Source organism: Hyalella azteca, unplaced genomic scaffold, assembly GCF_000764305.2.
Source record: "Hyalella azteca isolate HAZT.00-mixed unplaced genomic scaffold, Hazt_2.0.2 contig15387, whole genome shotgun sequence".
NCBI lineage: Eukaryota > Metazoa > Arthropoda > Malacostraca > Amphipoda > Hyalellidae > Hyalella > Hyalella azteca.
Window position 1 is genome coordinate 588,109 of NW_025945243.1, and position 71,270 is coordinate 659,378.

At 39.6% G+C, this 71,270-nt stretch overlaps 5 protein-coding genes and 1 non-coding gene across 10 annotated transcripts in view; 4 read left to right on the forward strand and 2 right to left on the reverse strand.

Annotated features, from left to right (window-relative positions):
* The window catches only part of LOC108672840 (apoptosis-inducing factor 1, mitochondrial), an 11,761-nt gene extending 6,493 nt beyond the window's left edge, over window positions 1-5,268 (forward strand). For both annotated transcript variants that reach the window (XM_018160584.1, XM_047884390.1), the window contains 7 exons: window positions 1-151; window positions 371-570; window positions 767-907; window positions 1,382-1,493; window positions 1,947-2,083; window positions 2,574-2,786; window positions 3,019-5,268. The exon at window positions 1-151 is cut by the window's left edge and continues 35 nt beyond it. In XM_018160584.1, the coding sequence (XP_018016073.1) occupies window positions 1-151; window positions 371-570; window positions 767-907; window positions 1,382-1,493; window positions 1,947-2,083; window positions 2,574-2,786; window positions 3,019-3,090 (1,026 nt within the window). In that variant the 3' untranslated portion in view covers window positions 3,091-5,268. The remainder of the gene's footprint in view (window positions 152-370; window positions 571-766; window positions 908-1,381; window positions 1,494-1,946; window positions 2,084-2,573; window positions 2,787-3,018) is intronic.
* Window positions 5,269-20,365: 15,097 nt separating this feature from the next.
* On the forward strand, window positions 20,366-33,760 carry LOC108672852. Of its 2 annotated transcripts, none has more exons than XM_047884396.1 (15): window positions 20,366-20,635; window positions 21,175-21,369; window positions 21,747-22,027; window positions 22,983-23,099; window positions 23,896-24,031; window positions 24,856-25,803; window positions 26,135-26,326; window positions 26,491-26,560; window positions 28,914-28,991; window positions 29,388-29,505; window positions 29,768-30,974; window positions 31,196-31,411; window positions 31,793-31,940; window positions 32,243-32,430; window positions 33,509-33,760. In XM_047884396.1, the coding sequence occupies exons 1-15, from the start codon at window positions 20,462-20,464 to the stop codon at window positions 33,683-33,685; spliced, it is 4,245 nt and encodes a 1,414-aa protein (XP_047740352.1). In that variant the 5' UTR covers window positions 20,366-20,461; the 3' UTR covers window positions 33,686-33,760. The 2 variants fall into 2 exon arrangements, with proteins under 2 accessions (XP_047740352.1, XP_018016094.1); XM_018160605.2 differs by having other exon boundaries at window positions 26,138-26,326.
* Window positions 33,761-34,605: 845 nt separating this feature from the next.
* LOC108672814 lies at window positions 34,606-44,798 on the forward strand. The gene is made up of 12 exons (XM_047884399.1): window positions 34,606-34,614; window positions 35,579-35,847; window positions 36,290-36,308; window positions 38,442-38,458; window positions 38,771-38,811; window positions 39,208-39,336; window positions 39,824-39,897; window positions 40,572-40,694; window positions 40,955-41,149; window positions 42,016-42,120; window positions 43,531-43,692; window positions 44,412-44,798. Exons 1-12 carry the CDS (start codon window positions 34,606-34,608, stop codon window positions 44,577-44,579), a joined length of 1,311 nt encoding a protein of 436 aa, XP_047740355.1. The 3' UTR covers window positions 44,580-44,798.
* Trnar-acg lies at window positions 36,946-37,018 on the reverse strand. The gene has a single exon. It is a non-coding gene; the product is annotated as a tRNA-Arg (tRNA).
* A 9,505-nt stretch (window positions 44,799-54,303) lies between the features above and the next one.
* LOC108672851 (mitochondrial ribonuclease P catalytic subunit) lies at window positions 54,304-60,255 on the forward strand. 3 transcript variants are annotated; one of them, XM_047884400.1, is made up of 11 exons: window positions 54,304-54,997; window positions 55,149-55,319; window positions 55,552-55,701; window positions 56,335-56,480; window positions 56,854-56,926; window positions 57,208-57,411; window positions 58,175-58,317; window positions 58,612-58,680; window positions 58,961-59,078; window positions 59,410-59,626; window positions 59,660-60,255. In XM_047884400.1, the coding sequence occupies exons 1-11, from the start codon at window positions 54,542-54,544 to the stop codon at window positions 60,205-60,207; spliced, it is 2,295 nt and encodes a 764-aa protein (XP_047740356.1). In that variant the 5' UTR covers window positions 54,304-54,541; the 3' UTR covers window positions 60,208-60,255. The 3 variants fall into 3 exon arrangements, with proteins under 3 accessions (XP_047740356.1, XP_018016092.1, XP_018016093.1); XM_018160603.2 differs by having other exon boundaries at window positions 59,410-60,255; XM_018160604.2 differs by lacking the exon at window positions 54,304-54,997 and having other exon boundaries at window positions 55,258-55,323; window positions 59,410-60,255.
* Window positions 60,256-70,463: 10,208 nt separating this feature from the next.
* LOC108672818 (glycine-rich cell wall structural protein 1.0) overlaps window positions 70,464-71,270 on the reverse strand; it is a 2,424-nt gene continuing 1,617 nt past the window's right edge. Inside the window, exon 4 of the mRNA XM_018160559.2 lies at window positions 70,464-70,938. Coding sequence (XP_018016048.1) covers window positions 70,922-70,938 — 17 coding nt within the window. The 3' untranslated portion in view covers window positions 70,464-70,921. The remainder of the gene's footprint in view (window positions 70,939-71,270) is intronic.

The following is a 71,270-nucleotide window of genomic DNA, read 5'->3' on the forward strand; positions in this document are numbered from 1 at the left end:
GCGGGCTCGGCGGTGGTGGAGAAGACGACGCTGTTCAGGGGCGTTGCAGACTACCGCAGGCTGGAGCAGGTCGTCTCGCAGGGCAAACATGTCACCATCATCGGGGGTGGCTTCCTTGGCTCTGAGCTTGCTTGTGCTATTGGCCACAAGAGTTAGTGTCTCGTTTTTCCCTGAATTGACTCAGTTTGGAGTGTGTTAGTTATGCCGGATTTTGATCTTAGACTAGTTTTATTAATCTTCTTAACATGTGGTAATGAATGTTTCAAAACTTTTCGTTTTTTTCCTTATATCGCTAAGGTTGATTTCAATCGAATTGACTCATAATTAGAGAAACATTGTTATCGTGTCTAATGGAAAAAAAACTTTTTAGGCAAGAAGGTGGGAGGGTCGGTCTCGCAGGTATTCCCAGAGTCGGGCAACATGGGTAAGGTTTTGCCCGAGTATCTGTGCCGTTGGACCACCGACAAAGTCAGGAACGAAGGCGTCGACGTCATCACCGATTCTTTTGTGAAGTATGCGTCTACCACCAGCGATGGCAGAGTGAAGCTTGACCTCAACACTGGCAAGTCGGTGAGCAGCCTATCTTTACTCGCAACACGTGTTTAAATGCAGGTTTGAAATCTCAACGGCCTTCTGCTACAAGAGACTTCATAACAAACAAAACCATGAAACAATTGCCTACAAAATTAATTTATTCGCGATTACGTTTGGCTTTGCTCCTCACAATTCATCATTATGTTTTTGATTCGTGTGCTCTAATGTGCAGTTGATAACAGACCACGTGGTCGTGGCTGTGGGACTTTCTCCAAACACGGAGCTTGGTCTAACATCAGGGCTGGAATTGGACGAGCGCAGGGGAGGCTTCAGAGTCAATGCTGAGCTGGAGGCGAGGTCCAACCTCTGGGTGGTGCGTAATAAAGACCAGCAATATAGTTGCCCAACCAAATATGCTGGATTAAATTATTTACATGGTAGGGCCGAAAAGCACGGTAAAGTTTTGCAGTACCTCAGTGCTCAACTGCACCAAAGGTAAAACAACGCCATTATTCTTTTATATTACCGTGGGTTATATACCTTTAATTTCATTACATAGGTGATAAGTATTTTAGCATCTGCATGCAAACATTTTCTGTCGTTGCTTCGTTTTTACAATGTGATGTTTGAACTGTGACGTGTTTGCTGTATAAAATCTAGTGTCATAAGACAAAAATTGCATGTGTTATGATACGTTTTGTTGAAATGATCTGTTTTACTTTCAAGCCCGCATATCTAATTGAATAGTTTTAGGAATTAACTTACTGCATCATTTTCAATTCTTAGTTATTTTCTTCAGTTCGCAAGAGTATTTTTCCTCCAAAATTTCCCTTCAAATATTTTTCAGGCAGGTGACGCTGCTTGCTTCTATGACGTTCACCTGGGACGGCGTCGAGTGGAGCACCACGATCACGCCATCGTCAGCGGCAGACTCGCCGGCGAGAACATGACCGGTGCCGGTGAGTCTTGCGCTTCTGCGCTCGGATCTACAAATTAACAACGAACGACGATTGACTGCGATTAGAGACTTTATTTTCTAAGTAGTATTATTCAATTGTGAAACTAATGTCTATTTAATCCTCAATGTCTTAGTTCTCCGTGATTTAATTTAATGCTGTTACATTTCAACCATTACTCCTGATAAAGGTCAAGAATTATTTACCTAAATCAGGAGCTCTCTTCTATCAATCGTGAGTCATGAATCTCATGCAGTAGCTTGGTCCACAAGTCTTATGCGCAAATTGCATGAATGGTTTTTGGCATTTGCCTTTTCGTGTTAATAGGACATTCAGACTATGTTCTTTGAATTCCTTTGCCTTTATGGTTGAAGTGAAATGTATGTGAAAGAAATTGAACATCTCTCTGATCGTAGTCTAGCAATGAGTGTTCCTCGCATTTTCACGGTTTTCCAGGCAAGCCGTACTGGCACCAGTCAATGTTCTGGTCTGACCTGGGCCCAGACGTCGGTTACGAGGCGATAGGCATTATCGACTCCTCCCTCCCCACAGTTGGGGTCTTCGCTAAAGCTACTGCCAAGGACTCCCCCAAGGTTCAATTATGTTGACTTGTTTCATTGCAGAATAATCTCGGATATTTTGCAAATAATAGGTTTCATATGTTCAGCGAGTAGCTATACTGTAAAAAAGATTTAATAGATTGTTACTCCGTCAGCCAATCACTGACGGCTTTTCAAGCTATATCCACCAATTACGGACAAGAAATCGGCCACCACGTGTACTATGGGAGTTTAGATAGTACGGCGTGCGACTCCTAGTCAGGACTGTACAGGGACTGTTAGGTTCCGTTTTTAGGCTACATCAACGTTATTAAAAGGTTTCCATGATGTTGGTTTGGTATTTCGTAAACTTAATTAACTAGAACAGGAATTTAATCGGAAAAAAATTTTGTATTGGTTTTTGTGATAAATTTATTTAGTTATCTTAAGAATTTATGGTTATGGCCGTTCTCTCACGACCTACAAATGAGAATGTCATTCGTGCATTAGGCTTACCATAAGCATTCTATCCACGATGGTTCAGGCGGTTGTGGAGGAGACGGGAGAGAGCATCAGGTCTCTTACTGAGGGTCGAGCTGAGCCGATCGTTTCCTCACCTCTGAAGCATTCGAGTGATCCACACCCGCCCGCCGAGGGAGAGAACTACGGCAAGGGCGTCATATTCTACCTTAGAGATAACAAAGTCGTTGGGCTACTCCTCTGGAACGTCTTCAACAGAATGCCCGTCGCGAGAAAAGTGAGTTGCACGAAAGTGCCTCCGTGTATCGGTTTTATTACAAATTTTACTGAGGTAAGTTGCGTCATCTTCATGAAAAGTTGTGGGTGTGAATACTTGGATGATTTTGGTAAAAATCAGTTTGAGCGATCTTGAGTCTCGCGATCGGTAATGCGTTTCATTGAGATCTAGTATACTAAATATTCTTGACGATGTAATTCTCTACCACACTAATAATTATTTCTGTATGCAGGTTCTCAAGGAAGGCAAGAGTTATGACGATCTCAGTGAAGTAGCCAAACTTTTCAATCTTCATTCGGAGTAACTAGCTTCCTTTGAACTACAACACTCCTTTCTCATGTGATACAAGGACTGCTAAAATGAAAACAGGAATCCGCCTTGTACGTGTATGGATACACGAAAACAAAAAAAAAAAAAAATCGAATGTGTTGGTTAAATAAAGAGTTTAAACTGTTGTTACGTTTTCATCGACATCAAGTCTTCTTGATGCTTTCATGTTAAGACCAAGTTGTTGTCGCAGTTTATCGCCCCTTCGTTTCGGCGTCAGTGACGAGTTTTGTTTGCTAGGGGTGGGCTCATTAGTTGTAGGCCTTATGCAATTTATACTTTGTTGCATCGGCTACTTTGTTTAAAGACATCTGAACTTCAAACGAAATTATTTTATGACAGAAATTAGGGAATGTTATCTTGAATGATAAGGATGAAAATTCGCGAGTACCTTCGATTCGCGAGTACATATGACTGAGGGTGCTATTTCGCTGCGTAAACTGCACATGTGTGACGATATCTTTTTCAATATTCAATATCTTTGAATATTTTGCTCGAAGGTTGCTTTTAGTTCATAATTGTTAGTGAAGTGTAATTAGAAGCTCGACTGTGTACTAATTGGTATAGAATATGAATATTGCAATGTCAGCTTGAGCCTGTGCCGAACTAACTCGTGCTACCAGTTTAGTCATGAACTCTTGAGAGGAACGAAGAAAACTGCTTGAGACGTTTCTGCTCAGGAGGGTATCGTTTTCTCCTACTTAACTAATATTTTGTTGCACTGACACTTATTTGTCTAGCAATTAAATTACATGTTATTATTAATGCAGAAATTTAAGCCATAAATTTAAAAAGTTGTCTTGTGTGAAATTTAATTTCGCCTTTATTGATGTCTTAGGCTTCGTGAATTGAATATGGCCAACGAAGAAGACATGACTACTACTCCGGCTGTTGAGAAAGCATTAAATGTTCCCGCGTTTATGTGCAATTTCCGCTATCTATAATTAATGATCAATTGCGAATTCGACCCTGAGTAATGAGACTAATGACTATACTGTTCTTGTTTCATCTGAATGACATGATCTCACCACCGATGCTTAGTGTCCAATAGTTTCTGCGCTATAAACTTATAGCATTCTCAGTAACAAGCGGCCATTGTGGGTGCAACTATACGTTTTGATGAATACTTGTTACGTCTACATATTCCTGTCAAGTATATTTACAGTGAACCTTACAACATCTCGTATGAATTATAAGCTAGCTTGAAAATTGTGTTTATTTGCTGTCCTGTGGATATTATTTAGAAAATGATCCACATAATTGAGTATTGTACAATTACAGTTTAAACACATATTTCAGGTTTTATCTTTCCAAATAACAGGAACATGGCTTTCTTCAGACGAAATTTTGTTAGCGTTTTTTGCCTTTTCTGTCGAAGTAATGTTTTTTTTTTTCTACCAATATATGATGGAAATGTAACCGTTTTAAGGAGGTTGTTGTTGTGCTTCTGTTGTCTATGTAATGAATGCCAACTCGCAGCGTATCCGGACATATTTCTTGCTGAAATATACCATTTTCTTTCGTTCAATTGGTTCCTGATATTCAATTTAATTGAAGTTTGAAACTTTTTCTTCTCAGATGTTATCATGTCTTGAATTATTTCTTGTGTTGCGTCGATACTCAGTTAAATATGGACGGCGATTTAGACTGCATCATGAATATATATTGGTATAAAGGGCACGCTAATAACCCCTATGCTTGGCTTCAGCTAACTAAGTGGCTGAAAATGATTGATCGTCATGACTCCACTCGTTGAACTTCTGTCATTTGTCGTGCGAAATTTCTTTCACACAGTAACTCAACTGTTGGTGAAGAATACACTACGATTTTATTTAATGTATAGATTTTATTGTTGAGTCTTTGTCTTGGCAGTAAAAATGTATGTCATTACATTTATAACTAGTTGCTGCACTTAATAACGTCAGGATGGGCATCTATTGTCATCATTGGTGCTACTTGCTTTTTATCACTTCTTTGAGTGTTGATACCCTTTGTACATATTAAATTATATTGATGATAATACTACTCTGTGGTGTGTTGATGGCTCAAGATTCAACCTTTTAGTGATTTGGACATCAACAACGATGTTTCTGGAAGCGTCCCACAAAATTCGGATGAACTTCGGTGAAATTTTATCAAAAATTTATTGTGAACACTAACTGTTTTATTATCAATGTTGCCCGGTCTATTATTTATTGTTGGTTATTCCAATGCGCTGCGTGTCTCAATTAGCTTGAGCCTCTTCTTGGAGTCATCAGCGCTGCAAAAACGTACGCTGTCAGGTCGTCCAGCGGGGATGCATGTTGTGGGCTTGCACCGCCTAATGCCACCATCAATTTAATATTACTACCTGTGAAAAAATGGAGTTGGTTTGGAGGTAGAGCCATGCCGGGTTATAAAGACTATACTACGTTGAGTGCTAGGGCTGGTTCTGTCTCGCTCCACTAAAATGATTGTGGCTCATTCTGTCTGGCTGCAGGCTTAGGTTAGGAGAGATCGATATTGTACAGCAACTTCTTGTTACAGACCATTGCACTTTGGGTCTTCTCTAACAGGAACGTCACCATATGTCATTGGACTAGAAAAATACGGATTAAGTTTTAATCATAGGATAACATTAAACAGCATATATATTTTACCCTTTATTATTATAGCAAAACTTGAGCAGTGAAAGTATACGTTTTTAATTTTTTTGATGGAACGCTGACGAACATTTTTTGTGTGCATTTATTGTGAATAAAATGTTGATTAGTTTGAGAACGGATAAAGAATAAAATTTGATTGCACTGAGCAGTTTTATCAATAAAAAAACTCATAGTTTAGAGCGAGGTTTTACCTATTGTTCAGAGGAAGTGTGAAAACTTGCACAATATCCCAAATTTTTACTAACTGTAAATATTTTCTTCAGTTGTTGCGGAAAGAAATGGGCTTGTTGGAATGTGCTTGTTTATTTCCGTTGTGAGAATGTGAGTCACATTCTTTGCTCATGCTTGTCAGAGTTGCTCAATAATTTTATTCACTTGCGTCTAGTTGTCTGAAGGTTGCATCGTAACGTGTAAAATACCTTGATTTTGTTTAATTCAGAGTTGGTCTTTCTTCATAAAATTTCTCAGTGCGTTAGTTCATTTAGTTGCAAACTTGCAAGTTTAGTTCAGTCTGTTCAGAATGTTTAAAGGAGTATTGGTCTATTGGACATGGAGACTGGAGTAATTGGTAATAAAAATAATGGTAATGTATCATGTTCATGTATATTGTATGATTATGAATTATGAACATCTGATGAAGCTGAAAATGAAAGCCAGGTAACATGGTGGCAAAGCAAAGAGTTTTTTAGACTCCGTCTCAAGTTCATTTTTGAGTCCTATAAGTAGGCCAGTAAAGTATCATGGATACCAGCTTTATCATATTTAAGAAATTGGTTTAAATCTTGAGTAAATGAGGAAATTAAAAATGAACTGATTCTAAAAAAGCTCTGGTTTGTCACTATGCCAGGTAATATCTCAATATCTTTGAAAATTTACGAGCAGCAGATTACCTAATTAGTTTATACATTGAACAAGATGCTTGCAAAACTGCTGGGTTAATAAGTAATTCCATCAACTTATCAAGACTCCCTCATTTTGACATTCTCCTGGTCCATGCTGTTGGAATTTTTGAAAAAATCTGACTAATCTTCGAATAGGAATTTGCTGGCTGCTGGCCTGCTGCTAGTAGGGTAAACGCGGTATGTGGAATTCTAGAGGGATATTAAATTAACCAGTACACATAGCATATTGGAAAGCAGGACCTGAAAGCTTGGAAAGGCCAGGAACTTTACACTTTCAGTCAATTATGTACATATCCTATCCCTTTAAGAATTCCAGCTGTGATTGGTTAATGGAATTGTAATGTTATTTTGCTTTCTAGCTGTGATTGGTTGATATGGATGCTTTCAAGCTGTGATTGGCTGATGGAGATGCTTTCAAGCTGTGATTGGTTGTGTCCATAAGCCCCGCCCCCATAGTGGCAAACCAGAGCATTTTTAGAATCAGTTCATTCCTAATTTTCTCATTTACTCAAGATTCAAGCCAATTTCTTATGTATCATAATGCTGGTATCCAGGATACTTTACTGGTCTACTTATAGGACTCAAAAATGAACTTGAGGGAGATTCTAAAAAACTCTCTGCTTTGCCACTATGCCCGCCCCCAAATATGGTATATGTGTTACACTTACAGTACTGGTTATTAGTGGTTAACTAAATACTTAACTTAAACTTGATCATTACAAACAAAGGGTCTGGAAAATTCTAACTATCGAATAATCAAACAAGAGACATCCAAATTATTCTATAACAAACCTGATGTACTATACAATTGAAACAGTTTGTCCACTTATGATCCATCTTTACATTTATAGTCAGTAACCTGGCAGAGCACTGCATCAAAGGAAAGCTTTTCACCTTGGGTGGAAAGCTTTTTTATAAGTGAACTTCCATTCTTAGAATTCCAGCCTGCCGGTATATTCCGACATCGTAGGTAATTCCGTCACTCCTCTAGTTTTTCCTTTATATTAAGCTTTGTTTTAGTTCCATGCGTTCATTGATGGTTGAAATGGTGACGTCATACATTTGCGTGTCGAAATACTGCAAAAACACAAGGTCTTGGCCATCTAGCGGGAAAATATTGAGATCCAAAGAGAGACAATGCATGCCACGTGGTGAGATCATCGAAAAATGTGTCAAATTTGACAGTTGACATGGCTCTACCAAATAGTGAATAACTGTTTTTATAGGAAGAATATTATGGTTTGAGACTTTTAAATATGTCTGTGAATATATTAGGAATCCTTTAAGTATACTTGTATTCGCTGATTTCAAGTCGTAAATAAATTAATAGATGATTAAGTTGAGATGTTGGATTTCGACACATGAAAACTAATTCCGACACAACTTGAATTGGACACACACAGATCGTTCAAAGCTTTGTACAAAAATTGAAATTTGCTTAATTAAAAGCCTAATAGCTGTTAATTAAAACGTAATTAAGTAGTGTTCAATATTCATTAGTGTTCTAATTCAAAGCCGTGTTGTATCCCAATACAGCTCACACAGCAAACGGAATTCGAACACGTGGATGTCGGCAATACGTATCAGTTAAATTTGAAGCGCTGACGCAATACGACTCACCACGTGTCGGATGTTGCCACACAAAGTGATGGAATATAGGGATTTGGTAGGTTTCCATTCTAAAGGCTTTTTAATAAATATGGCAACATTTTGTGACGTTTCATTGTTGCTGACGCGTAGTGAAGTGTTTTGAGAGTCATGTGAAGGCAACAGAACTTACGTAACACATACGTTTTTTTTTATAATTTTTCATTTCTCGATGCGTCCTTAATGTGTCGGAATATACCGCGTTTACCCTATGATGCATAGTGGCAAACCAGAGCTTTTTTAGAATCAGTTCATTTTTAATTTCCTCATCTACTCAAGATTTAAACCAATTTCTTAAGTATGATAGGAGAGTCTAAAAAACTCTCTGCTTTGCCACTATGGCTATGATGATGGCGATGCCGGATTGCTGGTATCCATGATACTTTGCTGGTCTTCTTATAGGAGTTAATATTAAACTTGGAGAGTCTGAAATACTCTCCGCTTTGCCACTATGGGCCTGGATTGGCTGTAGCTGCTATGTAGTATGTACTGTCAGACTGTCAGTGTCAGACCAGCCAGACCTAACTTCCCAAGTGGAAATTTAATTTCCCCGACAGTGGTACTAAAATTTTTTACATGTGCCAAATTAGCCTAGGGTAAATGCGGTATATTCCGACACTTTAAGGACATAGCAAAAAATGAAGGGCTATAAAAAAATCACCGTTTGCGCAACTCGAGTTCTGTTTTCTTTACGTCACTCTCCAAACACTGCACTACGCGCCAGCAACAATGAAATGTCACAAAAAGTCGCCATATTTATTTAAAAGCCTTTAGAATGCAAACCTACCAAATTCATATATTTTGACACAGTGCAACACTGTGTGTGACTAAATTTGGCATTTTGCAAGACTAATTCGGGTCGCGCTTCAAACTATACTAATTCGTAATTCCAACACTCTTGTGTTCAAATTCCAATTGCTGTGTGAGCTGTATAGTCAGATGGGGTAAGACAGGACCAAAATCACTAACAAGCCTGTAGCATCTATACCAGGGGTCTCCAAACTTTTCAATGAGTGGGCCACATTGTATATTTCCCATATTTATGCGGGCCAAAGGAATAAAAAAATCAATGCCAGTAATTTTATTTACTCAAATATTAAAGTATAAACATAGAAATATTAAAACATCTTTTTGGAAAAAAATCGGGGTAAACTAAATAGATGCCTGTCATGATGCCTGTCAAATGATGCTGTCGTTTTGACTTCAAAAATTAATTAAAATCCGGTTCCAGATTAGATGAGCCAATTGTAAGAATTTATTTCGAGTTATCATCAGAAAATTTGCTCTATATTTAGGTTTCACGTACTTCATTTTGGGAAGTGTTTGTTCACACATGTTACCACGTATGTTGAACCAAAAATGGAATCAAAACTACAAGCAAACTTTATCAAATTTGGAAACTGATCTGGCTGTAGGCATTTATAAAACTCAATCAGATTTCCTTCTTTACAATTATTCTTCAGTCTGTCATCTGTCTGGAGATCAATAATTTCCACTTGAAACTGAGTTGGAAGATATTCAGCATTGCAGTCAAATGGATTATGAAAGAGCTGTGCTCCCTGAAACAGAAGCAGTGAAGCCCCAATCGGCCTCCATCCCCATAATATACAGTTATACACAACTGATTGGTTGTAATGCACAACACATACCTAGCAGTATTAGTATCTGTACGTCACACTATTGAGAGAGAGGAAAACTGACTCGTGCTGAGCGCCACCAGTCAGCAGGCACCAGCTTCTAATAATTATGTGATGCAATTCATAAAATAATTATTTATTAATTTCATGATTTTGTCCGGCGGGCCGGGTGAAATTGAGTGGCGGGCCGGATGTGGCCCGCGGGCCATAGTTTGGTCTATACCATGAATAATTGAAAAACCCTAAACCTATCACAAGGTGTATTTATGCAATGGGCTTCTAAGCTAGAACTCAGACTTTTTGCATACAACACAGTTTTCTGTACAGATCAAAAAACTGAGCTGGGGTAAGACAGGACGCACTGGTAATTATTATGTTACAAGGTTTTTAATAAAAGTACAAATCCAATATTCAATATTAGGTATCCATCTAGAAACACATTACTTGATTAAACAACCACTTGTTACTGTTTTGTGTTGTGGGAAGTCAACTCTAATATCAGTTGCATTGGAGTTTTTGTCATGAGAAAACTTTGTTAAGCATAGTAATAGTGGGTTGGCTTTGGTTCATTGTAAAGCACTGCTAAATGCTTTATGTATATTCCATTAGTGTTATTGTCTGAAAAATTTATAAAATAAAACCAATGGATAATCACTTAAGTGTCAGACGTCATGTGTGTTTTCTTGCTAACTGCATCTGTGGTGCACTTCTTCAAACATAGCCCATGCCCTCCCACAAAGTTGTGATCATAATTATTTTTACCACGTTTTTCTTAGCTAGCTTTTGTGTCTGTGATGATCAAATCTTGCAATCAATATTTCACCAACTTTTTCATTGGCTAGCGCTCTGAAACTTTTAGGGAAGCTCAGCTCCCGATAACAATACAATAATCAATAATTTATTGATGTCACTTATTTGCTTAAATCGCAAGTTAACCAAAAATTTAAAAGCAAGGATTAAACCACAAATGTTCATATCTTTATGGAAAACGTTTCGGAGTCCAGCTCCATCGTCAGTTCGTAGAATCTATAATTTACATAGAAAGTCACAAATTAGTACAATTGAAAAGAAATACAAAAGACCAAGAGAATGAAAGCAAACAGAGATCAGTAGCTGCCGAAAAATTATTTTCTACTTTTAAGTCCACATGAAAAACGTGGTCTTTAAAAATTTTTTTTATACATTTTATTCATGTTTCACACAATGATGATTTGTATGTTTCACTTAATTATTTTTCATGTTTCACACATACTAGTTCTGCAGCTCACTAATGGGAAGGGACATCCCCATTTTCTATATCCCTTTGATGCAATTAAAAAAATAGTGTACTAAATTTCTCTAATTAGAAAAGCTAACAAGTTATAATGAAGTTTGAGCAAAAGATAAAAATTTTGACCAGAATACTCCTTGTACTGCACAATAATTTATTTAAAAACTATTTTTTATGAACTGTAGGGTAATAGAGTAGATACCATTTATGGGGTGAGACAGGACCATTTGTGGGGTAAAATAGGACTGCTTGTGGAGTAAAACAGGATCATTTAGTGGTCCCGTCTTACCCCATGTCCAGTCCTTTTTTACCCCATTTTAGAATACATGTCAGGCAGTGATGGTAGCAGGTAGAAATGCCTAGTATGTTGTTGCAGGGAGCATAATTAAGCTAGGTTTTAGCACATCCCTTACTGCCTTCTCCCATTTAGCCGATTTTAACCTATATCTGATGTATTCATTATTAACATTGCCATGTTTTCTCTTATCTCGTTCCAGCATCATTTTATTTTCCATTACCAGTGTCATTGCCTTGATGTGAAGCTGTGGTAATTTGTCTGATCAATTGGGAAGTCAGAAGGCTATTATTGCTTGTTAGAAGGACTATTGCCTAGGTGAGTTGACTGCTGTTATTGTCCCTTCAGGCTAATGGTAAGATGATGCTAAGTGTCTGAGCGTCACAGTCTTGCTTAAGTCTTTCTTACTTGAGCTTCATTTTCACAATTTTCAATAGAGGCTTTTGGTTCTTAATTTAACTGTTGTCATTGCAAGGTTTTTCTGGATGTGCATTTTATTATGTGCTTGTATTATGTGTTCATTTAGTCTGTACCAGCTATTCTGTCATATGTTTGTGATGTTTTTCTAAAGTGCCGATATGATTCATTAACATTTTTAGTCAAGTTATATTTTTGTTCAGTTAATTATCTACAGTCATTAAGTTCAGAGTTTTAACCTTGATATCTTGATTTGTTCATTGTACCTTCATTAACTATGATTCTGTTTTCTGTTCCATTAATTAATTCTTCAAGCATGTTTATTATCTTAATTGGCATGATGGCCATGAGTGGTTGAATTACCTTAAAATATTTCTCATGTTCCAAGGCATTGTCATGAGTGTTGCCAATTTAATTTCCGTCAATTAATTTTAGTTCTGCTTTTCAGTTAACTGGCACACGAACCACCTCCGCCTGCCCATGCTCTAAACTCTAATTTCAAGTACACTTTTAGAATCCACTACACATTCGCAATCCACACATTACTTTATTAGTCATTAATATCCATGGAGTTTGTTTTGTACTTGAGTTTTGTGTTTTGGTTAATTTTGTACAAGATCCCTTAATTAATTTTATAGAGAAAATGTTTCATTATCCTTTCACGTAGATAGTTACCTCTAAATTCATAAGCAGACAACGAGTTTGTCTCACGCGCTAGAGACACACGGTAACAATGTCTCAAAAGTTGCTTATTACTTGAGGTTACCTGCCTACATCCACAAACCTGGCAAAAAAATTTTTGTCATTAGACAGAGCTTATTTCCCAAACAGGGTTAACTATTTTGTGACCATTCTTTACATAGGTTTTCTTTAAAAATTAGCCAGAAATTCATTATTTGCAGAAGAGGGTTGAAATAAACACTGAAATGACTGGCAATGATTGCTCTATCATATTCTTTGGTCAAATTAAATTCAGTGCCATTAGAATGCATGACATGGGCTGGCCCTTTCTTACCCCATGAAGGCTGCAATCCTGTCTTACCCCCATTTGATATTGGAATACAACACAGCTTGGAATTAGAACACTATTGAATATTGAACACTACCTCTTTAGGCTTTTAATAAAGAGCTATTAAGCTTTTAATCAAGAAAATTTTAATTTTTGCACACAGCTTGGAACGAGCTGTGTGTGTCTAATTCCAAGCTGTGTTGGAATTCGTTTGTATGTGTCTATAACCGTCTCTTAACTTAATCATCTATTAATTTATTTACAACTTGAAATCATCAAATACAAGTATATTTAAAGGATTCCTAATATATTCATAGACTTATTTAAAAGTCTCAAACCATAATATTCTTTCTACACAAACAGTTTATCACTATTTGGTAGAGCAAGGTCAACTATCAACTTTGAGACATTTTTTGATGTTCTCGCTGGGTGACATGCACTGTCTCTCTTTGGATCTCGACATTTTCCCACCTGACGGCCCAGACCTAGTGTTTTGGCAATAGTATGGCGCGCAAGAGTATGACATCACTATTTCAACCAACAACAAATGCATGGAACTAAGAAAAAGCTTAATATAAAGGAAAAGAGTTGAAGTGTCGGAATTACCCACGATGTCGGAATATACCGCATTTACCCTATGCAATTACCCGTTGCATAGTGGCAAAGCAGAGAGTTTTTTTAGACTCTCACTCAAGTTCATTTTTGAGTCCTATAACTTAAGTAGACAAGCAAAGTATCATGGATCAGGATTGGTGATTTTTTTGATTTTCTTAAAAAAATTAAAAAATAAAAAATCAATGATTTTTTTTATTTTTGCATGATTTTTTTTATTTATTTGATTTTATTGATTTTTTCAACTTTTTTGTCTTTTTGAAGTGTTATTTTTTTATGTTGCAATTAGCCTACTAACAATAACAGTACCGGTAGTACCTATATGGATCATAATGGATGGCTAAAAAGGGCACTTATTGCCTTCAAGAATGGCCAAGGTGGTGTTTACCACTTAGGGATTTTTGGGTAAGCAATTATTGGTAAGTCTATTCATTAGCTTTGTAAAGTTTGTATGGAGCAAGGTAATGAGCTAAATATTGACTTTTTAACTGGCTTCAATATACAAAAACACTCCAGGAATGTGGATTTTTTAAACATTGAAGAGCCACATAACAGATAGGTAGCTGATAGCACAGTGCACAGCACTATCAATAGATCTACTAGTTTTATGTCCTATAAATCTACCAGACTCTACCCTCTATACACACCAACTAGAGCGGTATTCAAAACCGTGCTAATCAAGGGATTGCTGTACACTCCGACTAGTAGTGACTGAGTGACTGACTGCATTGTTCCCATTTAATTCAGACCAATAAACCAATACTGAACATAAACTGAACAATAACCAAACAAACCTCATACGACTTGAAACGAGACTTAAGTTATGAGAAAATCTAATACCGTTTGAAATAAACATGTGCACAATTCAAATATTTTATATCCATTCACTGCATTTAATTATTTTGTATATAGTCTTATAATTGTAATTGTTTTGTTTCTAGTTTCAAATTCACATAATTAAAGATTGAAATTAAATATTTTAATTAGAATACTTGTATTAGGGTGGAAAATCTTTCTAATTGCCTAAAAGGTCAATACAATCTCAACCTCTCAATATACTGGGTGGGGAAGAACCGATTGAGCAGTTTTGAGGTGAAATAAGAGTAATGGAGGTACATAAAGAAGAAAGTTTATTTTCCTAGAGGTTAGCATAATATACCATTTAGAATACTTATGTTTTGAAAACAATATCTGGAAGATGGGGGCTGTTAGCTGCAACACACTGTTTGAGTCGTTCTCAGAGGAGGGAGTAACCATGATAGTGAATTTTGATTGCTATGATACAGCTCACACGGCTCGAATGTCACCCAATGTTTTGAAACGCATGTTTCCCAGAGGTCTGGTGTCTCTGAGGGGTGATTTACACTGGCCTGCAAGGTCACCTGATGTGAGCATTTGCGATTTCTTTCTTTGGGAACATCTAAAAGAGAAGTTCAGAAGTCGTCCTCACACCCTAGAAGAAGTCCTCACACCCTAGAGGTTGCAGCAGAGGTTATGGCCATATCTTGCCATATGTGTGAACGTGCTGTAGGAAACTTCCGAGAACGACTCCCAACAGTGTGATGCAGCTAACAAACCCCATTTTCCTGATATTGTTTGCAAAACATAAGTATTTTTTTAAATGGTATGTTATGCTAATCTTGAGGAAAATAAAATTTCTTCTTTATGAACCTCTATTACTCTTTTATTTTGCCCCAAAACTGTTCAATCAGTTCTGCCCCACCCTGTATAAGCTAGCTAACACATTTAAATTGTATATTGTAATCAATAAAAAACAAATAGTCAAAAAGTTAAAGACTATTTATAGCCTTATAAGAATTAGCTAAGCTGCTAGCTAAGTGCAATGTATTGCAACACTTGATGCCTCTGTACCAAAAACATTCAATTTATTGGAACCTAATACACACTAAAGGCAACAAGTTTATAAACCAATTTGTCATTCATAGTACATTTATACTAAACCATGAATAACAATACCTCAATATTAATCAAAGACTGCCACTCAATATATTTAAATCTATGAAAAAATCGAAAAAATCGAAAAAATAAAAAAATCATGATTTTTTATAAAAAATTAAGTGATTTAATCACACGATTTAATCATTTTGATTTAATCATTGCCAACCCTGTCATGGATACCAGCACTATCATACATAAGAAATTGGTTTAAATCTTGAGTAAATGAGGAAATTAAAAATTAACTGATTCTAAAAAATCTCTGGTTTGTCACTATGAGGACCAGAGGAATATTTATATTCAACCACGGAATTGGGTAATTCTCCTGAAATATCATGTGCCTGGTGATTTCCACTGTGGAAATATTGTTTATTTTTATATACAATATTGAAATAATATTGTTGCTAACAATATTATTGAGCATAAAGCATATGTTGACTGTTATTACATGGTGCCATTCTAGATGCGTTCTTAATTACCATCTACTTATGGAATTTAGTAGCACATCTACACCCAAACAGGTGCACACAGTCCAGGCCCCTCACCCTCAGGGGGGACTTCTGAAGCTCTGATGGATGTCTGTGCTTGTCAGATGTCCTATGGGATTGTGCATTCCTAGGGGCATTGTTCCTGAGCGCCTCACCACTGAGCTTGCAGTATCTGACTGCAGGTCTCAATTGTGGGGTCAAGTTATTATGTAGGTAGGATCCCTTACATTTCCCTTCTCTGTCTATCATGTGGGCGGGTGATGTCCGGTGTAAGCAACCTTATGTTTGAGTGTCTTAGTTTCTGTGGCTTTTAACCTGTCCCTGCTTCAGTCCTTGTCACTTTGTCTCTTTGAGATGCTAATGCTGCTTCTTTTAAGCCAGCTTCAGTAGGCTGAACTATTGAGACCCTTTGCCTTTTGTGGGTGATCAGTGATGATTAATTTTTTATTTAAGAAACTTCCAATAATTGAAACCTTCCACCTCTTTGGTGATGTTCATCATGACTTTCGGTGCAAGATAGCTAAATAGCTGAAGCACTAGTAAACTCATGGCCACTAAACTAACTAACCAACCTCCAGGCCAGGCCCGGGACATCTCTACCTTTTGAGCTGCAACTAAAGCTTTCCTGTCATTTTTGGAGCCACAAGATTTCTGCAAAATAAATCATCCCTAAACAGCTTGGTAATAAAACTATGTAATTGAACTACAAGATTTAAAAATTACCTAAAGGATGTAACACTGGATCCATAAGGATTCAGTATGTACAATTTGAACAATTAATTGAAATCTTGTATTAGAACTTTTGAAGATCTAGTCACTAGAGGCTTAGAGCTGAACTTTCTTCTTTAAATTTCATATATTATTCCATATGCAAGTGTATAGTTCAAGATTAGAAACTGGCATATATCTTGTTCTTCCAATTTCCAAAAGCTGCCTTTATTCTAGAATGGCATCCATAACATTAAGTTTTATATTACAATGAAACATTTTGTCAACACCGCCAGCATTGGAGTATTTTGTATTTATCTGTATCTGCTAAATGTATATACCTATTGATATTTTCTGTCTATTGATAAAATATCTTCTATATCAATCATAACATACTGTACTAAGTATATAGTCAAATGGGGTAATACAGGATCGCAGCCTTCTTAGGGTAAGAAAGGACCAGCCCATGGCGTGCACACTAATTGCACTTAATTTAATTTGACAAAAAAATATGTTAGAGCAGTCATTGCCTGTCATTTCAGTATTTGTTTCAACCCTCTTCTGCAAATAATGAATTTCTGCCTAATTTTTAAAGAAAACCATGTAAAGAAGGGTCACAAAATAGTTAACCCTGTTTGGGAAATAAGCTCTGTCTAATGACAAAAAAATTTTTGGCCAGGTTTGTGGATGTAGGCAGGTAACCTCAAGTAATAAGCAACTCGTTAGACATACTAGGCATTCCTACCTGCTACCATAACTGCCTGACATGTATTCTAAAATGGGGTAAAAAAGGACTGGACATGGGGTAAGACAGGACCACTAAATGATTGTTTTTTACCCCCACACATGGTCCTATCTTACCCCACAAATGGTCCTGTCTTACCCCACAAATGGTCCTCTATTACCCTACAGTTTATCAAAAATAGTTTTTAAATGAATATATTATTGTGCAGTACATGGAGTATTTTGGTCAAAATTTGTATTCTTTGCTCAAACTTCATTATAACTTGTTAGCATTTTTAATTGGAGAAATTTAGTTTTAAATTGCATCAAAGGGATACAGAAAATAGGGATGTCTATTCCCATAAGTGAGCTGCAGAACTATGTGCAAGATTGGCTGGGGGAAAAATCACTGTGTGAAACATGAAAAAGAATTATGATCACAACTCTGTGAGAGGGCCTGAGCTATGTTTGATGAAGTGCACCACAAATGCCGTTAGCAAGAAAACATACAACGTCTCAGTCTGACACTTAAGTTATTATACATTGGTTTTATTACCAATGTGATAAATTTTTCAGACAATGACACTAATGGAATATAAATGAAGCATTTAGCAGTGTTCTACAATAAACCAAAGCCAACCCACTATTACTATGCTTAACAAAGTTTTCTCGTGACAAAAACTCCAATGTTACTGATATTAGAGTTGACTTCCCACCACACAAAACAGTAGCAAGTGGTTGTTTAATCAAATAATGTGTTTATAGATGGATACCTAATATTGAATATTGAATTTGTACTTTTATTAAAAACCTTGTAACATAAGAATTACCAGTTGGTCCTGTCTTACCCCAGCCTGGTCCCATCTTACCCCAATGGGGTAAGATGGGACCAGCTCACTTTTTTTAATCTGTACAGAAAACTATGTTAGATGCAAAACGTCTGAGTTGTAACTTAGAAGCCCATTGCATAACTACACCTTATGATAGGTTTAAGGTTTTTCAGTTATTCATGGTATAGATGCTACAGGCTTGTTAGTGATTTCAGTCCTGTCTCACCCCATCTGACTATACTGTTTTTTTTTTCAGTAGTATACAAATTTACTTGAAATCATATTTTATGTGGAGATGTTTATTCTGAAATTGCCATCCTTCATAATCAGTCCTAGGCATTTTCAATGCAATGAAATTGCATCCTCAACCTTTGTTGTGCCTTACTTTAAATACGGGCAAGAGCCATGGACAAAGGTGAAGTTGTCAATGTGCAGAGCTGGTTTTTGCTCATTCCTTTATGCCAAATTTGACAGTTTGTTATTGAATGTTTCTCCCTATTGTATCAAACTAGAAAATTGGGCAGATGCCTCTCATGAACGAGGAAAATTTTCCATATGCCAATGAACAATTTTACCCATTCCCCTTGCCTGATTGCTGTCATCAAAATTGAGCATAATGGGTCACTTCTCCCTGTTGTTGTTAGTTGCACAGGACTGCTGCTTGGTGGCAGCTCCGGGGGAGGAAGGAGTGGAGGTTCCACTCCAAAGATGTCAGAGAAGAATGGGAGAGATGACAGGAAGGCTGCAGTTGGTCCAGGGTTAGGCCAGAGGTCCAGTGGGGTCAGCAAGGTGGGATGCAATGGGCAGCTGATGAGGTGATGTGGTCCATTGCGCCACACTCAGGGCAGAGAGGGCTATAAGCAGCTCCAATACAGGCAAGGTACAAGCAAGTTGAGCTCTGATATGTAGCCAGAGCGGAGCTGGGAAAGGGTGCTTCTGGCTACCCTGGGGAGGGATAGCTTGCTGGATGAGACAGAGGGGGCAGGTGTTGGCAACACCTTGCTAGGAGCTGCTGATGCCAGGTAAGAGAAGACAGCAGAGCTGTGCAGGGTGCTAAAGGCAGTGGAGTAGGAGTCGGAGGGGGGGGGGAGAGATCCCTCCACCAGCAGTTGAGAGACCAAAGGGAGGAAACGGGCCTGAAGCGTGTGCTTCATGGGACAGGACCCCGATGTCTGGATGATGATGGGGTAGCTGGGATGGTGTGGTCCAAGGGCGCTGGCAAGGTAGGTACTGTGAGCAGAGGAGAGAGAGGTGGTCGGCCAAAGGTAAGACCTCAGCTTTGCTGTGCAGATGGGAAGTGGAGGCCATTTGAAGAGATCCCGTGGCTATGCGGAGGACAGAGTTTTGAATAGTTTGCAGTGTAGAGATTGCCAAAGGAGAGGCGTTAGGGAACCATACTGGGGCAGCATAGGTGATTAGAGATTTGATAAGGGCCTTGAAAGTCACCAAGAGGGTTTCCTTCTGCTGACCCCAGCTGGTTCTGGCAAGGGATTTGAGGATGTTGAGGTGCAGACGGGCTCTCTGGCATATTGCATCAATGTGTGGAGAGAAAGTGAAGTGGAGGTCAGAAGTGACTCCTAGGATCTTTGGGATCTGACAGAGTGGAAGGACCGGCCCCTCCCAGCTGACTTGAGGGTCTGTTTATGATTGATGGGTGTCAGAGGTGAAAAGGGTAGTGTGGGATTTGGGGATAGATACCAATGAGCCCATGCCACCACATTGGAGGAGTGGGAGGAGAGGACTGCAGACGCGTCAGCAATCTGCATGGCCCCCACAGCAGCTGTGAAGACACTTCTTCCTCATTCAATTAGGAAGAAATAATTTTTTAATATCTGCTCAATATTTCAGGTTGACTGATATAAGTTGTAGATACTTACTTTAAATAATTTTTCATACTTTGTAAACTTTTATATATGATATCATTAGGAATTGTCTAACTTTGAACACTCTTAAGTTAAGTATGTATGCTGGCAACTTAATCTCTGACTTTATATCGAAGTTCACTTTACCTCAAATTTCAATAGACAGTAGTTTCAAGATGTAGAAACAAAATTATAAGAATTAACTAAGTCTATCAGACTGAATATTCAACATCTCTTGTTCCCAATTTCAGATTGGCAGCTATAAGGAAATTGCAGATAATCAAAATATGACAGCAATAAAAGAGCATAATATTAAGTTTCACTTATTCTAGACAAGACATTCTAAAATGCCTTTCAAGTTACCGTTCACAAAGACTCGTCACTACAATGTTGTATCTCGTTCTGTGCTGGTCGTGTGTGTTGAGTTGCTGGATAGCAGCACACTTGAGTGCACACTCTCTGCTGACTCCACTGGTCAGCACTGCCTTCACAATGTTGCTCAGAGGATTGGCCTTGGGCAGGTGAGCCATTACTGGATTTTAGTGTTGACGTGGAAGTAAAAGTAAGAAATGGCTTTAAAAATTTACAAATGTGCTTCATCTATGAAGTTTGGTTTAGGTTAAGTATCAGCTGTTAGGGTTATAAACCATAATGTTTTTAAAATTGTGAGTAGTGTTATCAGTGCCAAAAATTTTAATTGTTTTGATGGTACTCTAGTCAACCATGATGATTGACAAATATTTCTCTGTCTAGATGATGGGTGTGTATCAGAAGAATATGCAGAAATTTTTTGACTTGAAATCTCTGTTAGGTACTCGTATAAAGTATGCACAACAAAAACCCATTCCTATCACTAGCAGGATCAATTATTTTAGAATTTAGTTTAGAACTTAGGTTTTATTAATATTTTAATCTATATTATTTGTACATCATTTCCAACAAGGTACATAACTCTTGAACACAATGGAAATGTTATCACTAAGTATGTGGAGAGTTATTGCTTTATATTTTAATGTACACTAATATTAGCTAATTAAATAATGAACTCGTACATTTGCAGCCTGAGTTCTTTGGGCTACGTTACATGTCCAAGAGGCCTTACCCCAAAGTTCGGTGGGTGGAACTGGACCGTCCTCTCAAGAAACAGCTTGATAAATTTGCCCAGAGTCCCGCCCTCACTCTCTCGGTGCTCTACTACATACATGACGTGGGCCTACTTCATGATGATACTACGCGCTCACACTTCTTCATGCAGGTTACTTTTTTTTGAGTTCCTTTTACAAAAAACTATGAATAACTTGTAGAGCAGTCGTTTTGCATTCCCTTAGGATACGATGTGATATCATTTTTACTGAAGTTGCAAGCAGTCTAGACGCATTTTCTTTGTGGGTGCATTAATTAATCTTTTTCATCTACTTTGAATGCCGCTAACGTCCCCTCAGCACTTCAGTTGCTGGCTTTCAATAGAAACGATCTATTGTGTAAATAAAACTGAACAACAACTTTCAAGCACAATCGAAACAGCTTCGTACATACCATGTTGTAATCCAACGCTGCAAATCGTAGTTCTGACCATTAGGTGAAGTAAGGTATTACGCAAGGTAATGAATACACTTAATTTCATATGTGCAGGTAAAACAAGACGTGCTGGACGGTAAGTTGCGCTGCAACTACGAGCAGGCCGTGTTACTGGCCTCCTACAGCCTGCAAGCAGAGTTAGGTGACCACCAGCAAGACCGCCACACTCCTGAATATCTGAAAGACTTCGTAGTGCTGCCTAAACTGCCTAGTCTGAGTGAGCCTGAGGTCACGGTGCTGCTCGAGCTCGCCGTGTGGCAGTATGCTTCCCTCAGGGGCCTCGCACAGTCTCTGGCTGAGACCTACTATATCCTCGAGGCGCAGCGGCTGGAAGGGTCTGTTGAAAGCCCCTGCTTCATTCCTATCATGATTAGACTAACAAGTTTTATCTTGTGTAGTAGTATATTTGTCAATTTTTTCGTGTATGTGTCTGTATGTGTTTGAAGTCTGATGCCTCCATTATTTCTGGCGATGCGCGTTTCCAAGATATTTCCAGATAAGGAAATTTCATTTTTGTGGGAGAAAAGGAGAGGATTGGCTCTAAAACTGATGCTAAAATATTGCAATTGGTAATGATAAATGTAGTAACTTGAAAGAAGGAAAATAGGAGTACTAGCCAATGTACTAAAATGTGCGTTTGAAGGGGTCTTCATTTAATTAGAAGACATAACCTCCATAATTATTCACGGAAATGAGCACAGTGGGAATGACGGGATTTATGATGACAGGATTCCAAAATAACAGTTCTTAACAATCCCGGGCTACACCGAGCCACCTGTAATCTATTACGGGACGCATTTCTAGTTGCAACTAATTATTCTTTGTGTGAATTCTCTGCTTCTTAGGAGATAAATTAGTTTAACAATTGCTGCATGATTTTAGCGTGAGCTGAATGGATTGTGTCGTGTCTGAATTTTATATCTGAGTTTACTATCGCGCAAAAAATGTTCTCAGTCGTTCTATGAGCTAGATAAATAGTTTTATATAACTGTTTAAATCTAAATATTATTATTATGCGACCAATCGTAACCTAATAATTTTTGTCTTTGATGCTGCTTGAAGGAGAGTGACTGGTGGGTATTTTCGTTGTAATTCCATGGACATTAAAATGAAATAATTCTGAAATAAAATTTAATTTAGTTAATCTCTAATGATATAATCCTAATATACCTTGATATCTATTGTAGATAGGCAGATTTTGTAAATCGTGTCAAACAAATCTCATGAATCTAATCATTGCAAATTGCTTTGACATTTGTATCGCTAAGTTCACGCTGTACTCGTGTTCAGGTACGGGCAGGAGACGTTCATGGCTCGTGACGAGCGTGGCAGCGAGGTGTACCTGGGGGCGTCCCTCGTGGGAGTCACAGTGCGCCCTGCGTCAGGCCACTCCGTCACCACCCTCAGGTGCACGCGAGCTCTTGCGCTTTATTTCATTTTTCAAACAATTATTCCAAGTCTACCTCCAAAGTTCATTGTTTCAAGTTTCTCCTGTTATTTACTGATAATATATATTATCACGAGTATCAACTCCTTCTTAGACTTAAGTTATTATCGTAAATGACTGGTGATCAATTCTCTGTGCAACTTGCCGGACAATTATTCTCGTAATAAGTGTATTACTCTCAATATACGAATATACTCTACCACGCATGATATTAATGCCATGATGTTCACCTTTATCTAATGCAACTACCTTCAAAAAGCTTTGTAGCTATTTGAATATCAAATAGTATATAAATACAGACTATACGTAGATATTATGGCGATTGCATGGGCAACTTGAAATCCAAGAATCGTTATAAAATCAAATGTGCGTCACGCTTCTTGGTATGCAATGCAGCAATAGAGCAGTGGTGCGCCGTCCAAGCGATGCGCGAGCCTTTCCCTGATCATGTACGATATGAAGTAGGCAGTGTTTCACTTACGAACGATGATTGTTTGCTGCCAAAACATCGTTGTGCTACGATTTGCAACTGTCGATACGCCCTTCTTACATTATTCTAGCTTCCAACCGTTAGATCTAAACGGCACCTTTACGTATTAAGATAAAAATTGGTGAATAATGTTGGTGAATATACAACTAATCGTGCATGTTAGCTCCTAATATATAGTATTAGTTGTACGCGATGGTACTTACTGGAACGCGGCCACAGTACGTAAGTTTCCAGTACTGTTCAGAGGTTAAAGTTTTGGCTTGCAGGTGGAACGACATCAGCAACCTGGTGAACCTGAAGCGGGCGTTCGCCATCGAGTGCCCTAAGAGCAGTCGCACGTTCCAGTTCACCTTCGATGAGCCTGATGCAGCCAAGTACATCTGGAAGATGTGCGTCAAGCAGGTTGGTGTCTTGCAGACTACAGTCGTCTCGCTCATTGATTCATTTTCACGCGTCAGTGATCCTCGCTAATTTCTTTGACATCACTACTCTCAAGTTCGCATAACCAGCTTCTTTGAGTATCTTAAAACGCTGACCTGTTCACAAGATTGTGTTGTGTCATTTTGCCAGTTTTTTCGTTGGCGAACTGATATTATTGTTTGATGATCTGATAAATTATTTGGTTAATATAATCTTCTGAGGACCACAGTTGTTTTTTCTCCGAATGACTTTAAGCTGACATGGAAAGGAATAAATAACGAGCCGTGTACTTATTATAAATTACTATAGATAGGTTTACAGAATAAATGCACTTGGGATGAGATGGAGTTTACGACATTACGTGTTGAATGCCGGAGTCGAGAGGGTGGACGTAGTTGGCGCGTCTAGAGTTAGCTGCGAATGACTGCAGAAGCAGCCTGGCGATCAGCTCGAATAGCTTATATATGCTGAAACCCTTCATGTGACGTCACAGAAGGTGACGTAAGAGAGACTAATGACATCATGGGCGATGACGCTCTGACTGTTGTGTTCATTCTTAGACAAGGGGCTGACGCATCGCATTTTTGCCCATTAGTTCAACCCATATGTTCAGCTCAATTAGACTTACGCCACGACGATAAATAGGAAAACAACTGCACTACTGTAAAACTTTTTTAATGGGTGGCTAAGTTATTTTAGGCATGCCAGTTGACTGATTTTGCGCGCAATAAGTTATTGTGAAAGTCTGGTGTTGAATCACCGGCTATGATTAATTAATAATGTTCCCCCCGCCTTCTCATGGGCAGCACACGTTCTTCAAACGCAACCAAGAGCTGCTGGAGCGCTCACTTGAGGAGGCTGCGAGTGGCAGCGAAGGAGGAGGGCTGAGTGGGGAGATGGACAAAGCTGGCGGGGAAGGAAAAGTTTCTGTTCGAGGCCTGACTATTCCCGACCTGCAGCAGTCTGTTATGTCAGCTACAGTTCCTCCTCAACTGTTGGATCCTGATCAACTGAGCTACCATCAATCTGGGCGCCACGCTGAGCGCCAGCTCGAGCAACATTGCAGGTTGCAGACGCTGCATTACATGGCGAGCCCCCGGGCAATGGCAGCTCATCAAGACCATCACCTGCTGCAGGAGAGCCGTGTTAACGCACAGCAGCAGCAGCAGCAGCTATACGCTAGCCGAGCTAATTCCAGCGCTGGTGCCGCATCCATGCAAGACTACTATGACTCACGATACTCTGTCGTCAGTACCGCCACGGATACGACCATGAACCCTGTTGCTTCTGGAAGTCAATACATTGGCAACCCAAGTGCAACACGCGCTGTCTTCAGCGCAGCCTCGCTCAACTCAAGCCGCGATGAGAGCGCGTCGCAGCTGAAGCGCCTCGATGCCTCTAACCCGTCCCTGTACCGCCCGCCGGATCTCCTGCATGCCATGGACGTGCCTTACCACACGAGACCGCCTCCCGGCGACCTGTCGTCGTTGCACTTGCAGCAGCAGCATCACTATCTCTTGTACAACTCTAATCCAAATCTGCCTTCTGCTGAGCCTGAGTTCAACCTAAGCTTTCGCCGCGCCCTCTTGCCGGAATACCGCCAAGCCCCCGACTACCACAGCGTGTGTCGCGCCGTCAGTATTCGAGCGGCGGTGGTGGGTGGCGGGGATGGTGGTGGTGTGGGGACACGGATGCCCTTCTCCCTGCACAGCACCTACAGCACGCCCGACCTGCAGACCGCTGCAGCGCTCGAGGTCGGTGGTGCCATTCTCGTCCTCTCTTTCAACTTTCTAAATAAATAAATTTACTCTCTCTAAATGTCGCATCGCCCAAGCTTTGTGTGTTCTGTTACGAATAATGGCAACGTTCTTTCGCACAGAATTTCAAACCTGTAATCGACGCATGTACTAATGTACCACTTCTTTCTTAAGTATTTTCAGGACGACGATGAATTAACATTTTCTATTTAATTTAATTATCAGAATAGTTTATTGTAAGCCTCCTAGACTAATGCGTGAGATCAGGCCTTAACTCTGAGCTGCGTGTATGTCAAATGTAGAATCATTGTATTAGTGTCGTGTCCAGCAGGTGGGAAGGAGAGGGCTGTACAGGGAGGAGGTGGCAGAGCTGCAGTACAGACCACCGCCCCCTTACCCCGCTGTGCGCCTACACCTGCCGCAGGAACAGCGTCTTGCTGGCTACTCGAAGAGCACCAGCTCCAGCAGTCCTGATCTTGTGGCGGCGGCCGCGGCTGCATCAGTTCCTCAGCCTCATTTTGTAAGAGATTTTTCCTCTCATTACAAATTAAGGCCCCGTCTACCTATTAGAGCTGTAAATGATTACCTGCGCACTATTGTTTCAATAATTAAGCTGCATAATATCGTACCTTCCACTGCTAAGGTGTGAAGTATAAAATGTCTCAAATGACGCGTGCTGTGCAGGGCATGAGCGAGGCCCTGGGAGGCAGCTGGTCGCACCTGAGCTCCGCCTCTCAGCAGCCACCTGCAGCAAGTGGGTGTTAGTTTGTCGCTCCTGCGATGCACATGGGGCTATGCAAGATGACGGATATTTTTTTGTTGCACGTAGCCAGCATTAACATGTCATTTATTTATGGTTGTTGAGTAAGCTCTGGAGTTAACATTTCTAATCAGCCTTTTCCACTTGAGTGGCTGAAATTTTCGTGGCAGCAGCTGCGTAAAGTCGCTTTATAGTTCGTGTCTCTGTTTATTACTATTGTTACCATGTCTATCAACGTCTTATGCTACCGAATTTATTTTTTGGTTTTCGTGGATTTTTATCGATTACCAGCCATTGTTTTCTTACCTCCAAACTTTTTCATAACTAAAAAACATTATCTTTAAAAATTTTGGCTGTGATCTTCAATATTGGACTTTAGAAAAGAGTTACCAGCAATGAAAATTTCAATTGATTCGTTTGGTATTCTATCAGACAATAGAAGTTCTGAAAACGCTCTTCAAGTGAAGTAAAGATAATGTTCGTGATTTAATCTTCATACACTGTTTAAACATTGAGAATTCAGTGGAAATTGTGACCATGGTGCTTCGGCATAATTCACTTTTTGAGTTAGTTGAATTTCTGCAAATATCTGAGTACGGAGACAATTAGCCCTGTTCTGCTGGACGAGTTCATACCTTTTCGTGTCTTTAGTTGCGTTCTTTAATCCAATTTATGATGCGTACATCGGAATATTTAAAGCTAGAGTCTTGTTCAATTTGGATCTAAATAACAACCCAACCTACGATTCACATATCGTACGGATTAAGTGTGTCTAAATTGATTGTGACTGTACATTATCTTGACTTTAATTAATTTTTTTTTTCGACACTTAATTAACCTCTTTTTTTATTGATAAATCACTGATAAATTGGACATAGATGAACTCGATCATCATTTCTATTCAAGTTTTCTCCGCGATAGTACATAGTCAGCAATGGTACAGCATCCCGCTCGCTATCCACACGAATGTCACAATACTCGTGAGCTGCACGTACGTTAGGAATAGTTCGGTATTTCTTGATGTTAGTTGTTATTTACGATTAATTTGGATGTCGTTTTCTGGAATGATTTGAAAATGCATTGAATGTCACGTCTCATTCTACTCTGCATGAGATATATGAGAAGTGTTGTAGACTTGATGAAATATCGTTAAGCATTTGATGAATTGTTTGCATGTACAGTTACTTAAAATCCCCAGGGTGCATGCCCCGTAAGTTGCCCGGTTTGAGGCTTCTTTATAATGCGTGTGACTATAACGTTGTAAAGGAATCAGGACTCACTCCAGTGATCCAAGTGAAGCTTGGGAGATCCCAAATTACGGTCCCTGAGTTAGTCCAGCCAATTGGGTTCACAGCCACTCGAACCCAACCAAACCTTGCCAAGGGAGGTGATAGAAACGCGACAGACTCTTAGACATATACTTAATAATTGGTAATCTAAATGAAGGCCCAGATGCAGGTAGGGCTCCGTGAAGCAGGTAAGGCTCCGTGAAGCAGGCAAGGCTCCGTGAAGCAGGCAAGGCTCCGTGAAGCAGGCAAGGCTCCTTGAAGCAGGCAAGGCTCCGTGAAGCAGGCAAGGTAACAAGGTAACTCCAGAGCCAGAGACTAAGTATTTGACCGTAGTTCACTGTGACCGTCTAACTGCAGATATGGACAATGCTGCTCAAGGCAGGTAAACTAACAGGAATCGCAAGTCTGACTTACCGAAGGCGGAAGACTATCAGAGCGCCGACCACCCCCCACGAGTTCTGAAGAGACAATTAACAACAGCGGAGACCTGCGGCTAGTAATTAGCTATAATGACGTTGCGCTGTTGCCATATCAGATGGATTTCCCTGACAAACGTCTGTCTAGTATCTCATTGATATCACCACCTAATGCATCGCTCGTAAATTAGAACAAATGCATTTGAAAGAAAATTTCTGGCCTAGACACAGAATTTAGTGTTCTCACTTACATTTTTAGATTATACACTTCCTCTATTTTCCTATTAGTTTTTTGGGGTCTGTATTCGCCCGCTAAAAATAAATGTTCAGGCCCAGGTGATATCCTTTAAAAATAAGTATCCTGGATACGCGCTTCAACAGCCCCTATATATTTGTGGTGCCAGGCTTCAAACACACAAACTCTGACAAATATATGTATAAGATCATGACAGAGTGACAGTGGAGGATGAATTCTACAACTTCGGTTTGCGCCTTTAATTTTCAAAATTCCGAGAAAGACTGGTTCATAGGTACATCTTCAAATTGATCTTATTTGCGTCACCTGCACCAGTAATTTTTCTTTAAATCTTATTTGTATTTCCATCAGCCGTGTTGTAAATGAAGTTTTATTTGTTCATGCAGGACGCGGGCTGTCACGCACGTACGAGAATCTTTGTGATCTCGATGACGTTGTGCTGAGCTTACGCAATCACATGGCTGGTGAGTGGTCGCTTCATCCAACTCACTTGACTTCACTGTGCGCTTAGTGCACAACCGGGGAGATTCTCGAACAATTACTTCGGTTTTCCTGTAAATTATGTTTTTAGGTTCATTAATATTCTCATAGTCATCATAAAATTTATCTTTCGTTTCTGTTCGTCTTTTTTCTAGTACTTGAAGGAAACATTTGTGTTTGGTCATTTATCGACGAGAGTGTAGATAATTTTTCCTCAACTTGGTATGTGACCGAATTCTCTCCAGAAACGCAGGGTAGTTCAACTCAGCCTACATGATTATTGCAGGCAGCCTGGCAAAGTGGCATAGTCTGTGATTTAATTTATTTGAGGAGAAATATAGTTAGCGGTCGGGTGTTTGTGACGAGTATTTGTGTTGAAGGCAACAACACGAGCGAGTTCTTGCACTCGTTCTCCTCCCTCGGCGCCCTCAACGACTCAGGGTCTACCGACTGCCTCTCGCCGACCCCTGCTGTTTATCGCCTCCAGCACACCGCTCGGTTCGTCCACTCATTATATTATTCGCTACACTCAATATTTGTTCTCCATCCCTTGGCCCTTTTTCTAAAATTAGGTGCTCACGTACAGTGATTATTATGTTTAGTTAGGTTTATTTGTCATTTATTTCGTGTTTTTTTCCGAAATAAAATTCAAATTGTCTGAATTAATTATCGAATCTGTTCATCGAAATGTTGGTACAGTAATGATGCTTTTTATTACCGGTCTTATTGGTACTAAATGTAAACATTTATGGTTGTTCAGCAACAGTCGAGCCGTGAGTGCTGAGGAAGAAGCTGAGCCTATCTACCAAAACGTGTTGGCGTACTCACCTCAACCACAACAACAAATAGCAACCACGCAGAGCAAGTGTCTTGTCTACAACCAGGACCAACTGCAGAAACTGTTAGACCATCAAGATTGTCTTCAGCAGCAACAACAACAACAACAGCTACATCAGCAAAAACAACAGCAGCAACTACATCATCATCAGCAGCAGCAGCAACACCACCACCAACAACAACAACAGCAGCAGCTGCAACAACAACAACAGCAGCAACAGTACAGGGCACTCTCAGGGGCAGTGACTGGCACGACGTCAGCGCTCGTGCACCGCAGTTCTTCACAATGCGTTCAGCTCTTGCAACCCCAGCAACCCGTGACGAAGTCCAATAACTGGTCGAGTGTTGACAGCAAGCCTAATAACTCGAGCTTATCAGTGGTGTCTCATCGACTCAACAAACCTGAACCTGTTGTGACGAACCCGTTGTCCAGCTCCGTGGACTCGACCAAGTCTAGTCCCATGATGGGAAACTCGCACTACAGCTTGAACGCTCCAGTGCGATCGTCTGAATCACTAAATGATATCACATCATCTTCTGCTGCCAACGCGTCTCACGCTGACGGGCATCAGGAACGTAAGGCGTCAGTGCACTCTAATATCGTGACCATTAATCATAATAACTTTACTGCCATTCCTCTGAGTGTATCTTCTGTTGATATCCCAGGCAATGTGACTGCTTGCGATACTAACATGGCAGTCATTTCGCTTTCGTCAAGCCGATTAAGCAAGCTAAATGTTTCGGTTGTAAGCTCAGCTTCCCCTGACCCATCATGTGCTGAATCTCGCAATTCGGCGTCAGTATATCCAGTGCCTGCATCTTCCCAGTCTGTTACTGTTACTCTAGCTTCTGCGTCTTCTGTACCAGCCACAGACCAGGGAAATACAACTGATCTAAACGTGGTTTATGCCCGCAATGTTACTCATAATCACTCGAGTAACGACAAGAAAATTTCTGAAGATCTGCCTTCTGGCCATGAGTCTCCGAGCGGCGCTGTACATCCTAATCCTACAGATGCTTCCTCAAAACCAAGTTCTGTGGCCGCCGCTGCTTCTGCAACCTCCGCACCACAAAACAAGTCACAAAATTCATCAATTTTGTCCCGTATCTATGCTACGCGTGATCCCAGGGTGCGTGATGAAACGGCATCTTCAAAGTTGTATTTAAATCTTCAATAATTAATTAAAGGTCGTGCAATCTTTGAGTTTTTATGTCATGCGTTTATCGTATATCAATTCGTTTCCTGTTAATATATTAGTGAATAAATATTTTCTTATCATTTAGGCACATTATTAACGTGTAGATGCTTGTACGTGAAGGTTGGTTGTTTAATGTTAGCAATGTTTGGCAGGCACGCGTGCTTCAGAACGAGCTTTTGAGCGCTGAACTGCCCATCAAGTTCAGTGGTATTGGCGTGGCCAAAAGTAACGCGGTGTTCTTCAACGAGCGCGGCACTGTGAGCGACATCACGACCGCTGATCTGCCATGCCCCTACCCTGACAACCGAGTGCGGCTCCAGCCTACCTCTGACAACAAGACTGGCTACATCAACGCATCTCATGTCACCGTGAGCGCATGTCTCTTCTCTCACGTTCTTCATTTTTGAGATTAGAAATATCAAGTAGAATCAAACGCTTATCCATCAGAAGTATTGATTATTTTGATTAACTGTATGATCGTGCATTTTTCGTGTTATCCCATTATTTTGTAGCGATGAATTGTAGACACAAGCTGTCAAGTTTCTGTACGATTTGTTCCCTGTTATTGTTCATATTTACGCTTTTAAAGACTGGAATCGTGGCATTTTGTCTACCCCGGATTGCGAAGTCGAGTTACATAAACGTTTGTTTTAGGAGCGTTATACAGCATCAGTGTGTGTTTGCTTGTCGAATATTTTTGATGAGTAATATTAAATGGTTTGCTTGCTTCAACTGCCACTTTGTTGCAGGCGACGGCAGGTCAGAAGCGGCAGTTGTTCTACCTGGTACAGTCGCTGGCAGCAGAGGACACGGTGAACGTGTGGCGCTGCGTGTGGCAGCACGACGTGCGTGTCGTCGTGCTGCTCGCCCGCTGCCCCGCTTTGCTCTCCAAGGCTGGTCAGTCCACGACAAGACATACCGGTACTCATCTAAGATCTTATCACTGATTTAGTATAGTACTATCTGATGTATTCATGTGCAACTGCCTTTGGCATGACAACTGTCTTGGTGGGGTACTTAAAAATAAATTATTATACATGTTGATGTCAATTTTCCTAAGCTGCCTCGTTCAATTTTTGTCAGCTAAAAGGTAATTAAGACTATTTTATAAAGGGCAAATTATACTGTGGCGAGACTCGAGCTTTGGGCCCATAAAAACCGAAGGCCGGTTACAAAATGAACTGCTTCTGGCTGGGCAGAAAGTAAACGAGCATCGAAGACCTCGCGCATTTTATCCTCGCTGAGTCAGCGGCGCCGGCACGCGAAGGAGCAGACGAGCAAGTCTGGGGACGAAGGCGGTGACGCAGGCAGAGGAGATCCTTTGGCTTGTGCCTCGTGCTGCCCCTACTGGCCGCACTTCGACAACACGAGCCTCGAGTGCGGCGCGGTCAGTTCAAAATATTTATAATCTTGTCATTTTGAGCTGACGGCGATCTTGGGTTTCAATTTATTTTCAAAAAACAATTTCTTCTTGATATCATACTCATAATAATGAAAGGTTGCAATCTCAATGTATTGGTTTTGGGGCAAACTTTTATTTGCGTGAAATTTCAAAGCTTCATCGTGCATCGTGACTACGCCCCGAAACACTGTGAATACTGCACCATGTCAGCCTTCAGTGTCTGCACTTGAATTATCTAAGACACTCTTTACTATTTTACGGTACACGATAGCAAATTTTCCTGCAAAAATGTTTTAATTTTAACTTAATCTTAAGGACTATCATAGAAAGCTTCTATTCTTGATTATTAAGAAAATAATTACTCCAATTAGCTGAAAAATTTTCTCATGTTAACAAAAATGGTTGAGTAGCTAAAATGGAAATAGCTAAAGACACGTTCACACGGTGAAGCACGTTCACCGAATCTTTATTTGTGTGGTTTCGTTCCAAGCCCATTTTTTATTCTATCATGAACCCGACGAAAAACCATTTAATTTTTGACAAATCAGTTGGGTTTCGTATATTAACTAAATTTTGGTGCTGAGCATATGTCATGAAATATTAGTTGTGTCAGGCTCTCAAATTTTTATTTTCGTGAAAAAACTTTATTTAAGAACTACATTTAATCGCTATTTTAGCGTCAATTTAAAAACTTGTTTAAGCATATCAGCTCATGAAGAGGCAATCTCTTGCTCAATTTCTGCACAGCTGGATATAAATTTAAACTTATGTAGAAATGTGATAGTTCTACATAAAGAAGATGCAGCGAATCTTTATGGAAGCGTTAGTCACAAAATGACAAAATTTGTAGAGCTTCTGCTGTAATGTGTGTGACCTTAATCTTTCGAATTAAAAATGTTTTTTAAGGCACCTTCTCAATCTAGTATTTGATACACATTTATGTGAGATCACTTCTCATTTCTTTCACTTTCAGCGGGGGAAATAAAGCTCGTTTCAACTTACAGCGTTCTCATTAACTTTTTTTCAATCGCTATTGTTTTCACAATCGTAATCGCATGCGCAGTTCCGCATCTACCGGAGGGACAGCACTCAGTGCGAGGGCTACACCATGAGCAGACTGGAGGTCCACCAGCAGCAGTCCAACGGCGGTAAAACTGCCAAGCGTACAGTGTGGCACATACAGTACATGCACGGTCTGACCAACACCTCCTCCTTCATAGGTGAGTGGTGCACGGCCTGACCAACACCTCGTCCTTCATAGGTGAGTGGTGCACGGCCTGACCAACACCTCGTCCTTCATAGGTGAGTGGTGCACGGCCTGTCTCTTATACACATCTAGATGTGTATAAGAGACAGGGTGTACGCAGTGTCTGCAGTAGCAGTCAGGTGTACGCAGTGTCTGCAGTAGCAGTCAGGTGGTGACAGTGTCTGCAGTAGCAGTCATGTGTACGCAGTGTCTGCAGTAGCAGTCTTCACGCAGTGTCTGCAGCAACAGTCTTCACGCAGTGTCTGCAGCAGCGCACAGTTTCATGTCCTCCGATACGTCGCTGGTAGTTAGTATCGGTCGCACCTTGAACATGTGCGAGTTTTCCCATCGTCCAGCGGCTCTTCATGTCCGATTACATCTTTTCTTTTATGAACAATTGCTACCAAAAATCCCTAAACCTCTTAACAACTTCGCGTCCACTTCCCGGCTCGAGTAATCTTAGGTTCTTTTCGAGTTAGGAGGACATAAGAAGCTTTCATATTCGAGCCTAATTGCCAAAATAGGAAAATACAAATCGATTTTGGCATCCAATTGTAGTTGAGCGCATTCAGGATTCTGGAATAAAAATATTTTCTTCGATTGGCTATTTGCTTCAGCTTCATGGAGCCAACATTCAGGACTCATGGGAATAACGTCGAATCAAACTTTGCATTTCATCATAAAAATATAATTTTTTGTTGTACTTAGGGTTCGGGTCAATGTATTAAAATATTTACCGGATTTGTTTTCATCATTAGATGATGCAAAAAAAAACACATTTTCTTTGCACAATTGTGCGGCAATAGAAAATTTATGTCCATAATAGTTCGAGAATTTATTTATCGAGTTCCATTTCAATAATTATACTCTGCCATAACGGGTATAAATTCACGTTCCGAATATTTGAGCTTATGATGATACAGGTTGCAGGAAGACCGGGTTACCGGTTTCCATTCAGAGAAAACTATGGTTCGCGCGTGCAAAGAAAACTGTTATTCAGGGGCGTTTTGGACGCGAGTGAAGTTTCTCAAGTTGTGTATAACCAAACTTATGAAAAATATTTAAAATAATAGTTAAAAATTCCAACTCAATCAAAATGCACTGCAAAAGCATAATAATTGAAGAAATACAATGCATCGTGGGAAGGCTGGATGAGCATTATAAGGCACTCGCCTTGACACATTGGGTAACAGCTAATTACGTTAGTTTCATCGTAATGCAAATGTGATGTAAAAATTAATAGCTGAACGAACATTAATTCATAAGATGATGACCATTAAGCTAAAGAGATAAGTCAAAAAATTCTCAGTAAGGAACTTTATTTTACAAAATAGGACGTCTGAAAGCAAACAAAAATATTTTGAAAAAGATATTATTTTCTCTAAGGTTGATACTTGCTGAGGCGGCAATTGTACACAGGAGCTCACCATCGCCCAGTGCAAAATTTAAAGGCTCTAAAATTTTTGTTCCTCATAGCGCACGAAAAAATCCTCAAGCGGCGGTAGGTCTCGACCAAGGAAAATCAATTTCCACCGCAATTCTTGCCACGTCGACTGAAACTTTTCAGGTGGCAATCCAGCTGTAATATTTTAGACCATTCCTAAGTTTCGAAAAATAATGAAGCCGCGGGCAGAGTCTTCAAGTTCAGTTGGGTGATCAAGTTCAAGGTCACATGAATTATTTCTTTAGTGAGTCAAACCTGATGTTTTTTAATGAATATTAGTCATTTTACAAATTTTAGACTTTAAAATGTTTGCGTTATACTACAACTAAGATTTTAGAAGCAAAGAAAGAACGCCATGAAAATTCACCATATTTTCACTGAGCACTGACGATCACAAAGATTTTTTTTCACTTACAAACGTCTTTTTTGTGGCTGCTTTTGAGACGTGGGGCCAGACGTGGCTGAACCAGACGTGGCTGAACCAGACGTGGCTCAACCAGACGTGGCTCAACCAGACGTGGCTCAACCAGACGTGGCTGAACCAGATGTGGCTGAACCAGACGTGGCTCAACCAGACATGGCTGAACCAGACGTGGCTCAACCAGACGTGGCTCAACCAGATGTGGCTGAACCAGACGTGGCTCAACCAGACGTGGCTCAACCAGACGTGGCTCAACCAGACGCGGCTGAACCAGACGTGGCTCAACCAGACGTGGCTGCTTTTTTTGAAACTATCGCTTCATCATTTAGTGCTTCATAATAAATTTATAGGTTCCCATAACGCCGTTAAAGAATTTGTGAAAGAAGATCCCTCTTGCTTCATCGGATCTTTTAACATAAGCTTCTTTATCGTATTTCATGCGATGATTAAAGATAATCCGATTTTTCGTTAGAATAGATGAAACCATTTATTTACAACATCTGAATTTCATAATTCAGTAAATAAAAATAAAGTTATTCTTCGATTGGTCTGAGATAATTGGGATTCACACATATACGTCATTAGTATATGTGTGAATCACATTAATAAGTTCAACCATTTCGTACTTTACATCTCCCTTAATTGAAAAAACCAAGATTATATAACTGGAGTTAATTTAATAAAAAAATTTCCAGTGTTTTTTTTTCATTATGGTTCTGTGAGTTGTTCTCAGGTGGCAGCTTCGTCCTGAGGTTCAAGTTCTCCTGATGGCGAATTTAAATCTTTGGATGTGAGTTCAATGGCTGGTAAATTGCCAATTATTTCAAACACGAAGAAAATTACGCGTTTTACCCAATAAATGTGGAGAGCATTGCATATTAGATATGATGACTGTCAATCCACTAGTGTAATCATATTAATAATAATAAATAATTTTAATAGTAGTTTTAGCGTTCATTAAGCCGTAGGACCTGTCGCCGAATTTTTAACATCGGTGAAAATTCGCAGCTCGTTGCGGGGTCAAACACGCAACTAACTGCTTCAATTTTGCTGTGCTCACGCGCCATCGTTGGGGAAACCAAACAAGATCAGGATTCTGAAATCAATATTAAAAATTTATTGTTCATTAGTTATTCCAATATTATGACAATATCGGGATGTCAACAAAGAAGGTTGGGGCATCTTCACTATATCACCGATTCCAGACATCCCCGAAATTATGCTCAGTTTGCTGTATCACGGCTCCAATCCAACTCATCTCGGCAACCTGGGCCTGGCCACTTCTCTAATATCAACCAGAATTTTCACCTTGTAACTGTGAATCAAACCTCCCAACTCACTTCTTTAATCTTGTTCATTTTAACAAGTTGACTTGTCAAAAATCTACTACGACCTTGCCAGGGATCGAACCTGGAATCTTCCGCTCCGTAGGCGGACGCGTTATCCATTGCGCCACAAGGCCCTGTTCCTAACAAAAGGCCGTGATTACTAATAGTGTTTGCAAAAGACGTTGCTTCTTACTGAGTTAATCGCCAAAATAGGAATTGAAGATCAAAAGAAGGCGTTTACTTGAGGCAGGAAAATGTATATAATTCGGTTTTATGCAATTGAAGGGTCAACATGAAAGCAATAAAATATAAAAGATATATTCAGATACTAGGGAAAGTAAGAAGTATTATTCGAGAAAATAGTTTTGTTGAATAACACCCTTCTAAATTCGTTTCGGCTCAATCAAAATTAATTACAAGCATTCTCCATTCTTTTATGTCGGTTGAATTTTGTAGAGGTATAGATTGGACAACAAGGGGAACCATGCAACTTCTTCTAGAGCAATGAAAGGATTGGTTATTCGATCCTAAAGATAATTAACGACGCAGGACTGACGTATGCTTCTCATAATCACCCGTGATCCAGTATGCAGCAAAATAAATTATTATTAGACATTATTATTAGATGTCTAAATTAAATTATTATTAGACATTTATTATTAGACGTCTAAATTAAATTATTATTAGACATCAGGCTTTTCATCCTGATAATATCAAACAATAGATTGTCTATACCCAATCAAGGCAATATCCTACATTTTTTAGAAAGAATTTCAGTATCAAACAATAAAACATATTAAAGTCGGTATATAACCTCGATTGGAACTGCAGGTATTAAAAAACCCTTATTAAATGAATGAAACACTCAGAACTCTAGAAGCAGGGTTTTACAATGTAATGCCTACTTCTTAGACCGAAGAATTCGATGAAGAAGAATTATTGAAAAGTTATATTAATAATTTAACTAAATTGTTGAACGCTATTGTGGCGTTTTAAAACTTAAACGAAACACAATTTTAACGTACGTTAATTGATGAGCGTAGATTTTCCAAAGCGATGGCAACAAAATAAGTGAAAATGCAAAAGAAGTTTTCAGAAATTATGTTTCTAGTAGTTTTATCCCGAATTCAATTATCAGAATTGGTTATTGGTTTTAATTAATAAAAAATAATTTAAAATTTCAAAAAATTAAAAATTTAAATTTTTGTACAATTATTTTAACACCATGGCAGAGGTTGTTGCAATAAAACTCAATAAAAGTTTGATATGTATTATTCATCTTAGTAATGAGTAATACAATATTATATTGGATCCTCTCTACAAGAGGAAGAAAAATTTAAGCGCACTTTTCCTCCGCGTCCGGACCAGAAAAACTACATCTGGCTACGCGTTGGCAGTGCATCCGTGGAGGTTGAGGCTACGAGTTGTACATGCCACTATAATCCATTTGGTGTGATATTAATACATTTCTATAGTTTCATCATCCGTGGAGGTAGAGACTACGAGTTGTACATGCCACTATAATCCATTTGGTGTGATATTAATACATTTCTATAGTTTCATCATCCGTGGAGGTTGAAACTTCGAGTTGTACATGCCTATATTATCCATTTGGTGTGATATTAATATATTTTTATAGTATCATCATCCGTGGAGGTAGAGACTACGAGTTGTACATGCCTATATGATCCATTTGGTGTGATATTAATATATTTTATAGCTTCTTGCAAGTAAAAATAATTGTATCAAAATTTACATGATTTATATTTCATATTGTGATGTATCTTGAAATTTAGTTTACACGAAATCGTGAATTACTGATTATTATATAAAAACATTAGCCTTACGTTGAACAAACAATTACATGTCAGCCTATACATTTCCAGGGAAATTAATGAATTTTACATCGTCACGCAGAATTTCGCAGGTAAGAAGCAAAAAGCTAAGATATGTCCGGATAGCTAATATAGAATTTATGATGAACGGACGAAATCGTCCATTGTACAGTTAAGCTGTGGAAAAATCTATATTATCCAAAATGTATCTAACAATTTCTATTCGTTTCAAAATAGTCGGTTCCAATTGCCTTGTCAATGCGATCGATAATGTTCTCACTAAACCATTCACAGTAATAATAATGTCTATCATATAACATGAAAAATACACATTGTTTTGACCCGAAACTTCTCATCAAAACCACTTAGGATAAATGAATAATCATTTGAGATTATTTTGCACATAAATTGGTTAACTGAATTGTAAATATACCATAAAATTTATATTCCAAGCTTGAGTTTTGATCTTTTCAAATCGCACCCTGCAGCGGTGGCGGTAAAATGGCAAATCGGAGCGAGCGCCTGTCGCGGGGCGCTGGTGGTGACAGCAGCGGCAGTTCTGTTGGCTGTCGTCATCACTTGGGTGTTGTACGTCGTGGGGTCTGCACATACTTCAGGTCGGTGGATAATACTGAAATGATTGCTAGGGCAAGTTGCTGATAGATAAAAACCTCTAACTTGAAGGATCGGGAATATAAACATTTGTGTCACTCAGGCGAGCATGTTTCATTGGATGCAGGTTTTGCAAAAGACCGGAAAGTAATTTTTACATATACAATTTGTTAGTTTTGATTCTCAATCAGCCAATGAGAGTTTTTTTTATAGATTTCAGTGCTTCAGTGCATAAATATGGGAAATAATATGACAAAAATTATCGGATCAGCGGGAGGGTGGACATCCAATTTCAACATAGAACACGCCAATTGAGAGTGGATAAAATGTGAATGTGTTTGCCGATACTAAATTCGAATGCGAATATAAACGGAAAGCACTAGCGCTATATATAGACGCTAGGAATGAGAGACTTTGAGATTAGTTATAAATTTTGACAGAGTAATTACTTTTAAAGTGCATGCTATTACTACTTAATACGATTATTTGCAGAGTTTCTGCGACTGTCATTGCAGGGACCAATACGCTACAACCATCCGGAGTTACTGCGCTACATTAGAGAACAAGTGAGGCCGTGTTGTAATTAATTTGATAATGAAGCCAACCCTTAGTGAAGCAATGAAGCGAAAGGAGAATATAAGTTAGCAAATTAAACACGGAATGAAAACATTCTATTTTCTATAAGTGAAATTAAAATTTTTAATTTTATTTCCTGATTGTCTTTAGAGAGACAGAAATATGAATTCAATTGAATTTCTCTTGTTGCTCGATATGTATTTTTTTGGTAATATAATCTACTTCGGGTTATATTTGAAAGATAAACTTAAGGTTTCTGCATTAAATATGTCACTAACTAGATCATAGTCATAATAACTAGATCTAGAATACAAACCTGAGATTATGTGAATAGAATAACAATAAATCATGAAATTGATCAACACATTGCGTGCGGCATAATCCACCAGCTCTGCCAGTTGGCCTAAAAACAGCTGATTGATGGCCTAAGTTGCCATCAATCATGTTATAAGTCTTAAATCTAATTGAAAATTAAGAATTCGATCTCAATGTCCGGTTATTGGCTGATTACCTATACATTCATAGAATCACTTTTTGATTCTATCATTCATTTTACCTGCGACAGAAATTGCTCTTGCATTATCTTGTATTCCTTCCTCGACCAGTTGACTTAAATATAAATTCCATGTGTAACAATTTGAGACACATTTTATTTATATTACAGCTCCTGATTCCACCTTCCTCTTTGCCGTACAACCTTTTGGGGAGGCGCAACAAGGCGCTGCAGCGGATCCTGGATAGCGAACGATTTTACCACGAGGCTACAGAGCTCATCTTCAAGAACGTGGTATGAACTTCAAAAACTCCATTGAATTAAATTATTGCGCCTGGTACATTTGCAGATGATAAATACATCATTTTAAGGCAAGAATGAGCTGTGCAGATTTGCTTGTTTGCTTTTTGCCTTCAAATGTGATACGCATAGATTCTGTTATCAAAATATAAGTTTCTTCAGTTTCTATATATCTGTCTCTGATGCTGCTCTAGGGGTACAGTCATTTGATAGCAAACTCAAACGACAATCTCAACAAAAAATTATATATCCAGAGAAGAGGAGTGTTCGTGGAAGCAGGAGCGTTGGATGGAGAGACGATGTCCAATACTTTGGAGCTCGAGAAGAATCACGGGTGGACGGGCCTGCTGGTCGAGGTCGAGAAGCCGTCATTCGACCAGCTCGTCAACAAGCATCGCAAGGCATGGCTTGCGAACGTCTGCTTGTCTCCGCATAAATACCCTACTCAAGTGAGTGGAATTTTAGTTCTCACATGTGAAGCATTTAGATCAGTAGATTTCCACCATGAAGCATTGCGATTTTATGGAGATTTTTTTTAATGTCAAAATACGCATCAGACTGCAAGCAGGGAATTTTCAAGCGTCCACTAAGTTCGCGATGCGTAAAATGCAAAGCGAAGCTCATTATTCCCTTAAGAAAACCAAGTTTTGTGCGTAATATGAGTTTATACACAGTCTAAATCAATTAATTTTCGGCCTACTCTCGTATTATTTTATCCTGAATAATGGAAATTCTAGTAGGGGCTTCGTTTAGAGAAATTTTACGGCTCTTCATAGGACGTCTTCCAAGAAACATTTCACAACTGACCGAAGACTCTTCCTCGAGATCCCAAATAGTGAGGGACAATTAGTCTAAATGTCGCTCACACTTGCGTGTCCTATTGGAATTGCACATAATAATGGGATATTTAAATTATCATCCATTTCCAGCGCGCCCTGAGAATCATTAAGAATCTATTCCATAAAATGGGTTGTCTGCTTTCTCCCTAACAACAATTTCGTGTCCTTATTTTACATTTCATCTACTTATTCCAAATTCCACTCACACAATCAAAGATCACCTGCTCTGATTAATTATGTACGCAAGATATGTCGCATAAATAATTTCTACTTGATAATTATTCAATGTAGCCCCCAAATAATTTCATAAAGTTCAATTGGCTCAAGAAAACTTTATAATTTTGCAAGAAAATATTTGATTACCTATATGAGGCAAAAAAACATTTTCACTGTTGATTGAATACCTTCGTAAAATTTTATCATGAGCAGCCGCTAAACATCAATATTACCACTAATCCTCATCTTCCAATTTCCAGGAACTTTTTGCTGGTAAATCAAGTCACATATCTGCAGCTACGATAGAGGATTCCGGCTTCAAGCACCGAGCCATGAGCAAGCTACAGAGATACCGAGCAGGACAGGTAAAAGTACCAACCACCTGAGTTGGCTGAGTACAATCTAAGTTAGCTAAGTAACCTCCTGAGTAGACTGAGTACAATCTAAGTTAGCTAAGTAACCTCCTGAGTAGACTGAGTACAATATAAGTAGGCTTGGTAACCACCGCAGTGGGCTAAGTACCAACTGAATAGACTGGGTACTACCCATATAACTGATATAAGTAGGTTGAGTGTCAACTCCGTAGGCTGAGTTCGACCTCAGTCGGCTAGGTACGACTTCAGTAGGCTAGGTACGACTTCAGCAGGCTAGGTACGACTTCAGTAGGCTAGGTACGACTTCAGTAGGCTAGGTACAACCTAAGTAGGCTAGGTACGACCTCAGTAGGCTAGGTACGACCTCAGTAGGCTAGGTACGACCTCAGTAGGCTAGGTACGACTTCAGTAGGCTAGATACGACTTCAGTAGGCTAGGTACGACTTCAGTAGGCTAGGTACGACCTCAGTAGGCTGGGTACGACCTCAGGAGGCTGTGTACTAAATCAGGATGCTAGGTACGACCTCAGGAGGCTAGGTACGACCTCAGGAGGCTAGGTACGACCTCAGGAGGCTAGATACGACTTCAGTAGGCTAGGCACGACTTCAGTAGGCTAGGTACGACCTCAGGAGGCTGGGTACTAAATCAGGAGGCTAGGTACGACCTCAGGAGGCTAGGTACTAAATCAGGATGCTAGGTACGACCTCAGGAGGCTAGGTACCACCTGAGTAGGCTGAGCATCACCTGAGTAGACGCAATGAGTATCGCGAGTGACGCGATAAATTATCCAATGAAAATGGGGAGCCAATGTAAAAAACTTACTTGTATCGATGTTGCTTATGTTATACTCCTTGGAGTCAATGTTACTGACGCTCAAGTGCTTTGGTATAGCGCTACTTAATCAAAGATGGTATTACGCCGGCCATGCTTAAAGATTTGACAGGGAACTGTAATTGTATTTATTCCAGAAACGTCCTGTAATTGATCGGTGTTTTAATACAAATTGTAATTATACGAAAGAATAAGCTAATCATAATTGGGGTTCTTATTTGCTGTGGATAAATTGGCTGGAAGTTGGGTTCACTATACTCTTAAAGAGAATATGTCATGGTCAGCGACGTTTTCAGTTCCAATATGTACACGAGCATCATTTAATTACATCGCATCACGCAAAACTGCATTCATCATCTGAATTAGGTCAAAATATTGTGATGTATTAAATCTTATAACTTTTCGACCCATAATTTGCATATACACAAGAGAAACTAATAATATTCAAAGATTTTACCAGCAACCCATGCAGTTTGCGAACCGCTTTTGAATTACGCTTAATGCGCTTAGTTTTTTTCTAAAATGCGGCTCGCTGTGCAAATAAAACAATTTTTTTTATTCTTCTCTCAGCCGAGTTTAATGAGAGGCATCTTCAGGAAAGTGCAGTGCATTCCCCTTTGTTCGCTGCTCGCTGCCCTGAACATGACGAGGGTCGACCTGTTGGTTCTAGACGTTGAAGGCGCTGAGATGGACATCTTAAGAAACTTTGATTTCGACGAATTTGATATTCAGGTGAGACACCGCGTGTGTAAATTCTAGTTCGATATTAAGGTGAGACAACGAGTGTGTAAATTCCAATTCGGTATTCAGGTGAAACAGCGCATGTGTAAATTCCAGTTCGATATTGAGGTGAGTCAACGCGTGTGTAAATTCCAGTTCGAAAATCAGGTGAGACAGCGAGTGTGAAAATTCCAAATCGATATTGCGGTGAGACAATGTGTGTGTAAATTGCAATGCGATTTTCCGGTGAGACAACGGGTGTGTAAATTCCAATTCGATATTCAGGCGAAACAGCGCATGTGTAAATTCCAGTTCGATATTCAAGTGAGACAACGCGTGTAAATACCAATGCAGTTTTAATTAAAGGTCCTCCAAATGTTCTCAATCGCTAACGCAAATATATGATGGTGAAGTTTGTTGTAACTATTTGATTTCGTTTAGCTCCTATATTATAAATCTAGTGCATGAATGGCGTATTAAAATATTTATATGGATTAGATAGTATAACGTTTATGTATTTCATTTAAATTATCAACTATTAATACCATAACTCAATGACTGAGATTTAAAACTATCGTCTTCAATGAAAATTGAATGTTCACGAACTGCATCTATTATTGAAATAAAAAATTAGATGATTTATACAACAATAATTTTTCAATATGGACTTTTGTACAAACCGAAAATTTCAATTCAAATTCTCGTATAATAAAAAAGTTATAATTTAACAGGCAATTTATTTGGAATGGAAAAACTTCGAAGAACACCGCAAAATTTCTGAGGAAATTAAGAGCAAAGGCTATCGTCTCATCAAACATGGCGGCGAGGATTTCGTCTTCCTGAAGAAGGCGTCTCGATACGACAACGTGCTCCCCGACTATGACATAAATCTACCATAGGCGTCGTCCTTAACGCGATTTATTCCTAATTAATGAACTAAAATATCATTAACGTAGCTCTTTATGATGCACATTCATATAAATGAACGGGTCACATTTTCCAAGTAGTGACACCCAAAGCACGAACTGAGAGGAGCACTGATACTTAGTTGCCTATTTACCGTCTTAGCCCGTTTACACTAGTGGCAACGACATGCGCTTTGAGTCGTTTGCTGCAGTGCCTCACCGCGCACAACCGTTCACACTACTTTTGTACTCGGTAGTCTGAGACGGCGCGCTTTGAACACCAGTTGCCACCTAGACGTCAATGAGGATTTCTGTAACCGAATTTGAGCTGTGGGCCATTGTTCTCGGGTGTGCGGCGGTCCGTCATTCTTCGCACTATGCCAGTTGTAAACGAGAATTTAGCATAGGCATCATCATTAGAGAACTAGCACATTCAAAAAGATACAGTTTATAAAAAATAAAGGCTATTCTTAAATAAAAAGTTCCAATATTCATACCGATATTATATCATCCTTTGAAATCGCTAAACGGTAATGCATAAATTGTCAGGAGTTGCTACAATCACATAAACTAAACACGTCATGTAAAAGTAACTTACATCATTTGCATTTCGATTTTTGTACTCCTTTGACCGAACAATCCATAGGCATTCGTGTTCTCTATAAAGGTCAATGGGACGACTGAAATAACCCAGCATTGCCCAATACCAGCATAATTTCATACTTCTCCCCGTGCGCAAGCATGCTGCAGAGCAAATTAGCCAACATGCTTACTTGCTGAAAGCCACAGGGACTAAATTCCTTCATGGATGTAAACCAGCGAGCCAATGACCTGCAAGCCGCTAAAACAATGGTCGTAACCCGCACGCTAAACCCCAAAATATTTCTATTCCATGCAGCCTAGCCCCTTCCCCACTTTCGATAAAGAACGCCCTGCGCCACACTGCTACCTCTCCAGCCTGTCCGTTCTTCTGGAGGCTAAACCTCCACGCTTACCCCCTGCTCCCCCTCCTTTCGGTACCAGCTTGCGGAAGAAGTTTAACCAAACCTAACCTAACCTAACCATTGTAAGAAGTGATGGTATGGGCTTAAATCATTGGTGTAGGAGCTATTGGGCGTAATCCGTTTGTAGTATCAGTTTGTGGGATGAGGCATTGCTTGTTTCAAGCTGGTGTGGCGAGATGAGGCAAGTAAGAACAGCTGCATAGGTATTAGACTGACTATTGCTATTGCATGTAGAGGGTTGGCATTGGCTTTTGGGCTGATTTAAGAGTCAAATTTTTGGGCTACGGCAGCGCTCCCAGATCAATTAGGCGCTCTACTACAGAGTGACTCCAAACGAGTGGTGTTAGTCGACATTTGGTCTGCCGGACCAGCGTACACAATCAACCTTACTAGACCACAGACAGCTATTTACTAACTAAGAATTTAAAAGCAAAGAATAGTCCACAAAAATTCATATCTTTATAGAAAACGTTTCGGAGACCAGCTTCATCGTCAGTTCGTAGAATCTAGAATCACAAATCAGAAGTCACAAATTAATACATTGAAACCATAGAACGAATTGAATTTCTTTAATTAATGAATTTAGATTTTTAATTTGATTTAAATTTTTAATTTAATTTAAAATTTTATTTTAATTTAAATTCTTAGTTAATTTGCGATTTAAGCATACATGTGATATCAATTCTTGAATAGCTATCTACTAAGCGCCGCGCTTGTGTTGCATGAGGCATGGCCCCTGTCAATCGCAAGCTCGTCAAATCAATCGGTCAAGAAGCGCATGCAGAGGCTGCAGAGCGCCTCTGCATGCGCTTTGAGGCACTTGATTCTTGTGTGTTGCCCCTAGTGTGAACGGGCCTTAAGAGGCACCAAACTGCAGGATGACCCACGCAAGGGAAAAAAGGGCTCGCTATTTGAACAAAGTCCTAATTATTTCTTTGCATGTGCCAAGCTCAATTTTGCCAGAGGTAAATATAAAATCAACGAATTAGTAGGTTATAGTTTGCCCTCGAATTTTTAAGTTGAAATGATTATGATGTAGCTACAAGATTGACATGGATGGTAACACTATTTAGATTAACACTTTTCCCTATAGATATATTATACTTTTTCGCAAGTAACATTGCTTTATAAAATGGAATACACTTAGGGCTCGACAGTTGCACTAGAGTCATAAAGACAGATACAGAATGTACATCATTGCGGGTTGGAATGAGGCTGAAAAAGCTTCTTGCTCGGTGCTATGGGTGCCCAAATATGGGTGGAGACAATTCATTTCCACGAGTCACTCATCGGCGGAATGGCACTTTTTCCGCCAAAATTCGGCGCGGTAAAAAATCGAGACAAAAGACACGACACGATTCTACAAGACTTCTACATCAATGCGTCGCGCAATAGAAGGGACACAATTAACTGGACTTTTATCTCAATACGCCGCATTCGTCCCACGGTGAAGTGTCAAATAAAACTTTTTTAAAGTCATCAAATTCAACACTGAAAAGAAAACTCGAAAAAGTCATTTAATGGAATATCATTTTCAATATAAATTAAAAGGCTAGGTAGACTTTATAGCAATGCAATTGCAATATCTTCAATGAATCGGGCAACTGACAATTAATCGGAACTAAGAGAGCTCACGGACTATTTAAATAACAGTGCAAAAATTCGAACTCCCTACCTGCGTGTGATATTTGATACATGCGCGAATACGGTTCCTCACTTTCAAAAATTTTGTGCTCTCTAGTTAGCTGCATTTGGATTCTAGGTATTCGTTCCGTGTCAATCTCAACCCAATATTACTAAAATTTCGAAAATACCGGTAGACGGTAGCGAGAAGCTGTTACGATACGTTTTTTTATAAATAAAGTGTGCACTCAACTCTCAAGATTTATTATTGTGGAATATTCTTGATTCTTGTGGAATGCGTGTCATCATTTGGTCGTTAAAGAAGCACTTATAAGCGAAAACTTTCCTTTCCCGCGGAGGAGTCAATAAATCTGGAATATCACAGACGGAGTTTCGTTTGGTCACTCGTCTAAGTACCTAAGAGGCTAAGACGCGTGGTGTTGGTTTCCTAAGAGGTGACACCGTGACAATAGGGAAAAAGGTCTGAGAGTGGATGGGCAACATGGGCTGAACATAGGAGTGTATGTGACTGAGAGAACAAGAATGGCTGAAGCTGTGAAAGAGTTTTGGGAAGACATAGGTGGCTAGTCTGGAAAAGTCCTATTTTTGTCTGAAATATCGCGGCTCTAATATATAATTTCAGTAGGTATGAAATCTCGCGGCTCGAATGTCATAAATTTTTGTTTGATTAAAATAAATCGTAATCATTCCTGAATAGTTGCATGATGCATCCAGTAATCTACTTTCATATCTCCTGTAAATGGCTCCAATCTCCATCGCGTAAGTCTCGTAGTTCTCCCTTTCTTGGCTTAGGTTGGCTATAACTGTTGACTGATTTCTGCTTTCAGCGCACCATTCTGAAAAAAAAATTAGATTAGGATCAGTTTGTTAATGAAAAACCTAGAAACTGAGTGGGAAGCAAAAAACCTGGATCTAGGTTTTTTCTGCTTCAGAGCGCCACTGTGCCTGCGGAGTGCCTGCTGGAGTCTGCTGGGGCTAAATGCCCAAGGATTTGCTAAAAAACCACCATGACTGACTGGGTGGAGTGTGCAGGCTGGAATTCTAAGAATGGAAGTTCACTTATAAAAAAGCTTTCCACCCAAGGTGAAAAGCTTTCCTTGGATGCAGTGCTCTACCAGCCTGCCAGGAGACTGACTATAAATGAAAAGGAGGATCAAAAATGGACAAAATGTTTCAATTGTATAGTACATTAGGTTTGTAATAGAATTATTTGGATATCTCATGTTTGATAGATATTTTTTATTTGTCTTATATTTAATGATTTTTTTTTTAATTTCCAGGCCTTTTGTTTGTAATGATCAAGTTTTAGTTAAGTATTTAGTTAACCAGTACTGTAGTACATATACCATACTTGGGGGTGGGGCTTATGGGCACAACCAATCACAGCTTGAAAGCATCCCCATCAACCAATCACAGCTTGAAAGCATCCCCATCAACCAATCACAGCTTGAAAGCATCCCCATCAGCCAATCACAGCTTGAAAGCATTTCCATCAACCAATCACAGCTAGAAAGCAGATAATATTACAATTCTATTATCCAATCAAAGCTGGAAAGCTGAAAGTGGCTAAAATAACAAACCAATCACAAATGGAATTCTGGAAAGGGATAGGATATGTAAATAATGGACTGAAAGTGTAAAGTTCCTGGCCTTTCCAAGCTTTCAGGTCCTGCTTTCCAATATGCTATGTGTACTGGTTAATTTATTATCCCTCTAGAATTCCACACTGGGAGTGCGTGAGGGGTGTTCGACAAGGATGTATCCTGTCTCCACTTCTCTTCAGGACTTCAGCCTATACACTGAAGAGATGGCTGCTAGACTGAGAAGAATGGATGTGGGAGTGTGTGTTGGAGATGAAAGACTAAAAATGCTATTGTATGTGGATGATGCAGTAATAATGAGTGAAAATGGTATTGAACTTCAGAGTAGGCTTGACTGTATAACTGAGTATGGCAAGGATTTTAATGTTCTCTTTAGCCCAGAGAAGAGTCAGGTGCTAGTTGTGAATGGAGCAGCTGAGGATGTGGGTAGAGTGTGGCAGCTGGGAGGAAATGTGATTGGGATGACAAATGAGTATAGATACTTGGGAATGAGTGTTGATCAAAAAGGATGTGACTCACATCCTTTTTGATCAACACTCATTCCCAAGTATCTACTCATCATGTGAGAGAACTAAAGCATTGAGTTTAAGTAAAGCAAATCAGTGGTTAGGAATACTTGGCAGTGCAGCAAGAGTGAGAGCAAGTAAATATGATGTTCACGGGGGTAACTGCTGCTATGATTGAGAGTGGAAAGCGATTTTTGGAGAGTGCTTGGAGGGTGAGGGAGAGGAGGAGGTTGGCTAGAGTGGAGGCTGGGAGGGTGTAAGAAAAAAGCAATAATAATAATAAAATTGAAATAACCAAACCAGAATAATATCGCAAATAGTCACTCAGGGCCTACAAGGCCCCATAGCTAATATAATTATCAAATACACAGTGCAATAATTGACAAATAGCAATAATAAACCAATGAATTTCCCCTTGAACTTCTCTTCCCCTTGATTACTTCTCAACCTTAACACAAACTTTCACACCTCTTCTAGCCTCTTCTCTTGAATGTTGCTTCCACCTGGCTTGGTCTCCCTTCCTTCTTACTAACAAATGAAAATGTGATGCGTGGCTGATGGCCGTTGCAAAGGCCTGACCCTGAAATTCTTTCTCTCAGAGGTACCACGCCCCAAATCCAAATCCAAAATCCTGGTGTATAACTCTCCTTAAAAAGCCGGTTGTGACGCAGAGCCCAGAAAACGGGTAGTGTCACTAGTGTGTATTGAAGTGTGGTGTCGTGAAGTGCGGTGCACTACAGGAAGAATAACACACTAAGGCACTAAGCCATAGATACTCTACTACTTAGCTTTTGAGTTTTGAGAAATAAAAAAAGGAGTCTGTATGACTGGATGCATAGACTATAGAGCTAACAAAGGAATATATTTATAGGTTTATTTCAATTTCTTCTGAAATCATGATTTTATAGCCGAATGGGCACATATGTTCGGCCAAGCTGCATTTTTCATATTTTCAACTAAATTTCCGTTTTGAGTGTTTCAGTTGTTTATTGACATCATAAAGAGTCATTTAGCATGAAAAATTCTCCTTACATAATTCTCGGCATTAATGGGTTTAGATGAAACTAAAAATTGGAAAATCCAAAATTTTTGGCCAATACCAAAAAATTTGTTTGCAGTGTGCTCTACTGAACATTCACACTATTGTCACTGCAAACCAATCTCCTCCTAGAGTTTTTGAGTTACAGCAATGAGAGATATACCATTCAAATTGCAAACAAAAGATCTATCCAATTATCTTAGCTTTTATTAAATTTCTTTATAGTTTGAAAATATTTTGAAAAAAGGGAGGAAATTTGAAAAATTTTTGAAAATTTTATGAAAAAGCTCCGTCACCTACAAAAATTTGAATTAAAAAAAAAGCTACAATAAATCAATAGATATGGTCTTTATGCATCAAATGATATGCATCTCATTCACTCATTGTAGCTTGAAAATCCTAGGCATAGTGGCAATCGAGAACACGTTTTTTTTAGGGTAAACATCCCATTTCTGAACGCAAATTAAGCCTATGCATTGCAGACTAAATTTATGAACGCGAATGTTAAACAATCATAATTCAATTCATTAAAATCAGTTAACAAAAAATCCGTTTTTATGCACCAGACACCTCTGACTCATACGCTAGTAGAATCGAGGCAGACGACAGTGCATGACTGGAAGCACATGCATCGACAACCATACGCGGCGCCAGTTCAAAACGCACTGCTGGCTGCAGCTGGCAACACATATATCAACAACACGCATCAAGCTATGATTGGCCGTTCGGACTAGTTCATATTTAGCTTACATTCTCTCATTCAGAAAAGAAATATCTAGCGCGTTTGTCATAGGAGGAGACGTTCAAGTGCTTGCCTATTTGGATTTCCCTTCCGGATTCCGCTTTCGATTTAATTCCTGATTTAGAGCAAACACTGTGTTGAGGGGATTTTCGCAAATGATATATCAATCCGACACTTTGTGAACAAATTTTTAAGATAAACTTACTTGACAAATTTAATAATCTTTACCAAATTACAAACAAAACTATTCATTCGCAATGCCCTTGAGCGAATGAACGTGATAAATGATCATTTTTTTCACTTCTTCCCCGCATTAGTTAATTTTCCTCATTAAGCCTAAAATATCTTCCAAACTAATGAACTTAGCAAATGTTAAAAAAAAACGGTGATGTTTAGGTCATCATCATTTTTTTCAATTTCGCCTTTGGTGCGCCTTATACGGTTCTAAATTCGCAGTGAGCCTAGCATCTCCTATCCTCTTGCTCAGGCTTTTTGTGTACTACCTTTAATTGAAGGCACAATTAAAAAATAATCACGACCTAAACATAAACGTTAGTGAAGACGTGTGCAAAGTTTCATCAAGCTGCNCTTGAAATCAGCAAATACAAGTATACTTAAAGGATTCCTAATATATTCACAGATGTATTTAAAAGTCTCAAACCATAATATTCTTCCTATACAAACAGATACCGGTATTCACTATTTGGTAGAGCAAGGTCAACTGTCAAATTTGACACATTTTTCGATGATCTCACTGGGTAGCGTGCATTGTCTCTCTTTGGATCTCAATATTTTCCCGCTAGATGGCTAAGACCTAGTGTTTTTTTTGGCAGTAGTTTGACGCGCAAATGTATGACGTCACCATTTCAACCATCAACGAACGCATGGAACTAGAACAAAGCTTAATATAAAGGAAAAACTAGAGAGGTGACAGAATTACCCACGATGTCGGAATATACCGCGTTTACCCTACCCCCTTTTTGGGCCATTTTCTAAGAATTTCACATTTTCTTTCATCTTTTTCGAAATATTGACGTGAATAAAAGCCGTCTATTTTGCAGCTTTACATATGTGTATCAAGTTTCAAAGTGAACTGTCTGTAAATAGCCAAGATAAAATTTTGGCTAGGCCTAGTCGCTCCCCATAACAATTAAATAGAGTAATTCATCTAGCATCTGGCATGAAATTTTTCTACTGTTCCCTGGATCACTGCAGTTACAGCTTTGCCACTATAAAATTGGTCACTCCAGAGCCTCAAGGCTCAAGATTTCATTCATAAGTAGGAAAATTTCAGTCAGGCCTAGTGTGAATGTTTTGACTATAAAAAATGGTAGGAAAGCTCAGACAGCTGCCTGTTAGTTGATACTGAATATGGACTAGTGATTCAAATTCAGACCAGGACCAGTCTGCCAGACAAGGATCATAAAAAAATTAAAATGTTACAAATCATCTGAAATGTTGAGAAAATTCAAAATTGTGTACCTATATAAAAATTTCAAATACTTAGAAGAATATCCTAAACTGCTAATACCAGCAGTTCAGGGTCTCAGAAAAGTTGATTTTTTGATAACATAATTTATAGAGAATTGTCTCAAGTAAAATTCAAATCCAGTACAGCAGACCCTGGACTGGTAGAGTAATCTCTGACCATCATTTTTGGTCACAAATAAATTTAATTTTTGATCAAATTAATGCATGGAAAATGCTTTGAAACATCAGAAAATATAGGACATTTTTACCAAGTTTTTGTTCATTGCAGGACCATTCCAGAGTCCTCTGAACCTGATATGAACTTTTCCCAAATAAATAAAAAATTCGATAAAAAATGTTTTATGTGTTCTGGATGTTTTAGAACATTCTCTATCAATAGATCTGATAGAAAAATAAACTGTCCTGTTACATAAAAATACTGGTTCAAGATTGGCTGTGATTGAAAGCTTGCTAAAATAGATTTCCTGCTAAAATTGTCATGTTAGGTCAATCATGCTGAAAGCTTAGTCCACTGCTTGTTGAGCCCTGAAGACGCGCACATCTTGTACGCTCTTTGGTTTCAGTCAGCATTGCTTTGCTGTAGGTACTGCGGTTTGTTCCGGTAAGCTGCCTCATGTGAATTACGGTAATGCTTGTATTTTTGTAATTGTTGTCTTAGTCTTACTATACTGAAATTATCACTTGTGTTTAATTGGTTTAGGTGGGGTGCAATTATGGATGTGAATTAGATGTAAGTTGTGAGCCTCAAGGTCTGACTAAACGTCATGTTTGCCAGCTAGTCATTTTGCTAGTCAGTCATGCTTTCCTATTAGTCTATATTTTGTCAGTGCCCCAACAGTCTGCTCGCTTTAACTCCCTAGCGTGGCAGCACCTGTAGCCTGATGCTGACTACGTCCCTTTTGTTTAAGGCACGCCGGTGGGCCTGCTCGGTGGCGCTGACCATGTTACCTTTGGAGCCCTTGTGGTTTTCTTTCAAAGCTGCTAGAGCCAGCTAGTTCTACGCGGGCCAGTTTCGTCGCGTCAGTGTCCGCCCGCTCTGTTGAGCTGGCAAACCTCAAGTTGAGTTGGGTGCTGCGTGTGTGCGATCTGTCCGTGGTTGAACTAAGGAGGAGCCGACACGAAGCTTAGACTTGTTCTGTTAATTCCGTATGTTTCCAGTTTAGATTTAGTTCCAAGTAACGTGATGAGTAAGCACGCACAGTGCCATTCTGTACCTGCAACTTTCAGTTCTTAAAGGCATTTATTCCTTAACTTAGTAAAGTATCAAAACTTGTTTGCCTTGTCCTTCCTGCAACGGTCTTGAGGGCCTGCCCTGACATTGGCAAACCTGTACAGGGTCCACTTTGCCAAACATGAACTTTTCCAAGTTCATCAACAGAAATTTTGTGTAAATGTTAGCTGGTTTCTGGATGTTTCAGACAATTCTCTGTCAATTAGTTTCACTGAAAAATTCTCTTTTCTGTGACTTAATTACACAGGTCTATGATTGCTAGCCCAGTCTGGGGTCTGCTGTACCTGACATGAATTTTTGAAATCAATGTAAATTTGGTACTACAATTTTCCATATTTCCTGTATGTTTTCAGACTATTCTCTATCAATTAGTTTGATTGGAAGATGAAGTTTCCTGAGATCCTGATGTGCTGGTTGGACAAAATTTTTCTAAGTAAATATAAACTTTTGATATGAAAAATTTTGAGTTTTACATCCTTTTGAAAAATTTGTATTCTATTATTTTTTCCTAATTCTGGTCTGGGTTTTAGTCAAAACTGGAAAGCTCTAATAACAACTCAATAGATAGATACCTACCTATTCTACACCTGTCCTGGGGTCAGCTAAGGACATGAAAGCTAATTTATTCATGAAATATCCATCTTCTCTTTCAGTTAATCCATACTAGTAGTTGGTAAGGAGCTCATTTTAAATACAAAATGAGAGTATTTTGGTGTAAAGTGTATGGAAAAGTATTCAATGGAAACCTATTCCATGGAGTGAAGTTGAATGCTACAAATTTTGGATGGAAATTCTCACCAGGTTCTACTATCTCTGCTCAAAATAGACTCTTTAGTTATTCATGTACAGCTGCCCAAAAAGCTAGGGATAGAGAAACAGAAATATTACGAAAGTATTCACATTTTCTTCAATATGAATCTGTATTCCAAGAGAAACATGAACTTCCATCTGAGAAATGGGAAGAGATAATGCAACATGGTCTACAAAAATCTTCAAATACTGAACAATGCATCACCAACATTATGAAGGAGTGCAGAAGCAGTAACAACTTGAAGCTAGCCTCATCTTTCCTTTTGTATTTAAAGGAAATAAGTCATGAGCCAACCACTGGTTGCCTTGCTCTATTCATGGACATTTGTAGTCAAAGTCAGGAGGTAAGTAAGTCGTGCTGCAAAGTTTTTTTTAGCATCCTTGCATCTTGTGTGAGATGTTTGAAATATTTTGCAATATTAAATGTATCTTTTTGATTTGTGAATATTTTAACCCAAATCATGATGCAATTACTAAAAAAATTTCTTTCTTAAGGAATGTGATGAAGCAACAATCCTGAGCACCTATGATGAATTGAGCAAACGAGTTCCTGTTCAAAGTATGCCCCTATTGGTGAGGATGATTGGTGCTCTCTGTAGGACCAGCCACTGGCAACAAAGCCATCAACTCCTCCAGACCATCAAGAAGATTGGAATTGTTCCCTCTGTAGGTAATTTCATTTTGAAAATATTTTATTTTTATTTTTAGACTAGTTTTTATCTAATCAAAATATAACTGGTATTATGTTATTTTCAATTCATTCATTTGGTTGTGTTAGAAAATATTATCTCACTTCAAAGTCTAGAGGCATTCAAGCACAAGCATTGGATATTTAATTTTATTTCTTATGATGCCATGATAATGCATTTCCTACTGATGTTAATTTTGCATTTTGCAGGAAGTTTATGAAAACATGACCGTGGCTGCTTTTTGCAGTGGTGATACAAAGAATGCCTGGCAACTGCTTTGTCAGCTCATGAACACTCAAAGTAAAAAATTTCAGAGAGTGGTCCTTGCATTTGCAAATTATTGTACCACACTAGAGAAGGCAAGTACCCCATGCATTTCCATCAAACGGGGTAAAAATAGACGGTTTTGAGCATTTTTGCACTTTTACACTTTTTTTAGCGATTTCTTAGAGATAGTAAATGTTTGATTTCTTGACTAGCTTTATACATAATAGATAGTAAAAATGTTGAAGTTTTCGCCACTATTTTTAGTTATGCAATATTGTGAGTAGTTTAGCTGCTACAACATTTCTACAAAATGTGAGACACGCGTCCTGATTTACCCCGCCCGTGCCTTTTTACCTCGTTTGATTGTATATACAGTTAAAAGTAGTCTTTTGCATAGGTTAGTCATTTGATATGGATTTAGACTCCTATACACAAAAATCATTTGATTAATTAACTGGATTTAAAATATTATTCTATCAACTGCCTGGTATTGAGCATCTTTTTTCTAACCCTATAGTTTTATTTGCACTGAAATCACAACATATTGATGTTCTCAAACCTTATAATATATTTGTAAACAGCTACAGTTACTTGTTGTGTTATTGCCGACTTGTTTCTCCCATGAGACTTGCTGAAAGCCAACAATTTTGACAATCCTTGAAGAAATTTTAATATAAGATATGGTCGATCATCAGTAATATCACAAAAAAATCCATTATGTGCAGGAGGACCGTAAAACAGCTGTAATTCGCTTCCTGCAGCTGCTGCATAAGTGGCAGGTTTTCTTGGACTTGGAGTCTCTTGGTCCTCTTAGTGACCTCCTGAAGGAGGTGGGATGGGATGTCACCATGACCACAGTCAACACATATAGGTCAGTTCCAGCATATGCTGTACTGCTGTGATCTGCTTACTTATTTAAGTATTTAAGACTACTTTGAGAGGGTGAACTGTTCATTGGCTTTTTTTTTTTTTTTTTTTTGTGGCTTATGATGGTGTTGGTTCATTTTTAGAACAGCTGTTTTTTCGCATCAGTTAGAAAATGTTGTGTCCTGTAATATTTATGCAAATAAAAAACTTCATGAACTAAAGGAAAATTTAATTAACCTAAATTATTGATAATGTTGGCAATAATCTAGCATAAATAAGGGTGATTAAGAATGGTGCTTTCTTTATTATGTATTTTCATTGCTAATTTTTTTGCATATACTCAGCACATGAGTAGCTAAAATTATATTTTATTCCAGTGGCCGATGTCGATCGTGTGGCAATATCATGGACTTTTCTCCAATATCTCCTGATACTTTTACCAGTCTCAGGGTAAGGAGTTTCAGCCTAAGCTATAATAGTTGCATGGTAGTCTTGCGATAGTCAAATTTCTCAAAGTTGCTGACCTACTATCTTTTTACCTGTTCATTTAATTGAAAATTATGGGCTAAATTGCCTAATTATGTTGTGATACAGATGCTGAAGATCATATTTTTACCAGCTGATCTTTCAAGAATACTTTTCTGTTAAGGCTAATAAACCTGAAGCGTCCCCAATTCACCAAATTGACCTGGTGTCTTTTTTTTAAATTGGTGTTGTTTTGTGTGCTCCAGAAGGCGTTTCTAGAGAAGGTGTTGAAGCGAGGGGACATATACGTGAACAGTAGCCCTGAGGAATGGCAGCACTTCGACCGTCTGCTCACAGTGCACGCGCCCTTCACGCACATCCTGGACGGTCTCAACATCGCCTACAGGAGTAGCGGGCCCGCGCACCAAAGAAGCAAGATGCTGCAGCAGAACCGGCGCATGGCTGCTAATGTATCTATACTCTTTCGTAGAGATAATTGGGATATAGATTAGAGTAGAATTTAGATTTTGACGAGTTCATTTCTGTGTAAGTTGTATGAAAGGTTGTTATATAATCATATTTATATTCATTGCTTACCACAGGTATTGGTATAAGGTTAGGTATGGAATGTTTTAAAACCTGACTTGACGAATTTAAACATCTTCAGCGTTTCTAAAAACTTGTGAAGAAAGGAGAGTAATCTGGGAAATATGTGAAATAATATTTAATTCAATTAATTTCACTGAAATAATGGTAAGATTTTCCAGTTCGCTTCATGTGACCTAGAAAATTAGTCCTCTCTTTGCGCATGTAAATTTTTTATATAGGTACTTGCATCCAACAACATGGAACACACATGTTATTAAGTAATATACGTTTAAAAATAACTTTTTAAAGACAACACTTCTAAAGAATCCAGTGTCTCAGATGTTACTCAAGTACAATAAATTTCTAATTTTATTTTCAAATATTACAAAATTAATTTACATATTTTTAATATATAAAAAAATTTAAATGTTCAAAATTATTTATTCTGTCAATTGATTTGTGCATTATCTCTGACTTTATGCAAGTGTGCAAAATTTCAGATCAGTTGGACAGGTAATAGTGTGTTAAATATCGATTACCTTATAAGATTTGTAGCAGACAAACACGAGAAGTTAAAGAGAAGTGTAATAAAAATGGGCAGCACTGTCCTGAGAGTGTGAAATTAATAGGAGCTTTTGATTGCAGTTGTTGAGTATTGTGGAGCAGATTATCAGCGACCATCCAAGTGCGAAGCTGCTGATCGTCTGCAGAGCTCACATGGCCAAGTGGCACCTGCCAACCATGTCTAGACTGCACGATCTCGCCCACTGCCACTACCTCACGGACCTGTACGTCAACAACCTTGGCATGTTTCATGGAGTCAAATCATATTCATTGATTGTCAGAGATTTACCTTAATAGATTTATTAATGAACTAGAGAATTCTATCTAATCAGAGTTTGTTCATTTACTTTATGGCGCGCTGTATGTATAGGAGCAAAGCTGGTGTTTTTAGGCGTCCTTGGAGAGCTCTTTCATTTAATTTTTGCTTATGATATTCAGGGAGCAGAGAAATTAGTGGATCTGCATCATGCTTGCTTTCTTCAATTTGCCTCCGTTCATTGGTTGAATTTGGTGTGCAGGTCAGGAGATGATAGTTTCATTCTCTACGCTGCTCTCTACTCAGGCATCGACTGCAAGATTATCACCTCGTGAGTATTTACATTTCAACGCTTGATCAGACTAGTGGTTACGTTACTGATGTCTCTTGATTTTTAGAATTGATCCTTAAATTTATGATGGAAAATTGACCAGATACCATGTATCAACGACATTAGTATGTTTACTTATTATGACTTGAATTTATTTTTATCATATATGGATGCGTTTTCATGCACAGTGATTGCACTGTGGATTAAATCATGAAATCTCTGATGTCGGTGACTGAATTTTTATCAAATTACCGAACTAAGTTATTCCTAATTGATGCAGGGACCAGCTTCGTAATCACGCCTCGAGACTGCAAGACGCCGAACTTCAGCGAGTCTTCAAACTCTGGCAGCAACGAGCTCAACAAGCCACAAAATTTGCTCACCCAATCCAACTGCAGGTCAGTCATTAACATTGATCAATATACCTATCATTCTTCAGTCCATCACTCATAAATGATGCCTCCTAGTTCACTAGATGTCATTTGTTTCGTTGGATTTATAAATTTTTCATCATCTTCCTAATTCAATTAAACTGAGTTCATATTTCTTGGATGTTGTTAATTATATCAACGTAGGCCAATCAATTATATCAATTTCTGTCAGCGCGGGGGTCTTTTTGTACTAATTAGTTTTGTTTTCAACAACAGTATTGAAAAATTTCTGTTTATTAACACATTGTTACTTCTCAATTAATTTTTTCTAGTAATTTCGTGTATTACTTTACATTAGCCACCTCGCAAGTTCACGACAACGAGTCAACCCTGCAGGAGCGACGGGTTATCCTGGCATATCCCCTACAATGACGGCTCCCTTGAGACTTCGTACGACCTGCCGCGCACGTGGCTGTGTGCACGACACGTGTCCAGGTCCAAATCCTTGGATGAGCTACACGTGTCCCGGTCCAAAGCCTCGAGTGCGCGACACGTGTCCCGGTCCGACGACTTGAGTGAGCGACACGTGTCCCGGTCCGACGACTTAAGTGTCGGTGCCAGACACGCTACAGGCGGGGACATGGATGAGTACGGTCTCGCATCCAGTGGTTTGCCTCATTTGAACTCGAGGAACTGCAGTATCATGGAGGATGAAGCAAACGAGCCTATCGCTCACGTCGACGAGAAATACAGTTCTGCAAGAAGAGTCCAGAGTAACAGAGTTCTCAAAGAAAAGCCTCATTCTGTTTTCGATAAATCGATTGTGGAGAGAAAAACTAGTGCAGGTATCACTAGCCTGAAGGACCAGTTTCCTGTTGTGAAAAAAAATTATCGAAAGACAGGCGTTAAGGGAGAGAACAGCTTAGACGCCGAAACAGGATCTTACGTTGTTAAGAAAGGCAGTCGAAAAACCAATGATAAGACAGACTATTTGCATGATGGAGATTTAAAGCAACCTAATACACAATCGTCCGATACGAAGAAAAATCCGCGGAATATAAAGAAGAAGAAAGAAAAAGAAACTCCTGATGAATTCGATGATGCCAAAAAGGCTGCTCTGAAGAATAAATTGAATAATCTATTAAGAGGTTTATAATTATTATATAATTAATAGCCGAAAACACCGAAAGATGGTAAATTTATATGAATGTGTTTGTTTTTTTTATTCATTAATAGCATCGAATGTAGGTATGGAATGCTGCATGTCACCTCCAAGAACTATATAAGGAACTCTAATCTTGATTGTTGATTCAACTCTTCATTTGGAAGGCGCTCCATGCTGGTGCGTTCAGAAGGTAGATTCTCGCTTGAGACGTATGCTACTTGAACTCTACTGATAGATATGAGTGAGTTATTTAGAAAACTGTCCGTCGTTTTAGCTGCTGTTCTACTTTTGGCGAGATTCTCACTTTCATCATTCGAAAGATAAAGCTATAATTGAATTCTAGAGTGGAGCGAGAAATTGATCCGATTGGATGACTTGAAGATAGGAACTCTGATAAATACGATTATGGAAGTATAACATTTCAGGGCGAACTAAACAAAATGGTGGTGGTTTGTGCATGTGACTAAATTCAGACGCAACAGCCCGCAATCGCGTAAAAGAATTTCAACAAAACGTTTCCAATTAACCCACCCTCTCATAGCTAGAGAACGGGGAATGAGATTGGCGTATTACACAATTTGTTTCCAACTGTCATCTAATTGGCGACATTAGGCACGCTTGTGTACTCGGGCCAATCGCAAAATTTTCTCGATACATGTGAAATAAAGTCAATGAGCATATTGATATTGAAAATATTTTAAAAGTCGCCGGCGTTCAACCGATTGCAAATAAGAATTACGAGTATTATAACTCAAGTGTCCATTGAAAATGTTGTACACGTACAATCGTACCCTCAACGAATTCCTTTTCTCCTTGATCAATTAAATATTCGATGTTGACACGAGTTTTCAGAACCTTACTGCTCCAGTTCAAATTACGTGACCAAAGAGTCCTATTTTAAGTTCCCATAAATTTATTTAATTAGATCAGCAGTTCGACAATTAACCAACAATTCGAAAATAATTGGCGCTATTATTGTTGAAATGACCAACCATATCGAAGCGTTGCAAACAAATCATTGTATTTAATGACCGTCCTCGCTACTGCTACAAAATCAAGAAAAAGGCGCGTCCGTCCGACCCTATTTGTCCATGGAAGTGATGGAACTCCTAATGAGCAGTTCTTGAGACGACACCTGCAGAAGCTCTCAGGCCCAACGGTCATCCTTGCGGTTGTCCTGTGGCTGTCCACCCAGCGTGGACGCCCGGAAAAGAAGAAGATTGAGACGACGCGGCATTGATCTCAACTTTTGTGTATTTGTGGTGATATTTTAAGTGGAGAAACTTTGTCCGTGAAGTGAATCCGTGCCACAACCATAAAATAAAGTGCTAACCCACGATTGAGAAATTAGATGAAGATTGGCGAAATCACGACTTATAACGGATACTTGAGCATATTTCGACTTGTATTATTTTTGAAGACGTAAGTTCATGAAGACAACGTATATTGGCTGGTTTTCCGTACTTGTCATACTCAGGAAAGTAAATTCTTTCAACGCGGCATCAAAACAGATGCTATATGGTTTAATTAACGTGCCCAATCGGGGATCTCGGCTGACTTCGTGAATTGCCACAAAAGCGCAAGCATTGCACATGACAACAGCCTCGCATCGAATACTACAAGAAGACTAGCCCTGCGTTCTTAAAACAAACATTTGTTGTTTGGTCATCTGCATCCATGCAAGAATCACGGCCCATCGCAGCCCAGGTGAGGAAAGTTTTGAGCTTATAATTTTTCAATATAGTCCACCCTTGCCTTATGGAATTGCATCTATCACAGCAGCATGAGTGGAAATGTTAACACGTAGCGTAGCGTTAATACGAAGCGTAAATTTCAACACGGAGTGCTGTAAGACGTCCACAATCCTAATGTTCAATGGATTAAAAAAATCGTGTTAACTTCGCACACTAACTCGGCGGCCGCATCAGTAAAACTCGATTATCGGTGAAATTCTAATTAAAGTTGAATTTTACAGTGTCTGAGTTTTTCAGTTTAAGGTTTTTGGAATGAAAATGCCAAGAATGAAGATTGCCTGAATGCAACTTGCAGGGTGCATGCCCGATCAAGGCCATCTCTGCCTTTATTTACACTTAAGTGCATATCCTTTTCCGTGAATAAGCGCGCCAGATAGCTAGCTAAGCAGCCTATAGAATCAAGTGCACAAATCCACGGCTTAACATGAGCAGACCTAACCTAACCTCATTGACTACAGGCAGACGTGGACAGTAGCGCGCTTCATGTAGCGGCCGCTACATTTTCGGTAGCGGTAGCGGCGCTACTTCTAAGGCAATGTAGCGGTAGCGGTAGCGCCCGCGGGTCGCCTGCCGAAGACCACCACTGGGCCCTGGATGTAATGGACATCATGATTCCTGCCTTCCGGAACGTAGCCTTCAACACTTCAAGCCGTCCGTATCTAGGCCGTGGGTCGAACCTGCCCTCGGTCGAACGGCCACTTGTCGAATGACGATAAATTTTGGAACAGAACTATGCTATCTGAAACCTAACCTCAGATGCGGTGAACGTAAAATTACGTAATTTAACGATGTCCGAAAGTCAGATTCGATCCGCGGCCTGGTGGTGCACGGCAGGTTCTATGCGAGGCCGGAGGAAGACAAAGCCGAATGGTTCACGGCTGATTGGCGGATGTCCGGAGAGATCCAAGGCGTTCGATTCAGGGCTTATTGGTGCACAAAATTGGTGGTACACGGCTGCGCTCCCGCGCCCGCTACTTATTTAAGACAGACGACAGGCCACATCAGGCCTACACTTCAGCGCCGACATCACATTGGCCCGTATCCTAAATAGGGCACTAGCACTACGAAGTATCCTGTTGGTATGCTAAATACGTCACAGATACTAAGCACTTCGAAGTAGCTCTACAATGTTTAGTGTCGTTTAGTGTCGCACTACTGATTCGTATGCAGAAAGACTTTGAAGTGCTACTTCGCTGTTAGAGTACTTTATAGTGCCGCACTACGCTATTAGTCTATTGAAGAATGGTGGTTAAGTGCTCAAATAATTAATTATTGCCTAAGTAATTCTAGAAATTAAGAACCAATTAGATTCAGGCGAAACTAATCCTGTGTTTCATGGGGTTCCAGGGGGTGTATGTAGTACCACCTACCCAACAAAAATCCCTGTACAACCACCTACACTGGTGGAAGAAGTGGTAGAACTGGCAGGTTGTCAGCCATCTGTTAGCTCATTTGTAAAACCGTCAGGTTGTCGGCCATCTGTACTCTCAGTAGAACCATCAAAGAAGAGAAAATTCAAATATGTGACACAGGACGAAGAAAGGATGAGCATTACCCAATTACAGAAACTGTACCTATTGGAATGCATTGAAGAGTCCCGAGCTCGCCAGAAAGTCTCGGAACAAGAACATTCCTCTAGAATGATACCTGATCGAAATATACCCAAAAGTATGGGACCTCGAGGTACAACAAATTATACGACATCGAGTAGTGAAATCTCCGTGCCGCTTGACTTCGATTTATCTGATCTTCCAGCAGGACCAGCAAATCCAGCTGAAACCCTCATTTTATATATTAATGAATTCAACCCACAGAAATGAGATTTTTTTCCATTATCGTTCATGGATTGGTGTGAAGGACAAATGTTTTTGTTTATGCTCTTAAAATTAATATTTATTTTGCTGAAATAACACCATACGTTTATTTTAGGTTCGTGTGCCTTTGAAATAATGTGAATCACTTGCATAAAGATTATGCACCTTCAAAAATAATTTTTTTTTCACTGACAAATTTGCTTCTTAAGTGAAACTATGCATTTTCTGTCAAGACAAGATTCATTTATTTTGTTTCATTATAAAGTGGAAACTTTCAGGAATTGTTATTTAACCCTTTCAGAAATTCAGGTTAGGTTAGGTTAGGTTATATTAGGTTATGAAAAGGTTATCGAAAAGGGCAATTGTTGATCTTTTATTACAATCATTGCTATGTTACTGATAACATTAATTATGCATTTGCCATTTGAGTAGCGATTCTTCTCCGGCGACCCTGACCAGCTACCCGAACTTGGTGGGGAAGGTCATCTCCGTTTGGCGGGTTTGCACCAATTTGCTCTTCCACTTGTTGGGGTTGCAAATCGTCAACATCGTCGCTAAATAGTTTAGAGACGTTGTGAAGGATGGCTGTTGCCAATACAACAGTCGGCGTGCGCTCTAATGCAAGACGAATTGGATGCGCTAAGATAGGGAACCGTCTCTTCCATTGTCCAATAGCCCTCTCAATGATTACACGTTCCCGTTTGAACACAACGTTGTATGCCCTTTCATTTTCATCTTGAGGGTCAGGAAAGGGCACCATCAGGTACGTAGCAATTCCATACCCTGAATCGCCTAGTAGAAGTGGCGACTCATCTCCATTTTCTTGTTCCAAAATAGTTTTTACAACAGAATTGCGAAAAACTCGTGCGTCGTGAGTACATCCTGGCCATTGGATGTCAACCGCTGTGAATTTTTCATTCACGTCGCATGTCACTAGAGCATTGATGGAATGAAATCCTTTTCGACAGATATATTCGTCTGGATGATATCGCGCTGCAGGTTTCTGTATGGGGATCAATGTTCCGTCGATCACACCGATGGCATATGGGTGAGTGAATCTCACTCCCCAGTTTTGTTGGGCTTCCTGTAATTCTTCTGCAGTTGTGGGAAAATGTATGTAATCCTTGCATTTAGAAGCTATTTTCTCAGCTACATCGAGGATGACCCTACTTATAGTGGACTGATGGACGGATATTTTTTAACCCACATTAATCTGGTATCCAGGATCTCCAACATACCTGAGGAAACACTCCAGTTTTTCCTTTCTTGTTAAAGAATGCCCACGCTGTAAATCTGTTTCGCCAAGGAAAATGTCAGCCATAAGAATAACATGATGCTCACTGAAGCGGTACACTTTTTTATATTCATGGCATGTAGTTCCTGAGGTTTTTACGCGATGATGCCTTTGCTGTAAGCCCAACAGATCCATAGCTGACGAAGTAAACAATGTGAAATATACCATAGTGTCGTCGTGAAGTGCGGTGTGTAGGACACTTCAGATTTTTGTAGTGCGCGTTAAGCTTTTGGCCCTATTTAGCATGCCAACCGCAGTGTTCCATGCCGCACTATGGCTTGTAGTGCGTAGTGCTACTTCATAGTGCTAGTGCCCTATTTAGCACACCAACCGTAGTGTTCCATGTCGCACTATGGCTTGTAGTGCGTAGTGCTACTTCATAGTGCTAGTGCCCTATTTAGCATGCCAACCGTAGTGTTCCATGTCGCACTACGGCTTGTAGTCGCACGCACTACGGCTTGTAGTCGCACGCACTACGGCTTGTAGTGCGTAGTGCTACTTCGTAGTGCTAGTGCCCTATTTAGGATACGGGCCTATGTTAAGTAGCGATACGAGGTTTTGCCGCTACAGCGCTACCGCTACATTTATAGATAAAGCCTTTAGATTTTACTTAATAGTATTAAATATTATTTAAAAACCAGCATGATACATACATAATATAAATTACAGAATAAAACTGTACGAAAGATTTCGTTGTAATGCTGCCAACCTCAGCCTGTTACTAATGTCGACATGTTGGTTGTTACTTGTTAAGTTGTGACCAGTTACCACTTACAGGTATATTTTCATGTTTCAGTTTGCTTACAGTTATTTTTACACAGTTATTTTTATGTTTCACCTTCCCTACATGGATGTCTACTTTAATCTACCAATCTCAAGAATAATCCACATCTATCCAAATCTCCTATCAGACTGTCAACATGGATTTATTGCCGGGAGATCCTGCACCACTAAACTCTTGTCTACTCTGAACGAATGGACCTGCCTGCTGGACGAAAGGGAGCCAGTAGATGCAGTGTACCTCGATTTTGCTAAGGAATTTGACAGTGTCTCACATGAGCAGCTGTTGCGGAAATTGCAGTCTTTGGGAATTGACAGCAATGTACTCAAATGGATCAGAGATTTTCTAGTAGGGAGACGCCAACGTGTCAATATTAATGGGTCCGTATCAGACTGGGTACTAGTGCGCAGCGGCGGGTGCGCAGCCGTGCATCACCAAATTTGTACACCAATCAGCCTTGAAAGGAACGCCTATCATATTTCCGGATGACCACCAATCAGCCGTGGATTAAGCCATCCGTCAGTAAACAGCCCGTGACATCATCTTGTTTTATATATAAGGAGCTTTACGCCACCATATTCTGAAGCGAATAGCCCAGAGAGTAATGGTTGTCCACCACTGAACGTTGCATCGAATCATGACTTCATACCCTGACTTTTAAGCTCGAACTGTAACTTGCGGACAACGGACTGCGACCAACCAGCCCAGGTCGCCAGTGGAACTGCATGCATCCTGCCGTGGGAACGCAGCCGTGCACCACAAATTTTGTACACCAATAAGCCCTGAATCGAACGCCTTGGATCTTTCCGGACATCCACCAATCAGCCGTGAATGGAATCTGCTATCCGTAACCGATCATTGACATCCTTCTGCTTTGAATATTTTGAGCTCCACACCCCCCAGAGGTTGGGTTAGCACTCGGCTGGAGCGTTCGACCCGCGGGCGTTCGACCAAGAGCTGGTTCGACGCACTGCCTAGATACGGACGGCTTGGTGGCGGATATCACATTCGCTGCAAGGCTCCGGCGCGCTACGTCCGAGTAGTGTACAATTTTTTCGCGGTACGGCGGACGACGCTAGGCCATTCGATCGCCGGCTGTTTCTCCTGAGGGCTGATTGGTCTAATTCAATTTATTCGTTCTGTCTGGTGGCTTTCGGCTGCCTATTAGATTTTCCAGAAGTGTTGAAGGCTACGTTCCGGAGGGCAGGAGTCATGATAGTCCATTACATCCAGGGCAGTGGTGGTCTTCGGCAGGCTTCCCCCTGCCGTTCACCACCAGACCGTCACTTTTAGCTCACAACATTGGGGTTAGGTTTCAGAAAGCATAGTTCTGTTCCAAAATCTATCGTCCTTCGACGAGCGATTCCACAGCTTCGCTAAATTACGTAACTTTTAGCTCACAGCATCTGAGGTTAAGTTTCAGATAGCATAGTTCTGTTCCAAAATTTATCGTCGTACGACGCGTTTCCGTTCGACCGTAGATTCGACACACGGGACAGATACGAACGGCTCCGGCGCGCTCCGTCCGGGTGGTGTAAAATTTTTTCGCGTATTGGCAGACGACGCTGGGCCATACGACGTCAGGCAATTTTCCTGGGTCTGATTGATCTATTTCAATGGATGTGATCTGTCTGGTGGCGTGCGGCTGATAATGTTACAGTCAATAGGTGTTGTAGGCTACGTTCTTCAGGGAAGGGATCATGATAGTCCATTCCAAGCACAGCAGTGGTGGTCTCCGGAAGGCGTCCCCGCAGCGGCGTGCTGCAAGGAAGCGTTCTCGGGCCTGTTTTATTCGTTGCGTTTATAAACGATCTGCCAGAAGCTGTGTCTAGCGTGTGCTCGATGTATGCTGACGACACAAAAATTTATAATACACTGAATAATACGTCGCAAAAAGTACAGTTACAAGGTGATCTTGACAGGCTGGTTGACGGGGCTGATAAGTGGCAGCTGCGTTTTAACGCTGATTAATGTAAAGTAATCCACCTCGGCAAGAATAATGAACAGCAAGATTACTGTATGAGAAGACACGGTTACAACGACAGTGATGATGTCGAAGTCGACAATGGAAAAAGATTTTGGAGTTAATATCGGCAATGAGTTAGAATTTTCTAAGCATATTGAAGGTCAAGTTAATAAGCCAATAAACGGCGTGGACTGATCAGACACTCTATCGAGTTCCTAGATGCAGAAGCGATGAAGCAGTTGTTTGTTGCTGTCGTGCGCCCGAACCCAGAGTTTTGAAACGTGTGGTCACCGAAACTTGAAAAGGACAAAAATTTAATAGAGAGGGTTCAAAGACGTGCAACAAGGATAATTCCGGGCTTGAAAGGCAAGTCATATGAGGAAAGATTAAAGATTATGAAACTTCCAAGCCTCAGTTATCGACGTCTGCGTGGGGAACTCATTGAAGCATACAAGTATACTCATGGCTTGTACAAGGTCCCAGAAGGATTACTAGAATTTGAAACAAGAACCAACACCAGGGGCCACGGCTATAAACTAAAAAACTGCGTTGTAACACATCCATGCGACAACATTTCTTCTCGCTTCGAGTCACCGACATGTGGAACAGCCTCCCTGATCGCATCGTTGACGCTCCGAGTATGAACGCCTTCAAGAACAGACTAGACGAAGCTATGCTGCTATGCAGGAGCATATGTTCAGTCTTAAAATGCATAGCAAATTACGGACCAGGCAATAAGTCCAGCAGCTATCTCATTCAATCGTCAATTATGGAAAGATCGGGTTCCAAAGGCCGGATCCCTTGTGTATCGAAAAATTCAAGAATCGGCAACAGGTCATGGGCCCATTTATTCAGTGCCGACACTACTATTCTCTTCTATATAAACAAATAAAATACTGATTTTTATATGTATATGTGGATAATTTTTGAAATTGGTAGATTAAAGTAGACATCCATGTAGGGAAGGTAAAACAAGAAAATAACTGTAACTTTTATTTACTGTATCTAACCCGTACTAGTTCGGTTAGGTTAATTGCAATAAAGTTGCATTGATATGTTTTGAAAGTGTTTTATTATCATTAAATGTTTATGAGTAAATCCCAATAGCAGAACAATGAATATTTAGAGATTTCCAATAATTTTGGCCATTGTAGCGGCTAATGTAGCGGCGCTACATTTTAATGTAGCGGCGCTACATTTTAATGTAGCGGTAGCGGTAGCGCTCGCTACAATCTACTAGTGGGTGTAGCGGAGCGGTAGCGCCCGCTACATTTAGAGCATGTAGCGGTAGCGGCCACTACATTTCAAAGTAGCGCTGCCCAGCTCTGGCTACAGGTTATGGAGTGACAGGGCAAACGAGCAGGTAGAGTCAATCACTAGCTGCAAGAAGCTGTCAGTCGGGCAAGCGTGTGTAGAATAGGCCAGAAAGACTAGGCTGTAGTAGACGAGACCGGATGCAGAACTGTGCTTGTGAGCGTGCATGCTTCACTAATGGCTGTTTAGGTACTTACGGCGCTATCAGCTTAAAGCAGCGTGTCACTGACCTGACTTAAGCCCCATCTACACGCTCAAACTTATAGTCAGTTTTGCATATCATGCTAAAGTTTGACCGACAAGACGGAAGACTGACGAGCGTCCACACGTTCAAACTGTCCTTCAGTCTTGTGCGCTCGCAGCAATGGAGGAGCTAGTGCTGCTCGCTGCAGTGATCGCAGTTTGGGCCACCAAAAAGCGGTGCAAACGTACGCGGTGGTCCCGAAAATGGTTGAAAAAATACCACAACGAGGGTTGATACACAGCATCTTACCAGCACCAGAGAGCATTGACGACTTCATTTTAACACATTTTTTTCGATAACGAGTTTATTTTCTTCGTTACAAAGTCTTTGTTTACTGTAGGGTCAACTTCTTTGCACTTAGCAATCAATGCCGCATAGGCCAGTGCTCTCTTGTTCTTTTCACTCTAGCGTTTTGATTGAATTTACCACGAACAATGAAAACTACGATATAATTCAATGAACTCGCCAAAAGAAATCGTGAAACCTGTGTCGGATATCTTGAGATATGAGAAACTAGAGCTAGCGAGGAACAATGTCATAGCTCTCAACATCAATATAGACTGAGATAGAGTAAAAGTTTGACCAATTAGTCGGTTGCCCGTCCACACGCTCAAACTTATCGTCAGTCTTGCATGAACCCAAAGGTCTCACCCGTCCGTCTTTTCCAGCTTTGTCAAACCTCAAACTCCGCCCACCTGTCATGCAAGACGTCAAACTTTGAGCGTCCACACGCTGCGTCTTGTCGGTCAAACCTAAACCTGGCATGGCATGCAAGACTGACGTTAAGTTTGAACGTGTGGACGGGGCTTTACGGTCTTTCAGCGTAGTCGTCGGCTTTTAGCTCCACGGCTGATTGTAGTTGTTGCATACTGAGTGGTGTCTGTTTCGAGGCTTGTTTAATATTTAAATTTGTGACCCACAGCTGCGCCTTAACTTGTACCTTTGCGTTCATCATCTAGGAAGTTCCTAAATTTACAAATAATTTTAATTTTGTATTTCAATTCGTGTCCGCTCGTTAATATTACCGGGCTCCGGAGTAGCAGACAATGTCATTACACAAGGGTTTTTTAAAATACGAGATTAAAAACATAAAGTTTATTTCATTATTAATAAGTATCACAAGAAGTCGTGTTGTGCCGAGTTTTCTCCCTAAAGCTCTGAACTCGTAAATTATTGTGGTGTATTGGAAGTACAAGACATCACATTCACCAAAGATTCATTAATTCACTACAAGGTTTTATTGCAGATTTCTACATCATCCGTTGACTCAAATTTGACTTTTTACGCCGAACATGAAACTTATCCAAAGTTGCAGCTAAAAAATTGGCATTTTCGCGTCAAATTTTCCCCAACAGACTCGGTTATCTCAGATGTGATGTAATGAAAAACTTTTAGAGTAAAGTTATCGCGAAGGTCGGTTTTACTGTGCATTCTGTACTTGTATTCGTATTAGCCATGAAACCTTGGTGATATCATGATCTTTCTTAACGAGTTCATCCGATTTGCGTGGGATGTCCTTGTTGGCGCGCAAGATGCAATTACTTGCCGTAACCGCCTGTAAAATAAACGAACAAGAAATAGTCTTCAGAATTTTATAATTTAGGTAATTGAATTTTGTCAGTTCTAAGCCACCTTCTCATTAGATTAATTACAGCTAAAATGATATATTGAGCGCGAATGAATTACAACATTTATCTCGTATAAAAATTTGAATGATACGTTTTTGTCAGTTGACGCTCTCACAAAATAAAAATTAAAAAGAATAAACTAAGTATTCTCTGTGTGAAATTAATTTTACATTATCTTCAATTTCCTATCATATGAATGAATGTAATGCTCATTTGAAAACGCCTTCACCAATAACTCTGAATTTCTTGGTGAAGGTAA

Coding starts and splice junctions, on each gene's coding strand:
- LOC108672851 (XM_018160603.2), top strand. CDS start 54,542: ATGAGAGTATTTTGGTGTAAAGTGTATGGAAAAGTATTCAATGGAAAC. Junction 57,412..58,174: donor ACCGGCGCATGGCTGCTAAT/GTATCTATACTC, acceptor TTTTGATTGCAG/TTGTTGAGTATTGTGGAGCA. Junction 59,079..59,409: donor CTCACCCAATCCAACTGCAG/GTCAGTCATTAA, acceptor ACTTTACATTAG/CCACCTCGCAAGTTCACGAC.
- LOC108672814 (XM_047884399.1), top strand. Junction 38,812..39,207: donor CGTCACGCAGAATTTCGCAG/GTAAGAAGCAAA, acceptor CGCACCCTGCAG/CGGTGGCGGTAAAATGGCAA. Junction 42,121..43,530: donor AGAGATACCGAGCAGGACAG/GTAAAAGTACCA, acceptor TTCTTCTCTCAG/CCGAGTTTAATGAGAGGCAT.
- LOC108672852 (XM_047884396.1), top strand. CDS start 20,462: ATGCCTTTCAAGTTACCGTTCACAAAGACTCGTCACTACAATGTTGTA. Junction 22,028..22,982: donor GAGGCGCAGCGGCTGGAAGG/GTCTGTTGAAAG, acceptor ACTCGTGTTCAG/GTACGGGCAGGAGACGTTCA. Junction 26,327..26,490: donor CAGTTCCTCAGCCTCATTTT/GTAAGAGATTTT, acceptor CGTGCTGTGCAG/GGCATGAGCGAGGCCCTGGG.